The sequence below is a fragment of the Sardina pilchardus genome, chromosome 24 (genome assembly GCF_963854185.1).
Source record: "Sardina pilchardus chromosome 24, fSarPil1.1, whole genome shotgun sequence".
Lineage (NCBI taxonomy): Eukaryota > Metazoa > Chordata > Actinopteri > Clupeiformes > Clupeidae > Sardina > Sardina pilchardus.
In genome coordinates this window covers 18,149,981-18,214,309 of record NC_085017.1, presented here as the reverse complement: position 1 = coordinate 18,214,309, position 64,329 = coordinate 18,149,981, and the positions used below count along the sequence as shown (strand labels likewise).

At 43.4% G+C, this 64,329-nt stretch overlaps 1 protein-coding gene and 1 long non-coding RNA gene across 3 annotated transcripts; one reads left to right on the top strand and one right to left on the bottom strand.

The window, feature by feature from the left end:
• Window positions 1–4,348: 4,348 nt before the first annotated feature.
• On the bottom strand, window positions 4,349–7,511 carry LOC134072216 (uncharacterized). The gene is made up of 3 exons (XR_009937139.1): window positions 7,435–7,511; window positions 4,695–4,863; window positions 4,349–4,580 (listed from the first exon to the last, which is right to left on the bottom strand). It is a non-coding gene; the product is annotated as an uncharacterized LOC134072216 (long non-coding RNA).
• A 1,213-nt stretch (window positions 7,512–8,724) lies between these two features.
• tshz1 (teashirt zinc finger homeobox 1) lies at window positions 8,725–42,163 on the top strand. Of its 2 annotated transcripts, XM_062529977.1 has the most exons (3): window positions 8,725–8,851; window positions 9,037–9,602; window positions 37,656–42,163. In XM_062529977.1, exons 2-3 carry the CDS (start codon window positions 9,563–9,565, stop codon window positions 41,147–41,149), a joined length of 3,534 nt encoding a protein of 1,177 aa, XP_062385961.1. In that variant the 5' UTR covers window positions 8,725–8,851; window positions 9,037–9,562; the 3' UTR covers window positions 41,150–42,163. The 2 variants fall into 2 exon arrangements, with proteins under 2 accessions (XP_062385961.1, XP_062385962.1); XM_062529978.1 differs by lacking the exons at window positions 8,725–8,851; window positions 9,037–9,602 and adding an exon at window positions 25,078–25,303.
• The last annotated feature ends 22,166 nt before the right edge of the window (window positions 42,164–64,329 follow it).

Sequence of the window (64,329 nt, the reverse complement as noted above, 5' to 3'; positions counted from 1 at the left end):
AAGCCCCCCGTGGATCTGAGCGGCACGGCACGGCATCGCAGGTCTGTCTGTGCTGCGCTCCCCAGACCACCTCCAGGAGCAGAGGGGTGAAGCACCGACACGGAGCCGCCACCTCGGTGCTAAACCACAGCCTGCCTTTGAAAAGACTCTGACTGGGGGTGTTCATCTAACAACTAAAGCACTAGCACTATTTGCTAGCAGCACGTGTGTGTGTGTCTGTGTGTGTGTGTGTGTGTGTGTGTGTGTGTGTGTGTGTGTGTGTGCTAATAAAGGAAATACGGCATGTGTTTTTTTTCACAATCTTGAATTTGACATTGACCATCTCAAAATAATTTAATGATTGACTGAAGACTGTAAAAGAGCAGCCCTTATTATAAGAATATTATTTTAAAGAGAAGGAATTGTCTTTAATTTATGAAGCCTAACGTTGCAACAAAGGACGTGTCCAGTAAGTGAGAAAGGGGTTATTTGTTTCTGTAAGAACAGCAAACAGGTCACGCAAATGACTGTTTTTAAACCTCAAATGCTGGCCTTTATTTTCATTTGTTGCTGTGGTAGCATAACATCAAACATTAGCTCATACTGTGAAGTCATATAAACACAGATATTATTGAAAAAAAAATATCTCAAATCATATATTTCATCTCTGACTTCAGGCAAATGTAAAATATTTTCCAAAATGTATTTTACATGTGCAATAAATTCTGATAATTGTACTTACTGCAGTGGTCCCAAAGTGAGTGTATAAGGTTAAGCATCAGCATGTCTGAACAATTCGTCTAACATACCTTTAGTCAGAAATTGTCAAAACAAAGTTGTGCGCTGAGGGTCAATGCAAATGAATAGCAATTTTCAAAATATGTCCGGAGAATGTTTACATATTTATGTATATATGAGGCTTTTTGTTTGTTTGTTTTATTCCCAATATAAAAAGAGCAAGCCTTTGCGTGCTGTTTTGTAGCATCTCCAGAAGAGGCTCCATGACCCCTTAGCTACAGCTTCGGGCACAGACACACATTCAGCCGAGTCCTCTGATGATCGGATGGGAAAGGGTGGCGATTCTCTATGCCTCCACACTGTAGTATGACTTGAGGCTACAGACAATAAACATTTACCTTCTCTAAGACATGTTTTTTTCCTCTGGAAAAGTAAAACACTACGTATTTATATAAAAATATACTTATATACGGCTGCTTGACCGTTTCAATAACAACTGGCTACCACACATCTTCCTTTCATTCTTACTGTAGAACCAGTAGGGATCCTTGATAAATACTAATAAAAATAATTACTGTGCTAATGATTTGGGGGTCCTATATATTCTAACAGAATTAATGTCATGCATCAAAGATATTGCATAATGGTCCATGTAATATTTATTGTATATTTGTGCCTAATTTGTACGTTCTTCTCACTACAGCCTTTAAACCCATGAACACCATCATACTAAGACATACTGTAGACTCTACTGTTTGAAAACTGTAGCCAACATCAGGTATCATATGTCTCAACGAATGAGTAGCTGGTAATCTCAGAAGGCCTTTATATCATAATAGGGTACCATGTATTTTCTACATTAGTTTGAGCTCACTCAAAATGCCAGGACATTCCACACTTTTCTGCTGCACGGTTTCTTTTCTTTTTTTTAAAATCTGAAACCATACAATATACTTCCAGCTCAACTTAACAATACATGCATTCTGTAATGCTTTTGGGTCATATTAAGTTAAGGACCTTACTAAACATCCATAGTTGTTTACAAAAATATAATATGTGTGTGGTAAGCTAACCTGTACTGAAGACATCTTAAGCTAGAACTGCAAGTGGGCCATTTTTCACCATGTCTCAGTATTATGGCCATCCTTGACAATGTACTGTGCCTACGTATAGCATGCAGAGGGGTCATCCAGTCAACACGAAAGCCGTAACCGTATCGACACTAAAACACACACACACACACACACACACACACACACACACACACACACACACGTAGACACAACTCAAAACATGCATTCTGAAACACATAAAATCAACCAAAACTACCCACCCACTCGCAGAAAGCTGGCTAAGCTGGCTATCAACGGCTGCATACCAACCTGTCTGCAATCAAATCTGGAGAAGTTCATTCTTGTCCTCTTTCTTGTTGTCATTTAATTGCCTGTTAAAATGGCTGACATCAATAGACCTTTAATACCATCTATGGAAATAAACGGCTTCCTTCCATGTCATTCCTCTGTACCACAGATAACTTTTCTTCATCAGGTTTTTTCCTAGAAATACAAAAAGTAATGAATTACTGTATGTAAAGATCGATTATGACTATCCACTGCCAAAGAGAGGTGACATTTTAATTATGTCTCCTTATCTGATGGATTTGCTGATAGTCCCTTTCTATGACACAGTAAAAGCTACTTTCTTTATTGTTTTCATCATATATTCTTATATTCCAGCTACCAATAAATTGTGGAAATTCATCTGACCCGTCACTGATTGAGGATTTCATGCGCTATGAAAATAGTTTTATCTTAAGCCTCAAGACGCGTTGGTTAGAAAAATCTGTGATACGACTGACAGAATGTGAAAAAGTGTAAGAAAGAAAAAAATGAAGATAAGATATAGATTTGTGTGCAAAGGATAAATATCTCTCAAATGGTTCATGTCCTTGAACCATAGTAAGTCAAAGACTTTGACGAATACAGACATCATTATAATGGTATATCATTACACACTTTCTGGCATACTGCTTAATATCTCTTTAGGCGATTAGTCATGCTATTTCTTTTTAAAATATCAAAGACCGTTTGATTTAAGCAGAAAATATACTTAACATTTCATTTTATCATCCATAATAACAAAAAAAACACCCCACATATACTTATGTATATGTGAGATACACCCAAATCATTAAGAAAAATGTACATTTTTAGGATTCTTAGCCCTCTCACTTCTTTGTATACAAAATGTCAGGCTACTCATTAATTCTCATTAATCTGTACTTAAGACAATAATTAATGGTGTTTCTTTGTTATTTTGGTCATGAAATATGATTTTGTCCATGTAAAGCAAATGCTGCTTGATTTGAATGCGGAGGTCATTACTCTGATTCCTTCAGTGATGAATGTCTGAATGAACTGATGTGAATGTTAAGTAATTGCACACAGTATCATCATTATGCAAATGCAACACCACATCTTACATACTGTTACACTCACATTAGTGGACTCATAAACACTTTTTTGTCCAAACTCACCCCCCAAAAAAAACAAGATGAATAGTCTTTCCTACAACGTCTCACTCAATGGGAAGAAACGAACAACAGTGCTTTATCTGAAAGATTTTTTTCTACCAAGTATTCTGTAAATTGTGTGATTTCAAGTCATATCATTTATTAATAACATGTAGTCTTGCCTCTGACATGAATCTTTAATTAGAAGGAGAAATGTCTGTGCTTAAGATATACACCCAATTAAGTTGAGTATTCAGGGGTAACCAAGTGGCTGTAACACACTGACAGAGACACCCTGGCTTATGACACATACACCTACTTATGGGCATGCAATATGGTCATTTAATTAGTAATTGTTGTGGAGACTTTGTGGAAATGTGTGACAGGCCAATAAGTAGCAAAATAATATTTCTCTCCCCAGAAATATATGCAGCAAATTGTACATCTTATCTTGTACATTGCATGCAGTATATTTATATAACACAGTTGTTTGGGGGAATGCAAATGTCTCCAAAGTGCCACAGTTACTATTATCATATGCACTGAATCATGCCACGAAACATATCCAACAGTAGCACACTAAACCAATATGCAAAGCTTTTTTCAGATATAGTATATTCAAGAATTTGAACTGACAAAGTATTGCCGGGCAAAAAAATAATCCAAAAAATGACTGGCCAGTAGAATGGCTTTCAGCTGCCGCCACACTACCCTGTTGCTCTTCTCTACCGTATGTGTGACCTATAGCAGATTTGCTCATTTTAAAGTTGTGACACTTGTATCTTAAGCGACTATAAATCAAGTTTAGAATTCCTTACCTGTTACATGGGTGCCTTAAGGATGACAAATCCAACTACTCGCAAGTGATCACAGAAACGTGCTCTGTTAGAGCAAAAGAAGTATGTGCTGTGCTCCTTTGTACTCCATTATGATTGACAGTACACATAAACATGAGCATATTTTAAATCATGCAATTGTCATTCATTATCTGCCATATATAATCTTGTCAAAAGCCATTTATAATTACGAAGCCACTAAATGATCCAATTTAGTCACTGATTTGTTTATTTATTTATATAGTATTTACAAACCACACAATTGCAATCATGTTGTGACCACACTCATGTGATGATTGACGGATGTCAGATCAAATGAAACAAACATGTAGATGTAACAACAACAAAGTAATCCTCAGGGTTTTGAGTGTTCTGCTAATCAGATGTGTGTGTTTACATCTTGTCTAAGTTCTAACTTTAAAAACAAAAAGCTGTCACCTGCTTCTTGTCTTGTTTTCCAGTCCAGTCTTCACAATCTACAGAACTGTTTTCATCCTCAGATCTTAAACTTCTCCCTAAATGGTACAAATGATAATCCAGAAACATATCCCTACTCTTTCACACGAAATAGATGGGGAGTTTTCATGAATTTTTTGTGGGTTCAACAGAAAACAGCCAACAACACTGACCTTTGACCTTTGTGTTTGTCTTTACTTAAGGTGACCCACCATCTGCGGAGGTGGAAATCAGAGTGTTCAGGCTCTGCATAGCTGTCTCACCTCCCCCGTATCGGCCCAGTACGACAGATGGGTCATCCGACAAGGTCATCCACTACTGAAGCCAGTCACCCTGACCAACCTAAAGGAGAAAGTCATGTAGGTTGTCAGTGACCACTGTGTAGTAGCCTATATGGGAGTATATATCTAGTGTTCTTGAAATTGTCCTTTGTTTAGCGACCACTCCTCATTCTCTGTTCATACGCATGTACGGTGTTTTGGTATGTATCAGCCACTGTTTATATCCAAAAAAACACAAATAAACCAAGCATTTACATTGTAAATTGAGGCTGTTGAAAACTCAGATTATATGCATGTCTGGGGAGAGGTATTCCATGTTGTTCAGTAATGTTTAGATCTTGACATTCTGTCGGAGGACACGTGTGCTATGCTGTCGTGAATCGTATATTTTGCCAGCAATTTGGATCATAATGTGTTGATCTAATGCGACTGCCTGTGCAGAAAAAAAAGAAGTCTGCTTCAAAGCGTAGTGCAGCACTTCCCCCTCAGTATTTCACATTCAATCTTGTCATTGTGCCTGCAGTTGCCTTGCATACGCTGTGCTCGACTCTCATTCTTCTGGAAAATTCCACTTGAAGTGTTAAAGTTCTGACAAAATTGCACGTTTCCATCCTTCGACCAAACAACTGAAGTGACATAGCTTTTGCAAACCACCAGCACGCCTCGCCACCAATGCCAACATCTTTACATCTGGAGAGAGCATTGTTTCTCTCAACGATTAACCTTGGATTTCATGGACGGTCTAAATGTTTGCAAGGACGATGAGAGTGGAGGCGAGGACCACCATTTTGTCCTTCTCCATTTTAGTCAGAGACAGATGGAGACATGGAGAAATAGAGAATGCACTTTGTGTATTCTGAGATGAAACTGTATACTGATGTGTGGGCAACATCACAAAACAAAATATGACAATCGCATTGAAATCTCTGGACCGATGGGATTTATATTAGTCTGTAAACATGCAGTAGCTCAGGGTACAGTCTTCAGAAAGAGGGTTGAATATTTGTTTTTAGTTTACAATATGTTCATGAAATGATGTCTACAGTAGAGAATTAAAATATATCTGAGACTGAATGTGCTTAAATTGGGTCACTTTTTTATGCCATCTGAGCATATGTTGGTGGTTCTAACTGCTACTGAAAATCAATGCAAAACTCAATGCATAACAAATTCTCTACTCAATCCATCACAAAAAAAAAACAATACACAGTCATCTAATATATATATATATATATATATTCATAAATATGTGTATGGAGATACATTTGTACTATTTATGACGGATGAATGGGCTCTGGTATTTTACCAAAAAAAGAATGCATGAGAAAGTTTAACATTGGGCATTACAGAACAATGTATGCAGGGAGTTGTTTAAGAAACAATTTCCATTTTAGCATTATACCATTTTTAAAACTATGTTGTGCTGTTGTGAGATATCCATGTATAGGCTAGACATGCCTTTGTAAGACATGTGACAAAGCTCCTTGTACATTTTTAATGATAGCCCACAACCATGGATCACCTTCTTCAGCATCACCATCTTAAATTAAATGTGAGGACACACCCTTTTATCTTTGGAACTATCAATTAATTAAAGAACTTTGCATCAACCCAACTCCCAACAACGACCTAATTAAAGCCTAATTAACCGTGATGTCCGAAACAAAGGGAGAGGTTTGGTATTGATCATTTGGGTCTAATCTCTATAAACTTGTATTAACAACCTCACATGGCACGGCCTTCATTAAGGGTGAAGACAGTCACTGAGTTGTTTAAAGATGCTATTCTGTTATTATTGAACCTAATTAGGATAGCTAGAAAATGTTGGACTGCAAATATGGTCAACCACCACGTGTGACGTCCGCGGAGTCACAGAGACCATAGTCCTGGCTACTATAGGCTATAAGTAGTAGGTTACCATAATAATAACAACAACAACAACAACAGTAGTAGTAGTAATAATAATAATAATAATAATGACAATAATACTATTGTATATTTTAATTGATATTAGTAGCATAACCTATGTTTTCAATATAAAGTCAACTCATAAAACCGTGGCTACTTTAGTGAAGTAAGTGCACTCAATGATAGAACGCATAACAGTCGCAAAGTCGATCATTTAAAGTGACAAATGGATACAATGACACTAACACAAATTGTTTTCAAGCAAACAGGAGTTCGAAACTAAAGCACTTGAACAGCGGGGAGGTATTGCGGAGCAGGACCCCCTTGTTTGCGCCAGTCCCGCTTCCCCGTTGAGCGCCTAACGGAGGACGAGTGACGTAAGTAACATCAAGAGCGACAGGCAGATGGAGGGGAGATGCCGGGATGGATAGATAGACAGATGTTGGGGCGGAACTTGGAAATATTTCCCCATTATTAGCTTCATCCGACAACCAGTCAGCATTAATGATCAGTGTAATAGCGACTGGCAATTCCTCAAGGATGCTCTCGCCCAGAGGAGGTAAGGTTACTTTTAGGGACACAGTAGAGCGGCTTTCTTTAAAGTTTCTGTTGCTAAATACTCCATCGCCCATTGTGCAGCATTTAAAAAGCATAGTCAAGTTGTTTTAGAATCATTTTAAGCAACATCACTGTGAAGCGAAACAAGTTTATGATCAACACTTACCAAAGATTTGCACGAGATGCATCCCATGAACATTTTGGACTGAATCGGTATTTGTTGGCGATTTGGGCTGACTCAAGACAAACCCGGAGTGTTGGCTGCCGAAGAGAAAAAGAACCTCTTTTTAAAATCCGTTAGGTGGGGTGTTGTGGGGTGGGGGCGGTGGACACAACGATGCTATTCTCGTCCGATGAGAGATTCTGCAATGCCTTTTCTCCATTAGATATTTAAACCCACACCCACTCACTTGTAAACCCAGAGAGCGAGATCTGGACAGCATGCCCACAACGTACGTTATTCAGGGGTTAATGAAGTTCAGGTTCAAGCCGAATGCTGTACGCATATGGATAGATACCCTAGCATATTCACTGTCCATAAATACAATGTGTTCACGTGCTTTTTGGCTTTCATTGAACTTGTGTTGTAGTAGTCCAAATCAGCGAATCTACATGCGAAGGGTTGGTATTTGATAAGCAATGCGCTTGAAAGGACAGGCTTGCTTTGGCCACAGTGGACTTGATTTAACCAGTCCCTCCTCTTCCCGTGTGAAATGCTACTTCCTACTAAGGTGAAACGAATCAATCTGAAACTTGTAACAACCTTTTCGGGGTCAGAGTATGCAAAATGTTACAAATGGTTAAGTTGGCATAATTGCCGCTCCATGGCGCGTAAAGTATTTAGCCGATGCGATCTCGTTGTGAGCATTTCAGATATTGACAGTGTTTCATACACTCACAATAAAATATGGGTAAACGTGATATTACCAAGATGACCAATGAAGAAAATTTTCTATTCCATAGTAATATTACGCAAATCGAGATGGCTGCCTAATTGCCAGTTACCTTTAGGATAAGTAGCCTTTTTGTTACCGAACAGCAAACAGTAGCACACAATTCATTCAACAAATATGACATGAGATCATCCCGTTTAACAATAGTTTTCCTTTAAACATTTCAACCAACACCAATACGATCATTAATTGGGCACATAACCCTATGGGATACCAAAGACATGAAGAGCCAACTTCAAACGCTTGCTTTTCTGGGGGGCGTTCTGCCTACAGTAGAACGCATTGAGTGAGGGAAGGAACAAGAATGCTGAACAAGATTGACAGGTGGGCTTCTACTGTCAGAGTGACGCTCCTGAAGGGGTGGAGTGAGAAAAAGTGAGGCAGGGAAGCAACTCGATGTGTCTGTCTATCAGTTGAGACGGTCTGAAATGCCCTTACCATATCCAGAATAAGCGACACATATTCCAACGAAAAGAAGCGGTCTCGCGTTTCTCCCTGGAGTTTTCTGAAAAAGAGTGATAAGTTGATGTACATTCTTCCGGAGCGTTGCCGATTTGGGCTTTGTTTTCCCCCTTCCATGCTACGGCAGCCAACGTTAAGCGCCCTCATCGAGTCTACATGGGAGTAAGGGTGAATAATTTTGATTTTTCGGACGGGAGAGCAAATGTGGGAACAGAGCTTGTGTTTCGGTCGCGGAAGGAAATAGACATCTAAAATATTCTGATCGTAATGCATTTCGAATTGCTTGGCTAAGTGCTTGAATGACACTAACCATCTAATGCCTATCTTTTTTTCCCATTTTGACTATATTTCAGAGCCCGGACCACAGAGGAGCTGTTGGCAAGGAAATACATTTCAGCGAGGTTTCACACACTGTGGAAGTTGATATTATTGCTATTTTCTCGGTGGTTTCACTTTTGAGGAAAATCTGTTCCAACCTGTTTCCGTCGAACCGGGATACTGCTGATGGACGCGGGAGAGAAACCGTTTGTGACTGACTGTGCCGTAGTCCACATCGTTAGACCGATATTTAAACGGAGAGTACCGCTTATCACCATGCAGTGACATACCGAATCTGTACACATCAAATGAAAGACCTACTGTGGAGAATACGGTCGTTTTTTTACCGTTTAGATGTTGCCAACACATAGGTTGAACTTTTTAGATTACGTTTGACAAGACAAAAACAAGTTTGACCAAAAACAATCGAGAAGTTGAAGACAAGAAGAAAATACAACGTATGGTGTGTCTGAACGCAACTGCTACAGTGGTTTCATCTGTGTCTATCTCCAATAATTCGCTTCTGCATGAAAAGTCAAGCGGAAAGTCCTGACCAGAAGCATGCCACGGAGAAAACAGCAAGCGCCACGGCGGTCTTCAGGTAGGCTAAACCAATCCTATACACTGTTGAAATAGTGTCAGTCAGGTTGTCCATCAGTGATAACATCTAAGTTCTTTTTTTAACCTGAAAACGAAATAAAGAGGTGATAGGATATGAACATTTAGTCCAAAAGTTTTTAAGGGGCGCTTGACCGTAAATCCCACTTGCATAGCTGCTCGTCAGTGAAGTGTTGCAGGTGCTACAGGGAAAAAGCCCTCTGGTTTGCAGTTGCTTATTAAACACTATTAGTTTAGTCTTTCACTCAGATAACAGGATAGAACACACTGTAGCCTATGATGAACCTTGTCCTAACATACAGACAGTTTTAAAAGAATAATGACAATAATGGTGCAATGAACTTTTATTGACAAAGTCGATTTCAAACGGTATAGCCTTTGTCCCTTGGCCTTTTACTTGAAGCTGACTTATAGCTTGTTATATGATTTAGATATATTGATTAATTCTTTATAAACATGACCAAATAACTCACCATGGAAACACGCATGCGCCTGAAAGCCTTTACCTCTCTAAATGCACACTTGTCCCGGTCGAAAAGAGGGAGACCATGCATGGAAAGGCCATTTCAAGTAGGGAAATACTTCCCCCTTCAGTCTCCAGGGGGAGGAGGGCGATCATGGCTGCTGGGGTGTGACGATATCACAGAAGTAACACCCAGTAGTTGGCCGACAGAAGATGTCCCCCGTCGCCAAACATGCTCACACCGCGTCTCTGCATCTCCCCATGTCTATCTAAGCTTTCTAGTTAGCAATTATCTCTCGCCGTAGTGATGGACAGATAACAACACGTTTCATACGGAAGGCCTCTCTAGATTTTGAATCCTTTACGCAATCCACAATATTTTGGCGTATCTACTTTGTACTGGTAGTGTGGTAAGATAACATCAAGTGAGATGAGCCATCGCCGTGATAATGTGTTCCCTGTAATTTGATGCAGCAAAAACCATGACAAACGCAACCATATAGAAAAAATATATATTACCACACCATTATCACAACCTCTCATTTATTTACAATAGAGAATACTATTTAAGCGTATGTCCAAGTGGCATGCTCTCCATAGCTGAAGGAAACTTAGTAAACATATAGACATGGTGAGTTTGTTTGTCAGCTGTGATAGAGAGGAACCAAAGGGTTAGGGATGAACAAGAGGAGATACATATTTTCCTTGAAATGGCTTTACAATTAACATGGATAACATGCATTGGTACTGATGTAAGGATATAATATTATTAGCTGTAATTGTCAATCACAAGTTGTTGGTTACAATTTTCTATTCTCAGTGTATTCTGTCAGAACATGATACTAGGCTACTGTAGGTACACTGGTACACTGGTGCATCCTGTCTCTTAAGTATGCAACTTAAATGTCAAAAAGATATGTATTACAATTTCATTGCATGGTAGAGACTCGAGACAACCATGATTTTTTTGTTGTTTTAGTTTTTTTGTTTTTTTTCCGGCAGAAACACACAGACACACACACACACTCTCTCTCTCTCTCTCTCTCTCTCTCTCTCTCTCTCTCTCTCTCTCTCTCACACACACACACACACACACACACATGCACATACACACACATGATGGCCTTCATAACAGAGGTTCTCTACAAGCTATTCATAGTATTTTCTTAAAAGCATTTGAGTCACCGCTCAGATCTTCACACAAGGGTAAAACTTGAGACATTCAAACAGAGGGGGAGGAAAATGCGATGTCCAGAAGACGTTATTTTCTTACTCAGGCATGATGGACTCAATATTAGAAGGGTCGTTAAGACAGAAGAACAAGACCAGCCTTTTCTGAGAAGTGCAAGGCTTCTTAATTATCAGGAGGAAAAGGTAAGGTTGCTCACGGCAGCTTCATCAGATGGGGGTCCCTAATTATCTCTGGAGCTGATGGATTTGTGACAGCCCCTAACGATTAATGCTGACAAATTCTGCAAGGTGTCAAGTCCACAGCTGCCTTGATGTAATCAACCCAGTATTATACAGTCCCTGTTGCCCGTAGTGCTGCATTAACTCAATTTTCCAGCCCAGGTGACAAATGGACTTTGCTACCTGACTAATCATGTCACTGGACTGCGCCTGCTTAATGACCTCCGTAATTCTGCCTCTTAACTGCACCAGCAAGCTTAGGAGGAAAACCGAGAAAGGGCAAAACAGAAAGCGTGTGTCTTCTGGCATCCTTTTCGCGTTTGGCGATATGGGCAGTAGTTCGTTTTTCTTCTAAAAGCAATATACTGTATGTGCTCACTTCTAACCATGTGCTGTAGTGTTAGTCATAGGATAAGGTCAGTCAGTACCTTCCTGTTTAATCTAGGGCATATGTATCTATAGCACAGTTCATATGGGTATATTTTATTCATAGAGACCATTTCAAACACAAGCACAGAAATACATGGTAGCCTACCAGTAAGAAGGGGGAACATTTTGCATTGCAGAAAGAGCGGAAAACCCTCCCATCAGTGTATGCATGTTTTTTTTTTTTTTTTTTTAATTGCTTTAGCTTAAAAATGTTGTTACTGCATTTATGACAAAGTAAAGGCAGATTAGTGGAGGCTGCCCTAATGTGTTGTGTGTTTTTCCCTTTAGGAGGGATAGTCGTGGTTTCGTTTCGTATCGTACTTATTGAAACAGCCCCCCTCTTACAGTATTCGTAGTAGAGTCCTCCTCGGGGTGTCTGTTGACCCCAGTGAGATCTGTTCAGGAAATAAAGCAATATGCCCTCCAGTAGCTCCTATCAGATCACCGTCAGAATTCACCTCCTTTGTGTCCTCTTTTTTTTCCCCTACAAAGTGACTGATCTATGACTCGTCTTAGCAAGAGGTAAAGATCTAAAAGAAATTTATGTTAGGATTAGCGAGTGTTAGACTGTGATAGTGAGCTGCGTATAACAAACGGGCTTTAGTCAGTTCTCAGCACAGCTGGGAGTTCATAATTTATAAATACACCGCAAGTTTTCTGTCATGGCCAACTCCTGTTCAGAGAGATCAGAGTCTTCCCTGTAGGGGTAGGCAAATGAGCCTCTTTTAATGGCTGGGAATTCTTGTGTAGAGTAGATAGATACACTTGACTCCCTTTAACTGTCGATGCTAAATGTGTGTCATTAGAGTTCTTTGGTACGGCAGTTTGGCTAAGTTTATTGAATGTTGATTGTAATTGAACAGTGAAAGTGCACTGTCAGAAAGCCCTAAAAATGATTCAGACAGCTCATAATTGTATGCATTTTTTTTAAAAAAAGTAGAACATCAGTTTTCCTCTCTAAACTTTGTAGTTGATGAAGATGATATTGTACACAGCAAATTGGGCCTACTCATGGGAAGTTGGACTGAGGATATCATGTAGGTCTAACAGGAAATCACACTATCAAAGGAGTCAGGTGTGTGCAGTTAGATCAAAGTTTCATGTCTCAGCTGTTTTTTTCCCAGAGTGAGTCAGGGAGGGAGAGAGAGAGAGAAAAAAAATCCAGTGCAAGAGAAAGAAGAAAAGGCTGGAGTCATGACTTAGCCACGGGAGGTTGGAAGCATGAGGTACTTGAGGAGGTCAAACCAGACCCATGGGAACCACTGTCTGAACTCTCTCTCTCTCTCTCTCTCTCTCTCTCTCTCTCTCTCTCTCTCTCTCTCTTCTTAAACCCATCTCCCATTTCCAGCTTTTCTCCTTCTCTCTAATTTAATATCTGAAGGAAAAAGTCCTTTTTTTCCTAGATGTTTTCTGATTTCATTTCATAGTTTCGGTTGCACTCACCCACGCTAGTTACCACACACATTAAGTTTTGTACAACCGTAATGTGCCCTAGAGTTCATCTGTAACTGTAGACAGCTGGATTCTGGCGTGTGGGCGTTGGAAGGTCGACCGTTTGCTCTTGTCAAGAAAGGATGAAACGAATGGTGTCCGTTATAACCTTGTCAGCTTCTTCACAGTGTTATATTAGCAAGAGTTTTTTAGGGCACGTACGCTCATGGTCTGTAAAAAAAAAGTCTTTGAATGACACACTGTTGACTCAACTTACCACACTCACTGTGTCATCCCGGGTCTTTAACCTTTCAGTTTACGGTTAATCTGTGTGGTTTTGCTGATCCTTTGATGCCATCGAGTGAACAAAAGGGGGGAGAAAAAATGCTCGGGCATGTGGGAGTAGTGTGTCCAGAGACTTTGTGTGACTCCTCCCTACAAACCCCTTGTGCTGTACGTGCTTCCTGTTGTCCAACGGCCTGCCCATATGTCTGACACTAATGTAAAATAAGATGGCATATGAAACGCCTGGCATGGCTTTTGCCGTATGATTATTGGATTTCTTTAAACTAAGCCCTCAGCACAATCTGAGCGTCTGAGAAAGAAAGAGACAGACAAAGAAAGGAAGAATGCAAAAGAGGGAGAGAGAGAGAGGGGGGGGAGAGAGAGAGAGAGGCAGTAAAGGGGAAAAAAGAAAAGCACTGCTCAGGAAAGGTATTAGATCTGACAGATGAACAGGACTAGGGAGAAATTCTCCTGCAGCAGCTGCGACTGCACCCATTATCCTGACAGGTGTCAATTAAGAATTACTGCCTGCCCGAGTCATTTTTCCGGCCCAGCTGTCTGCGTGAGAAAGAAATAACACTTTACCCTTGTCACTTTGTTAGTTCTTAGCCATAGCCTCCGAAAATGAGGCGCTAGGCGGGCTAATCGATACCCAGTGTATTAGCAATTATTTTGTACATTGATTTATGAGCGAGAACAACTCCTACTGTGCTGTTATTAGGCGTTGATTAGATCTCCCTTACCCCACCCCCGTTGCCAGGTGGATATATGTTTCCTCTGAGGCCCGGGGTCCAGAACAATCTTCCAGCAGACTCTTAGCCGGGCCCTATTGGCCCCTTCATCACCAGGGTGCTCTTAAGGTGACAGGATCCTCTTAGGCTCCCTTGCCATTTCCCCCACGGCCCCCCAACAGGGCCATGAAATACAGCCCCATCTCTGGCAGACCCTGAATGGATGCTGATAGGGTTGTTGGTGTCAGAGCCTCGTAAAAAGAGGGGAAATATTAGTGAGGCTCCATGGCGCATGTCGATCGGATGTGGTCCCCTTTGGTCCCCCTACGCGAGGCCTCCGGCATGGACGCGAGAGCCGTATCATCTCGGCCCCGGTGCTTTCATAGCGCAGCTATGTGCGTGATGGATCATTCCCAGAAATAGCCCCTGGGTTTGTTTCATTATGGATTATTAGCTTTCCCTTTTAGGTTTTGAAATATGTTTTCATGTCGACACCAGCGCCGAGAAAGAAAGACCTGTCTGTGCCATATCCCCGGACAATGGATGACATGATCTGCTGCAGAGTTATCTACAAGCCGGAATCAGTTTTTTGTCACGTTGTAATCACGACTTGTTAAATATCACCTCAAACCACAGGACACAAGTGTAGGTGGATAAAGATAACACTGAGAGATTGGACACTCATAACACAAACAGCCTTGCCAGTCCCCCTACGAAAGACTTTATGAGGCATTTTGCAGCACATTTTAAAAGGCACGCTCAAAGACCTGCAATTCTTTTTTTTTTGTCTCCCAGTGACACTTTCAAGGCTCATTTTTCTCTCTCCCACCACGGATCGAGTCATTTGCCAGCAGTTTTGGTATAAATCCAAAAACACTTAAGCATTGCATTTGCAGTTCATCATTCTCTGAGCCAAATAAAATAGTGTTTTTTTAACCCTTATCTTGGAAATAAGAGGTCATTTTTATTATCTTGATTGATAAAAACCACCCTCTACAGAAAGAGGGGTGCAGCCATAGAGCAACCATACTTTTTATCCACCCAGAAAATGTGTCTGTTTAACTGATAACAGGGGTTTGAAATGGAGTTCACATGTTATAGTTTACATGAAGAGGGATTTATATGGTAGTCAATGTCCACCCGTTCTTGAGGTGGACACTGGGCAACATGTTTTAGAGGCTCTCAACATTTCTTATTCATCCCTTATATCTCTCCATTATCAGCAGATCTAGGGCTGAATTAGTGTTTCTGTAATGGATGCTAAATTGATCTTGAGTCATTTATTTCCTATTTCCCAAACAAATATAACTCAATATCACTTTTTTATCAACTTGCATGCAGATCACCATTAGCTTAACCTTTACCTTGACTGATTTTGACCAAGTGTTTTCAGATTTCGATGAAAAACAATACTTGGCTAATTTGTACTGTATCCTCGTTGTGGTGTGCTAACACTGGTGCTCAGAAACCACTCTCCTCTCTCAGCCACACCAGATGCCAGTGTGTAGGACGCCAGTAAACTTTACAGTAGAACCTCAGCCGTACTATATGTAATCTGATTAACATCTCAGGTGTCCTCATCAGGTGTTCGGCCATTTCCATGGGGACAGAGTTTATGTTTTGCAAACAGCATTGGCCCTGCTATTCTCAAAGGCCAGCGAGGCCTGCCTCCTGTTTGAGCCGTCAGGGTGAAAAAGTTCAACAAGCACTTGCAAATTGCAGAGACTTATTGTGTGGTGTCTCTGTTCTTCAATAGGGAGCACTTCTGCTGATCCAACGCGCTCTCTCTATAATGAGAGTGTTGCATTCTTGTGTAATTGCATTATGTAATAATAGTAGATGTATGAAAAGGAAACAGAGTCAATGCACACTTTCATCTAATATAGGAATGGTGCTCAGCATCACTTTTCACTTTGAGACTCTCATTAAAACCTGAGAATTTTCCAGGTCAGTATGAACCATGTAATAGCAAAGCAGGTTACACATCTATAATTGTTATAGATGCATATCGGACATAGACATAATGACTGCTGACATGGCTTAAGAAGAGACAAACACGATGAGTTATCCAAGGAACTCTGTCATCAGTGTTTGTTGTCAATATGTATAAAGCAAATTACAGTACTACTGTAATAGGAAGGGTATATTCGGAATATCAACATGCATGAAGCTTAAATCATGGTCTGAGGAAGTATCTCTTCAGACACTGAAGTCCTTCCTAACATTGCCTTGATTTTCTCCCACTGACCTTTACAGTAAAACTGTACAGTTTCATCTCTTGACCTTTGCAGAAAGGCCCCTTTCTCTATTGTGTTCAAATCAGACAGTCATTGCGGTTGACTCCGACATCCCAAAATGGCTGGTACAGGTTTAGGCAAGGTGAACATATTGCGACCCATCCACCAGACTTAGCAGGAATTTGCAGGGATATGGCACAATCACATTCAAATGCCAAATGCCACATGTCTTTAGTGGTGCCAAAGCTCATTCTGAGACTGCCACCGGGCAGACAGTGTCCATCGTCCGGCTAAGCTTCAACTTCTTACTCTGTCTGAGATAACCATGGGGTGCCTCTCGACCCCATCCTGTGCTACTCACAACACACACACACACACGCACATACACACACACACACACACAAACAAACAGACCCCTGTACTCCCATATCCGTCTAGGCTTAAGTCTGACAGGACTGATGGTGTCTGTGTGGTGAGGTTTTAGTACACTGAAACTTAACCAGGCATATTTACTTAGACACTGCCCAAGACAGCTGTTGAAACACTCTGAGCTGTTGAGAACTCTGGAGTTCTCTGACAATTTGGTAAGGCAGAATGGAGATAACCTAACTGTGTAACAGTTCAATATTTACTTTTGGATAAGATTCTCAATATTGTTAAGACTTAATTTGGTCTTGCTGTACTGTGTCTGGTCTGTCATGTTCTGTGTTATTGCTTGTACAGTGTGTCTGCCTAGTTCCCGGCAAAGGTAAATGGAGAAAAAAAAAGAGTAAAGTCAATGATTTGCCTAGCATGATGAGTTTTCAGAAATACCCCACATGTTACATTTTCAACATTATTGCAGTAAAACCCCACAGCATTTTCAAATGTATGGACTTTTTCATCCGTGCCCTTTGAATCATAGTGCCATTTGGTTCCTATAGTGTATTTGACCCGTGACTGTTGGTGTGCTTTGGGGAGATAGCATGCCTTCAACATGGCCTCATGTTCCATGGAAATTGGTTATGGCAGTGCAATATAGACCTGCTCACAGCCATCTCCCCTGCAGATCCCCATGACTGCCTTTACTGACTGGGCCATGTAAATCTGCAGGGGCTGGTGCTTTGGTATCCGAGTGTGTCAAGTACCATCAGTCAGTTACAAAAATTACCAGGTTGTGCAATCCTGTGGTTGTATAAGGGGAGGGGAGGGGGGTAGAATAAATAATTGCAAGGTAATACTATATTGCCTTTTCAATTTAGGAACCTAGAGATAGCAGTTATTGTGAAATTATGTGCTGAGCTAGGTAGTAACTGTATGCTGTGTTACACAGATTTGCTAATCTAGTCCTTACAGAAAATGTTTCAGTCAACCAAAGAAAGCATTTGATATTGATGAACATGTCTGGATGTTTCCTGTTTTTCTTCATTGACAAAGTATAGAAAGCAGACTACATGATTGTGATCTAGCAACCGTTGCTGTAACACCAGTTCCTTGGAACATTTATTTTCCATTTTCTGTGTCTCATGCTAGTTTTGATAACATCAGCATATGACAAAAGTAGGCAGAGAAATGGACTGTGTGTTGTCCACCTCTTCTCTGTGACTTTCTCACCCACACACCCACATTGCCTCATTACTATCCGCCCTGTGTGTGTGGACCGCCGGCCATGGGCATTTGGCAAACATCAGCCGGAGAGGGTCGGAGTAGTCGGGGAGGTCCAACAGACTATGAGGCTGCGGCTGCCCTCAGCCCTGCTGCGTTAGCATTGGTTGGCGAATATAATGAAGCCTGTCTCTCTCTCTCTCTCTCTCTCTCTCTCTCTCCCTCTCTCTCTCTCTCTCTCTCTCTCTCTCTCTCTCTCTCTCTCTCTCTCTGCGGTCCTCCTCTTGCACAGACGGAGCCTGGAAAGGAGAGGTCAACCGCGTCTGTCTCTCATCACTCACTTGTTAATCATTTCAGTGTTTTTTTCTCCCTCTCTTTCTCTCTCTCCCTCTCTCTCTCTCTCTCTCGCACAGTTCTTTCTGCGCTGTTATTTATGTTTTTTTTCTTTCCATGGGTGGATCGGGGAGCAGAGTGTGAATGGAGTGGGGTCGTAAGCAGGCCATGACCCCCAGGTGCCAAGTCTTTCTCCACCTCCACCTCCGCCTCCCCATTTTTTTTTCTCTCTTCTCTTTTTTTCTCTCTTTTCCTCTCCTCCAGCAGTGGAGATGACTGACTGCTGCTCTGTGTCGCATTTTTTTCTCAGTCGTTTTTTTTTTTTTCATTCGCTCACTCGTTTCTCCTCCTCGCTCTCGCTCTCTCTCTCTCTCTCTCTCTCTCTCTCTCTCCTTGTCTGGCAGTGATCTGTATCTCCTGGGTGTTGCAGATGTTTTATTTTCTTTTTTGGGGGGAGACGGGCCTTGCAGATTTACAACGCGCCTTGCTGTTGCCATTGAAAATGTTGCTCTGCTGTTGCTATCACTCAGGTATGTCTCAGTGGGTTTCAGCAACAGCTTTTGCACTCCGGCTTAACTTTAACAAGCCAATTGAATGTTTACGTGCAGTGTCATGTTCATAGGTGTGTGGATCTTATGCACATATATATGTGAAAAGTGGCGAGACACGTACACGTATGTATGTGGGGCTGCATCGAGTTGGGACGGTGCCACAATCTTGGTGCTGACAGCTCCCATAAGCCTGTCTAGTCCATGACTGCTGTGTCCTGGTAAACGTCAAACACGGTAGGAAAAGGGTTGAAATAAAAGCTCCGGCTCTTTCTCTCTTTCTCTCTTCCCCCCGTCCTATCCCATCCCACCCACCCCATCGCCCTCCCCTCTTCCTCTCCTCCTTTTCCTCCACGATCCGGTTCTCCTCCCATACCCAAATTTGGGTCACAGCTGTAAAGGCAATGAAAGTGATTTATCCCTTCTTCTGTGTTTGTGCCTCTGATGGATGTTGTGTGTTCCTTCGAGCACAGGCCTGCATCAAGCGACCGCCTCTAATCTGTCTCGCTGATGTAGTGCTGAGTGGTTCAACGTTGGCCCTTGTCACTTAGCTCCTCACAGAAAACTATTGACACCCCTTTGTAAAAATTAAAATTCAACGCCCACCCTCTCGCCCAAAAAAAAAAAAAAAAAACCCATACTGACAGGTAAAGACCCATCAGAGCTCGGAGATCAAATCCTTTTTGTCTTGCCTCATGTGAGCGTCCCTGTCTTTCTTTTGTTTTGAGTTTTTTTTTTTTAATGATATACAGAACTAGGCATAGACGACGCGTTTGTGGGGAGGAAAATGGTTAATCTGTTTTCAAAAGAAAGACAGGGCGAAGCAAAAAAGAGAGACAGAGAGAGAAAGAAAAGACAAAAAAAGAACAGCATATGCCTTCATGGAGGGAGAGAGAGAGAGAGGAGAGAGAGAGAAAAAAAACCTAAAGCCGTTATATAAAGGGCATGGTCTCGGTCCATGCCAAAAAGTGCCTGATTTCCTTTTTCAGAGCGGTCATACATCACAGGGGCCTCCCTGCTGCAGCGGAGGGAGCTGACAGAATGACACGTGTCATTTATCAAAAGGGGCCAGGCCTTGGGAACCACACATGACAAAGCCTGGGAGAGTTCATTCCGCCTGTAAGCAAGCGCGGAGGCACTCACACTCACTCACACACACACACACGCGCACATATACACACACACACGCACACACACACACACAGTGTCATAGTCACAGACAGACCCACAAATACACACACTCGTTGAACATAAACATACAGATGCACTCACTGAGGCATGCACATATGCTGGCTTTAAATACACACACACACACACACACATGGTCCCTCCCACTGATTCTTATGTCTATTGCCAAAGAACAGGTCTGTGATATGTCTGTTCAGCAAACAGACACACACGTACACACTTTGTCTGTCTCTCTCTCCCTCTGTTTGACTGTCAGAGGTGCTCATCCCTGCATTGAATCCTTATAATAGCAAGTTCACTCTAACAGTTTAGCCGTGTTAAACACGGTTGCAAGTGACTGGACCAAATGGAATGCTGAGATACTGAGGGAGTGATTCTTTAAATGTCTGCGATCTAATTCTTCCTAAACAGACGTTTATACAGCTATTAACTGCTGGAGACTGGAACAGTGATTGGTGTGGATGAGCTGGTGTGCTTAAACCCTGTGAGAGAGAAAGTATGAACGAGACGAATGCTGTTTTTGATCTGTTCAAGGACCCATTAAATCTAGCCTGCGCACCATCCTCCCATGTTCTTCATCAGCATCCATCGTCTTCTCGCCTGACTCACCTGTTATTCACTTCACCTGAGATAAACAGGCATGAACTGCCGAATCATTTGTCTGCATCAAATCACTGGAAATGATCAGCGGTCTTACTAAAGCATATCAGTGCCAAGCTAGAGTCAGTGGCGCTCTCACTGCTACTGATAACGTATATGCTCTAGAGCTTGCTAAATTGGGATGCACAAAAATCTTCATTGTCTGGATTTTTTCCCTTATTTTATCATTTATAGTGCTCTTTCTCTCTCTCTCTCTCCTTCCTCTCTTTCTCTCTCTCCCTCCCTCTCGGCTTCCCCTGCCCAACCGATTGATTCACATTAACTTATTCCTCTGCCAGACACGGGTGGGCAGACAGCAGCATCACCACCCACTCCAACAACCCCCCAGGCTCACCCTCACCTCAACCTCTACCACCCCCCCCCCTTTCACACTCGTGAGGTCGAGCCAGACAGTCCCACTTGCCCCTCCTTTTAGCAGGCGAGGCAACCCCTCCCCACCTTCCTTCCACTCCTCTCTCCCCAATCAACATTATTGAAGATGGATGTGTCTTTAAAGCAGAGATTGATTGTGGATATCAGAGTTATGGTGCCATTCATCATGTCTGGGGGATTATTCAGGCTAGGGGGATTGAGCAAGGTGTGAGGTGTCAGCAGCCTGCTTTTTTTGTTGAAGGGCAATTTGAAGGCGACGGAAACTTAAAATAGGCCAGGATACGGAGCGAGCGGCAGGGCCGGGAAGTGGAGGAAGACTGGTGGAAATGTTTTTGCTTTGGAAGTAGATATGTGAGGCCTTTTTTTCCCCCTCGTTTGCCCTTGGCACCTTTTGTTGAACAGGAGAGCAGGGGGGCTGCCTGCTGTCTTTTCCGTCCATCTTTCTGTCGTTTGTGCTTAACTGGCTTCTAATCTGCCTGTTGTTTGTCTGCGTCTTGGTCTGCCATCTGTAGACTTGTCTGTCTAGCTGTCTTGACTGTCTCTCCGCCTGTCTTGCTGCCGTGTCTGGTTTTCCTCTTTCTCTCTTTCTCTCTCGCTCTCTCTGACTTTGCTCCCTGTCTTCCACCAAGCAGTAACGGTTTTAGCGAGGAAGCACATCAACCTGTCCACAGCAGAGCACCCCAAGCCCGAGAAACTTATTTTTCCTCTCTCTCTCTCTCTCTCTCTCTCTCTCTCTCTCTCCCCTGCCTCCTAAAATGTTGTTATTGATTGGTTCTGGCATGCCCTCCCATTTCGAGATGGGCCTCGATGATGTAGTGCCTCGACGGGACCCTCCACAAAACCCCGGTTCCCTTGTCAGCTCCTCTCTCTATTGGCCTCTATGACCCCCCCACTCCCCACTCCCTCCTCCAGCCCCCAAACTGCCCTCTCTTTCCCTGGACTAGTGCTCCTTCTAAGGTTTCAGAATCTTGGCTTTTTTTCCAGGCTGTTGTTTTTTGTTTTTTTTTGTGGATGGCCCTCTGGATCTTTCCATCACTCAGCTTAAGTTTTCAGACTGTAAGGATATGGCTTAAAGTAGCCTCGCTTTGCTTGTGCTGTTGATAAAATATGAGAGCTTTAATTTATTGGAGGGAGGTTTTTGAAATTGTAAGTAAGAAGGGTTTTCGTCAAAAAGTAAAAATGTGTTTAGACTTACAAGAGTCATATAATTCCGAAGGCATGACAGATATACTACGTATTTCTGTTAAATTGGGACATCTTGCGTTTTAAGGCTCTTACAGATGTCAGAACACACCTTAAACAAAGACCCGTGATTCATAGAATGCTAGATGTGTTTTTGACAAGAAAATGTCTTTATTTCTTTTGGATTCTTGTGTGTTGGGTAGGACAAACCTCTCAGGTACTAAAAACATCTTGATTTGGGATTTATGCATTCACCATGAAACTCAATATGTGTCGAACAGAATGCATCATTGACTCATTGATGAATCACCTTTTTAAGAACCTTTTTTTTCTTTTTAGGCCATGACAGTTACTCTTAGAAAGTTCATTTCGTGCTATTTAATTCTTAGTCAGTGCATTAGTTGACCTAAACGACTATCTTATGTAGAATGCGTTTTAAAAGCATGAAAATATATAGTCCTAGTAAGTGTCTGCTTACACCGGGTTTGTGTTACTACCACACAACTCTTTAGAAACTCTTCTGCTGCCTCCATGTCAAAGAATGCCTTGTGTGTCCTCCTCCTTCAAAAAACTCTGTTGGGTTTTTGGGAGCAGCTTGTCATGGGATTGTTTCAGGTTATTTATGGCGGGGCCGTTATTTTTCTGCCCAGCGTGAAGGAACTCTGCGGAGGCTTCCTTCACAGTCGCCGAGGACGGCCTGACACCCAGCAGTAACTGTCAAGGTCTTGGGGTGCTGTTAACTTCTTTACTTTCAGATGACCTTTGGTGAGCTACTCTCCCTCTTTAGATGCCCTGAATGCCTCTTTCCCTCAGGCATGTAGCTGCTGTCAGTGTTCAGAGATAATTAATGAAAGGGCTACATTAAACATCTAGCTATAAACACGTTTTTTTTTTTTTATTATTATTATTATTATTATTTAATTTAAGTGGTTCGTCACCATGTGGTGAGTTAGTGAGTTAGCTATGTTTACTGTGATTCGTAAGAGATTTGTACAAAGATCACCTTTGCAGAGGAATTTATTATATGTATGGAGTTCGGTACTTATGTGGAGGGATGTTTTAGAGCGTGTGTCCCTGCATGTATCCGTGTGTTTTTCTGTGGAGCTACAAGCTGACGGCCCTGTGAGCTGCAGCGAGTGCTGCCGGTTGGGTGCAGAGGAGGGCTGATTGATGGGTATTGTGCAACCAGACTCAGCTAGACAGAACTGGTGAGGTCGTGGCCTGAGAGGGGAGTTTCTTTGTGTCCTCCTGCCCTCTCTCTCTTCCCCTCTCTCTTCCTCTCTTTCTCTCCTCTCTCTCTCTCTCTCTCTGTCTCTCTCTCTCTCTCTCTCTCTCACACACACACACATTCTCTCTCTCTCACCACTGGCCTCTCACAACAGACACACACTGTTTAAATCATTTTTCAGCCACAGTCCTGTTTTTCTGCTGATCATCTTCCTTTAAAGACCCACCTCTGTTGTTTCTGTGGGGTTTGGTTGTGCACTGTCCACTTGGGTCCCTCCTCTGCAGTCCTTGGCTCGATTGTGTGCTAGCTTTTTTTTCATATTATTTTCCAGAAAAAAAGGGAAACAAAGCTGTTTTGTATGATATAATAGCATCTATCTATTTAAAAATCTACATTTAGAACAATGTAATGACAACTTGTTTTACTGTATTATAGCCATATCACAGCATTATTAGACAAGACATTGAAATCAAAATCAAACTTTAAAGTAAAAAAAAAAACATAACATTCTGAAGAAAAACAAAATCTTCCACTGTGAATCACTTCTAGCCTAACAAGTTGGATCTATAAAGATCATTTTTCAGAAGTGATCACATTCTTTTTCTCTTCCTCTCCTCTGCCCCGGTGCAAACGGGCGTTAGAGAGGGTGCTGAGCTACTCTGGAGCCAAACTGATTTTTTTTTTGTGTGTGTGTTGTTTTGCTTTGCTTTGCTTTTCTTCCCCTCCTCTCATCTCGCCTTCAGTGTGAGGGTGATTTATTGTAATTATCCATCGTCAGGGTCATCTATCAACTTGTTGTTGCTAGGCGATGGGAGCAGCTGCTGTTTGAGTGTGTGTGTGTGTGTGTGTGTGTGTTCCTGCCTGTGTGTGCATGTTTTCTGGATGACAGTATCGCAAAGGCGCAGGACACAGGTAATGTCTCTGGTGAAGAGCTCTCTTTCGTGCTTATCTTTACGTCAGTAAAAGAACTCAACCCCTATACCTACATACAACAACACACACACGCTCACACACATACACACACACACACGCTCACACACACACACAATAAAAACATGGTTGGTGTGTTTGTCTGTCAGGACGGTGCTTTGGCTTGTTTTTGCTACACTGTGCAGCTTCACAGCATGGTCATGGGACACTGACCACACAGTAAGCACTAACAGCCTGCTGTTAGTATCTGACTAGAGATATTTTTTTTGCTCTGGCTAATGTGTTCCTTTGGAACTGTAAAAAGGTCCTTAAAAACTGCAAGATAAGCCATGCATTTCCTGGTTTGTAAAAAAAAAAAGAAAGAAAGAAAGAAAGAAAGCGAGGGAAGGAAAAAGGGAGCAAAGGAGAAAGAGAAGATTTCCTCGTTGCGGTGTGGATGGGGTTGGGCTCTCGTGCTTATGATATAATGACCATTGTCTCATGGGCTAGCAGCCCCCACCCTGACAGTTAGCGAAAGGTGATTTATTGACTGTGCCGGTCGCCATGGCGGCACATAGCTGGCTCTTGGACAAACACTGAAGAAGACGGAAGGGGAGAAAAGTGAGAGGAAAGGAGAGACAGAAAAAATAAGGTGGAATGAAAAGAGTTTTGCCGAGCTGAGAGGATAAACAAGGTAAATGTTTCAACGGAATAGAAAAGACTGCAAAAGAGAAAGATGTTGTTAAAATGAAACAATTATTTAGTGCACAACATTTTCTTGTGTGTGTGTGTGTGTGTGTTTGGCCACATACATGGGCACATACATTCAACCCTCATCATTGGAAAGATAAAAGGCTTGGTTTGATCTCTCGGCCATTCTTTATTTCTAAGCTGAAGGTGCAAAGACAATCTCATTTCCCACTCTCTCAGCGCTCACTGCTGTCTCTGAGGTGTTTTGTGAAAACCATATTAGGTGCCTGGTCACTTGAAATTAATGGAATTTGACAGGCTTGTGGAGTTGGGTCTGGTTCCATATACCCTCAAACCGGGGTGCATTTCTTGAAAGCGTTGTTAAGCTACTGCCATAGAAAAAGAGTGAATGCCTCTATCATTGTACTATGGGTGTTACAAGAAACTCATCCCTGATTATGATAGCTGCCCCTTTTTTGGACTGGCATATCTTTGGTCCACCTTTCACATCACCTCATCCAAAAGTGAAACAGTGCAGCAATGTGGCCATGTGTCCTAAGGAATTCTAAACACATAGAAAGGTCAGAATGGGTCATATTTATTCAATTGCATAGTGATATAACACAGTGTATGTGTGTGTGTGTGTGTGTGTGTGTGTGTGTGTGTGTGTGTGTGTGTGACTTTGTCACCCACCAGACCTTTAAAAATGTGTGTTCTCCAAGCAGGTGCACCACTTAAACAAAGAGTCAGATATGAATGACTGGTTCCGGAGGGGTAATCCATCACTTTAACTACGATGGTCACAGGATCAGTGAGTGAAACCTCCCCAGAATGTCTCTCAGGAGAAAGTGAGAGAAGCCCGGGCCTCCGGGAAGCAATGTACCGTTCGAGGAGAAGTTAGTCTAATTTACATTCGACCAAAACACAGGCTTGTAGCTCCTCCGCTACGCTGGCACAACATAAAAACAATGAGCCACCCTATTATGCTGTGCTTGTATCCTCAGGCCCTTTTGTGTGTTTCTTATCGAAAAGCCTGGCCTGCACTTTGCATCGCGCGCTCTCCAAAACAGGGTCTCGCTGTGTGTTATGTGTCTGAATGAGGGAAAGAGAAAAATGAATTGCATCGATTGTTTGCAAACGCAATCAATTGATCCCTGTGCCAGATTTTTGGGAGCTACACGGTGGTTTATTTCACGGAGCCGCAACCCCTATGTGTGAATTCATTTATTTAATCTATCTCTCCCGATGAAAGCAAATGTCAGGGCAGCATAAGCTATGATCGCCTTATGTAGTGTTTTCTAAATGTAATTTAACTGGCTCACTAAATAAAATTGCACACTGTAGGCTATAAACAGAACACAAATCTGCCTGCGGTATAAAACAGAAAGAACAGAGAGAAAGCAAACAACAGGGGGCTTAGTATACTGGTGTGACTGTGTGACAAATGTGTATGTTAAGTCTCTGATGTAGTTTCCTTACTACTCTGGGTGTGCACAGGGCCAGCATGTGAAGGTCAAGGGTTTGATTTCCACAGGGACCAGAGTACATACACTGAAGTATGTATGCAGTCACTGCACTGTAAATCACTTAGGGAATATCTACAAAGTGACTCAAATGTAAATCATGATTAATTGATTCGGCTTGAAGGGTTGGCTCGCAAAGCAAGTCATTATTTAATGCTTTTACCACCAGACTCAGTCAAAGATGCTTTAAATCTGTTGATAAATGCAATTGATTTGCACAGGGCATCCGTTACAGGTGACACTAATACACTCGGGTGAAATGGTTAATGATATGCCCCGACATTACATCCTATGTATTTACTATGTTGAATATGGTGATGCCGGATTGACTTCGATACCTTCCAACCATAGGTTTTTATTTTTGAAACGAGGTTTACAAACAACTGTTGTGTTTTAGGCACTTACAGTTTTCCCTAAAAATAGATTCTGGAAAAAAAAGACAATATTGCATTGTATTGAGTTTGCATCACAAACTCCTTTATAAAGATGCATATCCTGTTGCCATGTTATTGCTAATACATACCCCTACACTCCACGCCAATATAGAAACTGTCATTTTTTAACAAAGGTTTTGAAAATAGCTCCTAACTCCTAAACTCCAGCGGAGTTAATCCTGTGAGGGAGCCGAGAGTCAGGGTCATTGGTCAACAGCTTGCCCGCTACTGGGAGCAACGTGTCATCACACCGCGCGGCTTTGTCTGACTCGGCGGTGTTCTCAGCGGTGTCGGGAGAGGCCCAGACAGGCTCAGATCACCCCCCCAGAGCTCGGCCATCGCGGGCAGTTTGAACTTACAGGTTGTCAGTGGTGTCACCTGGTGTGTAGTCAGAGTCTGGAAGACAAAACATAAGATGACAGGTTCTGAAGCGAGCCCCATTTGAGATACGGACGCTTGTGGCACTCAGGGGTTGCTGGTCCAACACGCGCCCTGTCCCTCTGTGTGTAAGTGTGTGTGTGTGCACGTCTGTGAGTATTTCTGTCAGTGTGTGTGTGTGTGTGTTTGCATGTGTCTCATATTGTTAGAAAGTTTCAGACATTTCACCCCAAACTCATCCATTGTACTTTTCATTGAAAGAGACGAACACAAAATGAGTTTGGTGCAGTGATGATGATATTTAACATCATTAGGCTACCACTTAATGAATCAAGTCTCAGTCAGTTAGTGTGGTGTTCTGTAGTCTGCTATCTTACTTTGCTATCATCCTCACACATTTGACAGCAAGGTTTGATCCAGAGTTCAGTCACAACATTTGTGTTTTGTAACAGCATGACATTTAAAAAAAAAAAACATTTTTAATACTGTTAGCAGATTTCAAAATATTGGGCATATATACTGTATACCTTTGTGTCTGGTTAATATTATGTACACACTTATGCATTTAAAAATTGATAATCAGTTCACAGTCGTCATAATTTACTGAATGGGAAAGTAATGCGAGTAAGCTAATTACATATAAGCTCACTTTTCCAAATGAAATCACAGCTTCTACAACACCATTATTATCCAAAATCAGCACGATTAATCAGTGACCCTCCACAAACATTAAGTCAGTAACCAGTCCCAGTTTAACCCCCTCCAGGCTAGAATCCTCAGACCGGTTGGCATGGCATCTCTCTCCTCATCCCCCCCCCCTCTCCTCCTCCCATCGTCCTTCTCCTCATAGTCATCTCACTCTTAATAATCAGCTGAGGTCATTCATTATTCAACAATCTCAGTGATATAAGCATTTCCGAGTCGCATGTGATGATAGCTGAAGGGTGCTTTGCGCTGTTTGGGATGCTAATGTCTCACGGAGGTCTGGTGTCCGCTTCCTAATGCCAACCCCCCCCTCACGCAACAACCCCCCCCCCCTTATGTGGCTGGTTGAATGCGGATGTGCTGGTGGTGGCGGAGGGGTGACAAGCTTTGCCTCACTCTCTGGGTGATGCTGTCACCTCTCCTTTGCGGTCGGCTCGCCATTGTTTGAAGCTAATGCAAAACGCACTGTCTATATGACCCATTTTACCCAGTCCATTAGCATAATTTGCCTGTCGCGTGGCCACCAAGTTAATGTACTTGCAAATGACAGGGAAAGTGTATTAGACGACCTTAGGGTTTTTTAAAAATTAAATGACAAAATAGGCCACGCTTTGCATAAGTGCAACCCTCTGTCTCTCTCTCGTGTCTCTCTCTGTGTGTGTGAGTGTGTGTGTGTGTGTGTGTGTGTGTGTGTGTATTGTCAGTGAAAGGATGCCATGGCTGTTATAATTGGTCTTTATTTATGTATACAGTCTTACATTTGGGTGAAAAATTTGACATAGTTACTGTACGAATGTAGTGTCCTGAATATGGCTGAAATTGTTCTCAAGCTTTATTCACCATGCAAATTAATGAGAAATTCTCTTGTTATTTTTGATCGGTCATTAATTATAATAGGTGACAATGATTGGCCATTGATACTGTAGGAAGGCTCCTCTATGGAGGTGTTTTTTAAATGATTGAGTTGCCACCTATGACGAGGTATTATTTAGTAAAATATGTTTATTTATATTAACTGTATTTATTTTTTTGTTCAAAGACATTGTCACTTAAAGACACTAATCCGTTTGGCTTAACTTAAGCAATGCCTTTTGTGAAAGAAAAGGAAAGAGACATAAACCAGACAAAGAGAAGAAAAAAAGAATTCAAGCAAGCACACAATTTTGGGTGGAAATAAGGTTTGGCCTGATAAACGTCCTCTTTTTGAAGCCAAGGAGACAGAGACAGAGCCTCTCCCCCAGTGCTGCGTTGCCAGATCCCTCAGTTAATTGAGCGCTGAATGGGACAGAGAGGGAGGAGCTCAATTAAGCATAAGCCCTATTTAAGGTTTCAGGATGCAGGGGGAAATGTGAACTGGCAAATTTCAGGCATCTATAGGGGATATTTATGATTAAATAAATATTCATGAATTGTAATTTGGAAGTGCCAAAGCTGAAAAGACAACTAGTATTGTTTTAGTTTTCTTTTAGTATTAGCTCATGATTAGCCTATTGCACACCTGAAGCTACAAAGCAAGTATTTGAATAAGTAAGTAAAATAAAACTATTGAAGTCGAAGAGTGTGTCAGCTATCTATGCAAGTAGAGATCTATTTGGTTTCCGGTGACAGTGCAGGTGACAGCCATTTGACTTGTCCTGTGTGTTTGGATTTCCCTGTCAGACCCTGATCTCAGTCATGTCAGATTTCAAACTGCGCACAGCCTGACAAAGCACAGAATTGATACAGGAAGTGGAGAGCAATTTGTCATCTTCTGAGTCACTGGAAAATGAAGGGGTTTTCAATGGCTTTGTTTGCGTTGGCATCTTTTCTTCTCTTCTTTTTGTTATGTGTGAACTAGTGGCAGCTTATTGTGTAATATCAGAATTTTTTTTAATGGCAGCTGATTTTGTAATACCATGTTTGTTCGGGGAAACATGCGGTGTAGTCCCAGATAACCACTCGGAAATTGAAGTAGAAGTGCATCCTTAGTATATCATTAAAATTCTGCGGAAACTTAAATACCGATAAGCATAAATACAGATCTACCCATGGCCATGACGCACTGTGGGCGACCGTTTTTTACCCAGACACACAACAATCATTCTTTTGCATGCTCACAGCCATTTTGTCTGTATGGATGTCTGGCTGTGGCGTGTACCGCGGACGCTCCTGCATATGGCGCAGGCATGTTGTGTGTGCTGGGTGTGCCACAGCGGCCTTCCATGGGAGCTGCTTCAAGCCTGCTGCCTTTGGGTTTTCTGGAGCAGACAGGAGTACCACACAGTGATTCTGCCGGGGCCCTGGAGGTATCTCGCCATCTGGCCCATTATTCCAGGAGGGAAAGAAAGAGAGTCGGGGGTGGGGGCGTTGTAGCGGGAGATGGAGGGGGGGTGGTGCAGGGGGTAGCCGGGTACAGTTTTACAAGCCTGGTTAAGGAGGCAAAGCAGATATTAATTTAGCACACCCTCTTGACGGCATCCACGCTAACACAAATCACTGTCTGCGGATAACGAGCGGTGGGCCGGGCACATGTAAAGCAGCCGGCCCGGACATCAAAGGAGCCTTTTGTTTAGTCTGTAATAAAGTTAGATGCGTCTCGGAGCCAGAGCGGTTCAACAGCAACGGAACGGAGGCGAAGAAAGAGTCCCCTCAGTAGAGTGATTAAAAACAAAAGAGCCTACTCAAAGACGAAAAAACAAAAACACAAGAAAAAAGACAAACAGTAGAGGCTCTCTCTCTCTCTCTCTCTCTCTCTCTCTCTGTCTTTTTACTTTGTACTGGGGTGTGTAACCAGAGGGGATGAAGTGAACCAGACTCTCACAGAGCAGGGAGATGGCTTTTAGTTTAAAAGTCTAATCATGAGGCGCTAAACAGATATTTACAGTTATTCAATCATTGGCACCTGAGCAGCTGATTTCTGTGTCGGAGTCCTGTGAAGAGGTGCATTGCTATGGCGTGCTAAGGCACACTCATGTTTTTTAAAGGGGGGGGGGGGGGGGGGGGCGGGGGTGTTTGTCTCTGCCGGGGCCTTGTCTCAGGCTGCGCTCCTCAGACTGTGAAGGCAGACAGTTAATGCAGCTGCCTGGAAGCCATCAGGGCAGACAACATCGCAACCAAAACTCCACATTAGCCAGTCAGAGCGGAGGAGAACAGACACACACACACACACTCACAGTCAGTCAGACACACACACACACACACGCACACACACACACACGCTCAGAAACATTCTCACACAGACATGCACCTCCTCTGACACACACACGCATACACATGCCACAACCGCAGCCGGCGCAGAGATTGCTGTATTCCCACTGACATGCCGCGCATTATCATAATTGGCTTTTCTACATGATCGGACAGAGGAAATAATAATGTCATTTTATTTACAGCCCTTGAGAGTGTCCCCGGCGAGCGAGTGGCGGCGGCGGCGGCGGCCGAGCCCCCTGCTCTGGCGTCCCCGGCACCCGCTCCACGCCGCCTAGGTCAAATGACATCTTTTGATCAGGCCTGTCCGATGCCATCACAGCTGAGTGGCGTGGAGTAGAGGCGCGGTGACAAAGCGAATCTAGTGGAAGGCAATGGGGCTGCCAGATTTCCCATTAAAATCCATCCACCACCACCCCCCCCATGCCCCCCTCCCTCCCTCTCTTCAACCCTTTCCCACACCGACTAAGCAGGGGCCTTAGCTCAGTCGCACCAAACCGCTCCCGGTCCCGCCAAATCATGGGGAAGTGGGCGCCAGCTGAATTGGGTATTAGCGCTACAAATGACCGCCATGATTGGCCGGCGCGTCTGCGAGCCCAAATAAATAAATACGGATGTGTAGCGGAGACGGGGTGGGGGGGGGGGGGGAGAGGAGCAAGATGGCAAGTTGCATTTGGGCCAGGGCATAGCCTATCACATTTGCTATTCTGTTCTCTCTCTCTCTTTCCCTCCCTCCCTGCCTCTTTCTCTCTCTCTCTCTTTTACACACACTCTCTTTCTGTCTCTCTCCCTCCCTCTCTCTCTCTTTCCCCTTTTCTTTCTCTCCTGTTACGGTTTATGTAGGGTTGACACCAGCCAAATGGCTTAGCCCTACAAGTCAGACACTTTTATAGATCTAACTGGCAGATCCATTGTGGGAGGGTAAAAAGAGAGGGAAGGTGAGGAAGAAAGGGACCGGGCACAAATACAGAGCGACTGCTTCATGGGCACATTATGGAAATGGCGGCGCTTGGGAAAGTGCTACTCCCCCCCCCCCCCCCCCCTCTCTTCCACACCACCACCCCACCCCAATTTATTTGAGGCAGATGCCCTGACACAATTGTTGAGTTTCAAGAGTTCCCAGACAGCCTCACAAAGGGCTCATTTCTGTCGGTATGTGCAACAACATGCAGTATTTGACGTAGGACAACCATGGTCCTCAGCAGACCAAACCATCCCACGGGCTGTTTGTATATTTGTATGGCAAGAAGAAATGAGTTCAATGGCATAAATTAATTATTATATAAAATTCAATGACAAACCACCTTTTATTTTATTACTATTTTTACATTTTCCACATTTGCATGTTGTCAGGTTTGGTGTTAAAATTCCTTATTTACATGTGTGTCACATTTCTTTGTTTATACCTTTTTTCCATCACATCAAAGAAGTTTGCAATTAATGTGCACATTGTGTGTGTGGATGCATGTGTGTGTCTGTGAGAGAGGCGGACAGACAGAGGGGGGGAGAACATTTTCATCCTGCCAAGAACCACGTGGCTTTGTTCATGATTTTAGTGTGTGCGTGTGTGTAATTGGAGGTGTGTGTGTGTGTGTGTGTGTGTGTGTGTGTGTTTGTGTCCAGTCGATCTCACGTGCTGGTGACATTGTGACAGTGCGGCCTGCTCTCATCTCCCTGGCCGTGTCACCTGCCAGCGCCTCAGCAAGCCAACAGCATCAGCAGACCTGCGTGCAGATGGCCTGGCTGTCCTTGTGCAAGGCACACACACACACACACACACACACACACATGGACACACACGCGCACACACACACACACACACACACACACACACACACACACACACACACACACACACTCACATGGACACACACACGCGCACACACACACACACACTTACACACACTCACATGGACACACACACACACACTCAAGACATCATCAGACACCTACTCATGCACACTTTTACGCACAGAGACAGACATGCCCACATGGACATGCACACTTTCACACTCATTCACACACACACACACACACACACACACACACACACACACATTCACACTTACTCCTACACACACCGACAAAGATAAGCACACAGAAACATGCAAACACACACATAGAACTACATTCTCAGAGAGCAAAATAAAGTGGTTGCTATGCTGGTTTGCTAGGGCAAATTTTGAGTTGGCAAGCTTTGCTGCCTGCTGGTTGAACACTCATGCTGTTCAGCTTGCTCTCTGTCTTTTGTTTGTTTGTGTGTTTGTTTCTCTGTTTGTTTTGAAATTGTTTCAGCATACTTTTAGAGTGGCAAGAAAAACCCCTAAAATGAAGAAGACATTAAGCAGAACCCAGCTCCCATAAGTGGGAACCATCTGCTTGGGACAGCCAGAGTAGAAAGATAGAAGGAGTCGGGGCTTAGGGTTGGCAGAAGGGAACTTTTGATACTGTGGGTTTAATTTTGATGACCAGTCTCTCATTCGTGGCCTCTCATTCATCCATCACTCCCTCCACCAGTAAACATAAACCACCCCCAGCCCCTAGTCATTGTTCAAATTGACGCTTAAAAGCATTGGCTCAATTCAGAATGTCAGCAGTCAAATCTTCTGATTGGGTTATTAGGGCAGAGTGCTGTTTTGATCGTTTCAGGGGGCTTTGACGCAGATGGCAAAAAAATTGCCAGGCAAGGTTTTTTTTTTTTCTCTCTCCGTGCACGCCAGTCTTTTGGACACTGACACACAGACACTGACGGCCGTCAAGAATGTCACGTCAAGGCTCCGCATGACAAGATGCACTCATTTTAGTGTCAGGTCTTTTTTCTTTCAGCAGAGCCTCAACTCTCCATCCCACTCTCTCCCTCTCTCATCACACACCATCCAGTAATTATAGAGAAGCATTAGTGGGGGGGTGTGAGGGGGGTGTCTTTCCCTGCCTCATTTTTCCCCTGTTGTTGTTTTAATGTGATAAGCTGTCATACGTGTGGTGGACTTGAGGGAATTATCGGTGCTTCAAAACCGCTGAACCAGACGTGACATGGACGCGTCTCCTCCCGGAAACGATATAGAGGAGAGGATTATCCCTCTGACAGTTCGTATCATTTATTTTGATGCGCTCTCTGCATTATCGTTTGCGATTTATGGGAGAGCGTGATTGATTATGTCACTGTCTCTGAAAGTTTTCCTGCCTGAGTAGGAGAGTTAGAAGTTTATTTCCTTGAAGGATAAAAACATGAACACAAACATATATGCACACACACACACACAATTGAGGCATTGGATGTCAGTCATAAGGACAGTGATAAATATGGAAATTCCCAAAGCTAATTGGAGGCAACATGAGCATACATTTAATGGCGTCTAAATATGTATTTACATTGACACACGCATGCACACACCTACACAGAATGGTATTACAGACATGATTGTGAAGGCACACCTACTCTGAGTGAGAGCACACACACACACACGCACACACACACACACACAGGCTCGGCAGTAAATGCGTCCCTACAAACATCAGGTATCATGTCCAGTCAGATTAGGGTACGGTGAGCAGTGCTCTGCTTGAAGCTGACAGCACATCTGCTCCGTCAGAGGAGACTGATGCTGGCGTCTCACACAGGCGTAGCGCAGTGGCAGAGCGAAGAGGAGGAGGGGGGGCAGTCGTGGAGCTACTGTCTACCCCATTCTCTCTCTCTCTCTTTCGCTAGCCCCCCTCTTCCTCTTTCTTCTTTCTGCCATCTCTCTTTTTCCGCCTTCCTTCTTCCCTCCCTCTGACTCCCTCTCCTGTCTTTCTTTCTCTTCCACCTTTCCGCCTGGATTTCTCCGACTTCCTGGCGTCCTAATATCTCTCAACGTCCTTTACTTTAACGACCATCCCACCCCCCCCCCCCCCCCCCCTTTTTCTTGCTCGCTCGTATGCGCTTTTCTGTTGTTTCCCATTCTCTTGATTGTCTCGTTCCATTTCCCTCATAACAAATATGTTTGCAACATAGCAACTTAAGGAATACATGCTGTCGCTATTTGTGTGGGATCAAAATGGCGGAAAAAAGAGCACTCATAAACATCCCCAGGCAATATAAGAGCGTAGTTCTGTGTGTGTGTGTGTGTGTGTGTATGCATATGTGTGTGGTGGTGTGTATGTGTGTGTGTGTGTATGTGTGTTTGTGCATTTTAGATTTACTGCGACTACAGCCTCAAACATGACAGCCATTTGAAGTGCGCACTGATGAGGGTGAACAACATCTACGGCTCGTGCCACGAAGGGTTAAATTCAAATGTTTCATCATTAAGTACTTGGTCCCCTGGCCCCTCATTCACTTTTCATCTAAGTGCGTTAAGGGAACCAGTGTGTTCCACCTTAATGTTTTGGCAGTTTGGCTGCAGCATGAAAGTGCCCCATTCTTCCTTTGCTGGCGCCAGTACAGAGAGGCTGCGAGCAGGCGCGGACTTCCTCTGGTCATTTTTCACGGCCTGTTTTTCTATTGATAAATCCTACCATGACATTTAGAGCTTGGCAAATGTATCATTTTATCCAATTTCTTCATTTTTACAATGCCTCTACACTTGTGTTGTATGAGTGGGCTTAAATCTAATGGTTTATTATGCTTCCTCTGTAGACTTGTGGTTTTCAAGTTTGAAGGAGAATTGCTGAGCATTTTATAGGGACAGAATGAACCTTATTACTCTGAATTGGAAATGCGTTTAGACGTGGGATGGAGGAGCACTCACATAGCATGTTAGAGTTTAGACTACACTTTGTTCGCCTATTCTTATCCCTCTTGCTTTGTTCTGCCCAATGGTGACTTACAATCTGGCCAGGTCATAGTCTATTATGTCTGTTGCCCTTTCTCTCCCTCTGTCCCTGTCTTTCTCTCTGTTTCCCCTCCCTCTTACTCTCTCTCTCTCTCTCTCTCTTGCTCTCTCTCTCTCTTTCTCTCCCTACCTCCCTCCCTCTCTCTCTTTCAATCCCTCTCGGCGGCGCTGCCAAACACTCAACTCCCCGAGATTTAGTACGGCATGGACCGTGACAACACGACATGCCATTTCCACTCGCGTCTCACTGCGACACTCGGCGCGAGCTTCCGCCTCCCCGCTGCCAGCCAGCTCCACTCCAGCGGGCGCGGAGCGGGCGCATCGCTTGGCAGCGGCTCAGCCGCAGCCTCACTCGCTCTCGCTCGCTCTCCAAAGGGAGCACAGAGTGAGTGGCACTGTGGCAAGGGAAACTGGATCAAAGTCAGACACAGCCTGTGCCCTCTAACTGCAGGAGTGAGGGAGAGAGAGAGGGACAGAGAGAGAGAGAGAGAGAGAAAGAGAGGAAGTCAGAGGGTTTATAGGTACACAGAGAGCACACAGAGTGAAAGTCCTTCAAATGTGTTACGTTGCGTTGATGTAGGAGCAGCTACTGCTATCTATTTCAAGAAAGGGTGACGTGTTTCACGGAGGAAAAGGTATTGATGTAGACAGTATGTTTGTGGTCAGTATCTTTAGCCAATATTCTCCAACAACAACGTGTAATCGTACTTTTTTATTAAATAAAGGAATGTTTTTTATGTATAAGGATTTAGGAAAGATTTTTGTTTGATGCTGCTATTCAAGACCTTCAAATCCATCAAGTGTAGTTTTGCTGCTGTGCCTTCTTTTTGCACCCAGGGTGGATTTTTATGTATGGATGCCTTTGCCCTTGCTGAGCAGAAAGGTTCGATAGCTTTGTTAGTCTGTGCAGTGGAGGGTACTATCTATCATAGTCAAGATATGGATGTTTGCCACTTTATAATTGCAAACCAGTGTCCTCTACTAGGACTATTGACAAAAATTCCTTTAGAGTCATTACACCGCAGCACATAAACACAGGCACCCATGCAAGGGCACTTACTCTCACACTTGCACACTCACACATGCACAGTGAACACAAACAAACAACAAACTCTTGTAAAAATAGTCATCAATACTCTGAAGTGTTTATTCTATTATTACGTCTGTCAGTTTGGGTTCTTTGGGGTTGTAGCTCTGATATAATCTTGGCCACCACAATTTAAGCACTCAGAGATATAATGTTATGATCATATTATGAGGTCCATGTTCTTGTTATGAAGATAATTAAACTCATTGCTTGTTTGTTTGTTTTCTAGTGTACATGCCTGAGGATGGAGTCAAGGCAGACAACCCTGACGAGGAGCACCTGCAGGATGACGGCCTCTCCTTAGACGGACAGGACACTGACTACCCCTGCACTGAGGAGGAGGACGGCAGGGTCCAGCTGAGCTATCAGAACTCCCCTCTCAGCAACGGCACCAACCCGGACGCCGGGTATGGCTCCCCCCTCAGCGATGCCAGCGAGCAGCTCGCAGACTTCAGGAGCACCTCCTCCAAAGATGGCGGCCGAGACAAAGATGCCGCAGAGGTCGCAGAGGCCGCAGAGGACATGGAGGCCGAGGCAGGGCTCTCCCTGCAGGACAGTCTGGCCCAGATGAAGGCCATCTATGCCAACCTGATCTCGGACGCCTCCTGGTCCAGCATCACTCAAGACATCATGAAAAATGTGCAGATGGCAGCTGGGGACAACAGCAACAGCAACAGTGTGGCTAGCAGCCTCAAAGAAAGCAGCAGTGTGGCTAACAATGTTAGCAACAGCAGCGCTAGCGCGAGTGCTAGCACTAGCACCAGCACTGTCAGCTGCACGGCAACAAGCAACACAAACACTGACACCACTTACTCGACTGCGAGTGCCCCCGCGAACAGTGGCAACAGTGGCAACAGTGGCAACAATGGCAACATCACCAGCAGTGCTGCCGGAAGTATTACCTATGACTGGCACCAGGCAGCCCTGGCTAAGACCCTTCAGCAGAATCCCTATCACCTGCTGCCAGAGCCGAGCCTCTTCAGCACAGTGCAGCTCTACCGACAGAACAACAAGCTCTTTGGGCCAGTGTTCACCGGAGCGAGCAAGTTCAGGTGCAAGGACTGCAGTGGGGCTTATGACACACTAGTCGGCCTCACAGTGCACATGAATGAGACTGGGCACTACCGTGACAACAACAAAGATAAAGACGAAGACTATGGGAAGAAATGGTCCAAGCCAAGGAAGCGGTCTCTCATGGAGATGGAAGGCAAGGAGGATGCTCAGAAAGTGCTTAAGTGCATGTATTGTGGCCATTCATTTGAGTCTCTGCAGGACCTGAGTGTCCACATGATCAAAACAAAACACTACCAGAAAGTGCCTCTTAAAGAACCAATGCCTGCTCTTACAAAGCTGATTCCCCCTACCAAAAAGCGAGCTTTCCAAGATCTGGTTTCACCCTGCTCACCTGACCCTGTACCTAACGCACCAGGCGTTCATCTGGCAGAGAGCTCCAAAGACCAGAAGATTGCCAACCCATACGTCACTCCCAATAATCGATATGGCTATCAGAATGGTGCCAGTTATACTTGGCAGTTTGAGGCACGTAAGGCTCAAATACTCAAATGCATGGAGTGTGGAAGCTCCCATGATACACTGCAGCAGCTAACAGCCCATATGATGGTGACTGGGCACTTCCTGAAAGTCACCAACACAGCTTCAAAGAAGGGGAAGCAGCTTGTATTCGATCCTGTTATTGAAGAAAAAATTCAGTCTATACCCCTCCCACCCACCACCACACGTCTACCAGCTCCCAATATCAAATCACGACCTGATTCACCCAAACAGTCTCCTACCACTGAGGAAAAGAGAGTCCAGTTTGAAGAAAAGACTGACATGACAAATGAGTCAGAGAAAAGGTCTGGACCAGAGAAAAAGATCAAAGAGGAGAAAGAAGACGATCCGTCAGACAAGACAGAAAAGTCAGAAAAGTCAGGACATTTTAAGTATCTCCGAGAGGAGGACCTTGACGACTCCCCCAGAGAGGGCCTGGATATCCTCAAATCTCTGGAGAACACTGTATCCTGTGCCATCAATAAGGCCCAGACAGGGGCACCGACTTGGGGAGGGTACCCAAGTATTCACGCTGCCTACCAACTCCAAGGTTCAATGAAGTCATCCATGCCTACAGTGCAGAGTGTTCACATTAAACCCACCTTCAATGCCAACAGCTTAAAGTCACTATCATCAGACATGAACAACCCATTACATTCTCCCTGCAGTCCATCCCCACCTCTCAACCATAAGAATAATGTGTTGGCCATGGAGGAATTGGTAGAGAAAGTCACAGGAAAAATACCCCCAAAGAAGGAAAGGGAGAACAAGCCCTCAGATCCAAAGGCAAACATGAGCTCGACAAAGTCGTCTCTGCATGCAACAACGGATAAAAAACCTGTCACCTCTTCTGAAGACTTCGCCAAACCAGTGAAGAATGGAACGTCAGAGAAGAGGCAGGAACGTCCACCCAGTCGTGAGGAGAGTCGCAAGGAAACGCAAGCCAGCAGCGTCATCAAGAATGGTGCAGAGGCAGCCAAACCACCAGTCAAAAATGGCTGCAATACTATGGGGATAATCACGGATCAGTCTCCCGAACAGTCATTCATCAACCCTCTCAGTGCTCTGCAGTCCATAATGAACAGTCACTTAGGCAAGGCATCCAAAGCAGTCAGTCCTCTACTTGACCCCCTGGCTATGCTGTACAAGATCAGCAACAACATGGCAGAAAGCCCCATTTACAACCCAACACAGGCTGAGCAAGTGGACCTCAACAACCACTATTCGGACTGTGACGATCAGCCCATGGATTTGACCAAATCCAAGAGCAGCAATGGGCACAACAGTAATGGCACTTCCACAGTGATAGCCAACAGCAACAACAATAACAACAACAACAACTTTAAAAGTCACAGCAGCAGCATCATTAGAAACAATAGCCAGCCCATGATCACTGATTTGATCAGTGAGGTTTCATCCCCATTGCGGGAAAATGCCCTAATGGACATCTCCGACATGGTGAAGAACCTTTCGGGCCGGATAACGCCAAAGTCTTCCGCACCGTCTTCCATATCGGAGAAGTCGGATGTGGACGTGAGCGCTTTCGAGGACACTCTGGAGGAGCTGACCCCGATTCAGAAACGAAAAGGCAGACAGTCCAACTGGAACCCCCAACACCTGCTCATCCTCCAGGCCCAGTTTGCTTCCAGCCTCCGGGAGACGTCTGACGGGAAGTTCATCATCACAGACCTGGGACCTCAGGAGCGAGTCCACATCTGTAAGTTCACAGGACTCTCCATGACCACCATCTCACACTGGCTGGCCAACGTCAAGTACCAGCTCAGGCGCTCCGGTAGCACCAAGTTCTTGAAGAACATTGACTCGGGCCAGCCCTTGTTTCTGTGCAGTGACTGTGCGTCGCAGTTCAGAACTCCTTCCGCCTACATCAGCCACTTGGAGTCCCACATGGGTTTCAGCTTGAAGGACCTTTCCAAGCTGTCTTTGGACATCATGAGAGAGGAGCAGGCAGTCGCAAAAATCATCACAGACAAGACTTTTAGTGCACTCGGTTTATCTGAGGAGGACGCGAATGGCGTTTTCCAGTGCAAACTGTGCAATCGGACCTTTGCCAGCAAGCATGCAGTCAAACTACACCTGAGCAAAACACATGGCAAATCTCCAGAGGACCATCTAATCTTTGTTACAGAACTCGAGAAGTTAGAGAAGGCTTGAATTAAGCAGAAGGACTGACCACAAAGAATCATTGCACTAAAATATAATAAAGCACTGCGACTAGAGTGAGTTTTTGAATAAGTCAGGCTTGTATTCTGAAAACTGCCTAACTGGACCTCTCTATTTTCTTTATTTCTTTTTTTTTCTATTCTATTTAAATAGTGTCTCGATGACATGCATGGTGTTTTACGTCCTCTGTGAATACCAATTGACCCTTTTAAGTTTAATTTCAACTCCTTCTGCTGTTGCAGAATTAGGAGAAAGTGTTTTTTAATCCACAGGAATTTGGGAGGGAAAGTTCAAGGAAATTTGAAAATTCACTGACACTTAGAAGTCATTTGGAAATAAGCCAGAACCCCTTGAATGAAAATGCATTGCAGAAATCTGTGGAAGAATGTCCGACCTTTTGTGAAGAAATGTGATATGGTGAAATCAGTTTGTGATCTTATATTGTTCTCGTGTGATGGAAAAAGTAACTATTGGCTTAAGAATACCTGACACAACGTATATGCATTAATTCTTAATACATAAAGGGGCAAAAGTGTCAAAACGTTACACAGTTATCTGTAATTTGACATGGCTGCTTTTTGTCAACAATAGTGAATTCATTTTTAAAAATCTGTTTTTACTATCGTTGTTAAATATCATTTTGTAGTAATTTGAAATATATGGTACAAGTTCTATTCTTCATGCAGTGTGTGCCGCTTTCATTCAAAACCTCAGCATACATGTATATTTAAATGATCAACAGAAATTGTAAATTTTCATCATCATATCTTACCATTTGCAACATGGGGAGCTCCATATAATTTGTATGGTGTGAATTATTTTATATTGTCAATTTATATAAAAAATAAATTCAAATTAAATATGTACATAGATATATACAGTATATACAGAACCACATTTGTTTGTATTCTCTTGAAGTTCATCAACTGGTTTCAAAACATAAATTCTATCACTCAGAAAGTGCATCTTTTTTGATGCGTCATGATGGTTAAAAAAAAAAAAAAAAAACAATGCCCATTACACCTAAACAATGTTTTACCATGGAGTCATGAAAGGTCTTATTGACTGAAAATCTTTGTTTGTCTTTTCAACTGTAAAATAAAACATATTGCAGGTCACAATTAATTCTGATGTGGTCATCCTGCTCACCTTGGGTCTGTTATAGCAATCATCCTCTCTGTTACGAGTTTAGAATGTTGTACACCTTTGATGTGAAAGTTGTTTTGTATCAAAGTCAATTTCATACTGATTAGATCATACTGGTTAGTATATCCTATTGAATGTTTAACACATAGCACTTAACCCATTCATCTTCAAACTTTGAAAGTCAAGCTAATATAGTTAGCAAAATACAAACTGTTAATACTTCTACTCATGCATATATACAGCAACTGAGTTAAAGGTATTTATTATATTCAGAGGGTTCTATTGTAGGCTGGGTAAACCCTGCCTGATCTGCCAGTGATTTGGATTTCGCCCTGCAGCTTGACAGATGTGCAGGCTGGAAACCTGCACATCTGTCTCTCCTGCTTCCTGTCTACATCTTGGTCCGATCACAAACTAGCTTATCCAAAAGGCGCACCCAGATCGTTGGTCTGATTGGTTTAAGAACTATCCAAAAGTGTAACATTAATACAGAGACTTAGTCATGGTCAACTATTCTCATTCAATAAAATGTTTGAAACCTTCAAAAATAAAATACTGAGGAGAAAACCTCGGTGTCTTCAGTGATAGATGTGGAAATGCTGAGGACTGACATACATAATCAAATTTGAAAGTTAGTGTGCATCACAACTGCTTGACAGATACTGAAAGTGTGACTTGTGAACAACTCAAAGATTTCCTCTACCTCTGCTAAAGCACATAGTAATTGGTGCCAGCGTCTTTGAGCTCAATCCCTCTAGTCTGTGTCACTTGAATTCCTGCAATAGAAAGGGATTGACGTTGAAATCTATGTTTTACATGGCATTGACGTTGTTGTGGCTTTATGTGACTAATTTTGCTAGTAGTAGGCCTAGAACCAACACAAAATTAGCATCAGGGATTTTACTTAATGTAAGTCAATAGGACAGAAGTAATTGTCCAGTGTTTTTATAGTCCTGGGTTGATGGAAGTGGTGACACAGACAAGACACATTACTTACCATTTATATATGGAGATTTCAATGTGTGATTGACAGTTCATTCTGCAATGCAAGCAACAACATGATGTTCCAGCATTAAGTAAACACTTAGACAATCTCCAGAAGAGCTCATGCACATGCATCTTGAAGTCCCAATAACTTCTACGTCATTTCAGATAAACTTACACAAGCAGACAAAGTTGCTGTCTCCATCATCCTCTTTTGATATCATATTGTTTAATTGGCAGACTGATGTGGACATCTATTGATTTATGTGTTCCATCAGCCGCATATGTTCTTCCAGCTGACACTTTTATTCTTGAGTCAGAGCAGAATGGGTTTCAGCAGTGGAACAGGAATTGTTAATGTTCAAAGTCCGGGTTCATTTCTCAACTTTCTGACTGCTGTCAAACGACATGACAAGACGACGGGTAAAATTGAGCTACACTTGAACATATTGAGGCAAAACAAAAAAGCCTGTCAGAAGTGCATAGCTGCAAACCTGAATAAATTGTGTGTGCATTTGATTGGCATGCTGTCAGCAGAGCCTGCTTTTTAGAAAAATAAATACGAGAGGAAAAAAATAAAGACAAAAAAATAAAATAAAAAAAAATCCTTAAGACTACATCTCGAGATGGACAGAAAGATCGTTCCGGGACGATTAGACACATCCTTCTGTAACTGACATCTGAGAGACTGCGGAAGTCGATGCCAGAAATGGTTGTCGGCCTGTCAGGAGTGAGCTGTGTTTGTTGAGATCGAAACGTCCCTGCTTCTCGTCAGCTGTTGCTTGAAGAATGGAGATGTGACAAAGTCGTCTCTTTATAGAGTAATGACGGCTGACAACGGCTGTAATGGATGCGCTGTTTAATCTGAGCGCTGGGCCCTGCGAAGCTCTGTGATCGGCACCGCCAGGAGACCTACAGGTGTGCTCTGACAGCCAGTGTGCCAGCTCATCCGTCACATTGCCGAGAAAACGCCTTGGAAAAAAAAGACTCCCCCCCCCCACTATTGCCTGCCCATTTATTCAGCTGGACTCCTGTCAAACAATTTAAGAAATACTGCTCATTTAGTATGAGTTAAACAAAGTAATTCAGAATCTGTGTTGTTTTAGATGAATAGGTTGCTGGTGTCTTTTTTTAAAAAACAGTAACAGAAACAGAAATAAGAGAAAACATATACATATGAAAACATATAAATAAACTGACCTGCCAAAGTCTGTCAGCAATCCTGACAGAGTGCATATATCGGCCCCACACTGGACCATAAAACTAACATACAGTACATTGGCATTGTACCATCACATGATGCATTCCAAGGCCTCAAATGGTTTGCTTATTTACATTTGTGCATTTCAAATATAGTAAACAACTTCAGCATAATCTGTATTGACATCCCTGATGATCATGTCGGATATGTTACATATCTGTGTCTTGACTCCAGTCTTTTAGTATGTTTTATGCATGTGTACATCTGCTGCATATCTGACAGCTTTTGAACTGAAGGAGATTTGCCCAACTTGTAATTGCAGTGGGGAAACAGAGACTGGCTAGCAGCTGCTCAGGGATTCCTCAGCAATCTCATTTTTAAATTGCCAATAAAAAAGATAAATGTTTCCTCGTACATTAAAAATGACAGTTATAGCTCCTTGCGTGATTTGTGTGAAAGCACTGGAGAAAGTCAATTGCTTTAGTTCTGGAGGGTTAGGGGGAAAGAAATGCTATTATAGGCCTCTTGGTGGAAAAAAAAGTTTGGTGCCACATCCTTGAGGCCACAAAGGAATATGTGTGCTGTATTTTTCACATGGATTTAAAACTTGCCAACAGAGCCAGACACTATGACTAATTGCAAACTGTACTTGGCCTTGGGTTGGGCCCCCTTGATCCTCCCATACAACAACAAGGATTTCATTGAACACCTTTCAGAAGTGCTCTGTCTGTTACATTCCAGAATGGATTGATGCGCCGTTCGGAGAAAAAAAAAAATCTTTCAGGTTTGTTAATTCAGCTTGAGGTCACAAACTTCAATGGTGACTTCAGACCTTGAGTGTCCTCCCCGCTGGCAAAAAAAAAAACCAGACTCCACGTTCATGCCACCGTGCATTGATAAGAAAATCTGAGCAGGTGAGCAAAGTTGTTGCTTTTCTCAGTCTTGGGCGATAATGTATTCAATACGTCCTCTCTCTATGGCTGTCCTCCCGACAGCCCCATCCATCAGTCCATCCATGCATTATGCAGATCAGAAGGGGTCATATTGGCAAGTCTCTGGTAAGGGGAGTAAGGAGACACGGAGGGCACTAATCCTTATCTTAGCTCTAATAACAAGATTAAAGGGGGTAAAGGGTTTATTTGGGCAGGAGAGGGGGGTTGACAGGGGCCAGGCAGGCAAATGAGACCCCCACCACTGCAGTGAACTAAGATGAGTCCATTGATTACCATAACATGCCCCCCTGGAACAATGCTACGGGGTGGCCAGTCAGCCATGCCAAAGCTGCTTGAAGATTCAGCTGGAGGAGCTGGAAGTCCTGTTCTAATTTCAGGTATATCATGCGGATGTGGATTCTTGTGCTGTTGTGCTTGTGGGGGTGGAGGAGCCACCAAATCTCTCTCTGTGTCACAGGATAGCATTGATACAGAAACAGATGAGACTCTAGATGAGCAATATGCATTATAATACAGCAGGGAGTCTCATGGCAGCCTGGTTTCCAGACACCCTGCTTCAATTCACTTCACAAAGAGAGTCTGGCCCTCTCGTGATAGCATCGTCGATATAGCAGAATAGCAGCGTAACTTTTTTTTTTTTTTTTTTTAATTGGTCCAGCCTTCCCAATCACATTGATCAGGGATTCCTATTGTTACTTCCTACATTTACATCTGGTAATTTGGCTGATCCTTTTATCCAAAGCGACTGACAAAAAGGTAAACAATCATGTTAATGCAGCAATACGGACTGCTCGCATATAATCAATTGACAGTTCTAGAGGGATGATTGTCAAGTAGCCTGCCTATCTACTTACATCTATCTTCTTTCAGGGATACGCTATTCCGGAACACCATAATTCACATAATGTATCCGTCAGACCCCAAAATTGTTTGGCCAATCAGCAAAGACAGCGAATGACACTATAGTTTTGAAAGCGGCGGTGGTAAGCTGTAGTAGTAATGCCTGCAAACATCTAAAATTGCACTTGGAAGACTATCGATGTAAACGTCTGTGTTGATAGAATATAGCCTAATGTTAGAAATAAAACTAGCCTTGCATCTCAATGAACATTTTGAGGGACTAATTTCTCAGCAGCGGTGGAATTTTACTTTGCTCCGGTTAGTAGTAGGCCTACTTCCCGAAATGTAAACAGAGAAGCACACTCCATGCACGTGAGTCGGGACACCCAGGTAAAGTTTGCCGCTGCCGTTGCCTATGCCAACTACAGGGAACTGTTGCAATGCAATGTAAAGTAAGTTTTATTTCAAACATTATTCTATCAACACAGACATCTACAATGATAGTCTGACGTTATAATTTATTTGCCTTTGGTGTACTGTGGAGTGGGTAAAAGTGTTTTTAGTGGCAGGCTAGCACATACCGTTGACTTGTGTTAGCCTAGCACCAGCTAAACTACAACTAGAAGGACTGGATGAAATGTGCTGAAAACTTGGAAAACACTGGCTAACTTGGAAATGAGGTCCTATGTCCAAAATTCTTAACTATGCTATGTTTACGCCCATCAGGCCATCACATGCATGTTGGGTTGGAAATGTTTCTCAATCTAAGTGAATGAGTCTGGTTTTCACCAGGATAATAGTACAGTGGTAAGTGCTAGGTTTAGCCTGTCCAGATGTTGGTAGTGTAGGGTAACCAGACGTCCCCGGTTTCAGGGGACAGTCCCCGTTTTTGGTTATCTGTCCCTGGGAAAATACAGAAAAATTACCTATGTCCCCGTTTTTTTAAGATAAAACGTCTATGTATTTCAACCAGATTGATAGTCAAACTGAAAATGTCCCCGTTTTTCCACATTTTGGGGATTACGTCCCTAGTTTTGGTCTTGGACACCTGGTCATCTTATGGTAGTGCAAGCTCTGAAGAGCTGGAACCAAGTAAAGAAGATTTTTACTTGGCCTTAGTAAAAATGTAATGATCTCAGACTTGCTACTGACTTAAACAAAGTCTTCATCCTTATTCGTCTAGATCTGAGTGCATCAACATATGGTTTAGATTAGGTTCTAGTATTTCACCTGATGTTCAGATACCAAACTGTAATTAAAATGGTTGTAGAAGTTAGTGAAAGCCTTGTTGAATATACCTTTTACCAAGCCAGCCTTCAGTCTCTCATTAATGTTATCCTCAGGCCAGTGTTCTTTACAGTATGCTTATGAAAGAAAGCAAATTATGACTCATATTAAATCATACCCACTCTCTGTGAGAATTTATTGTGTTTGTCTGGCTATGACTTGCTGACTATGCTCTAAAGATTGTCGTCCTTGTGTTGTCCTCCCCACAATTCTCCCGACCCCAGAATTCTATTTATTTGCCAAAGTTTTTAGATTTTTTGAGCTGTTAAAAGAATTTTGTTTCCCACTCTGTTTCTTGGATCAAGTTCAGGTACTTTACCAGAAGCTGGGAATATGTTAGGCTGAGTTGAATTAGCCTACCTTAACCCTACGAACATCAACTCAGTGAACACCTACTATGTGATATGTGTTGTATATGGGGAGAGATGGCACACTCACTGAAGATGACAGCTTTTGGCTTAGCTCTTCAGAGTCCATTAATTTTAATGGTCCTATTTGGAATTATCCATCCGTTAAGGGTTAAGTCCCTACCCCAGTTACTGAAGAGTGGCTTTCTTCGTCACTCATTCGGCCCTCGTGCCCCAGCGCTTCTTAGAAGTAGCGCCAGACATGGAGACGCGAAGTTTACTGGAGCTTGTCAAACGACATCAGCAACAACAGCAACTAAAAATGCCATCCCATAAACAAAATGTCAGTCTCTTTTAGTGGCTGAGCCGGCATACGCAAGCACATTACACCTCGAAGCGGCGCATTAATAGGGGGGCAAACAATCCACTTAATGCCGAAAATGAACGGAGGGGAGTCGCTTTTACAAGCCAGGCCGAGTCCGCGTTTTTCACGGTCCACGTCTGGCCCGGATGATTTAGTGGGATGTGGGCTGCAAGTCAGCTGTCAAGCCGCGCGAGTCGGCGCTCTGTCAGCTGCCAACAGCGAGGCGAAGTTCGCCCCAGCAATAAAGTTAAATGCACTGGTGTTGCCATGGCTCATGAATATGAATGGCAATATAAATAGAACCAAGTCGAGAGGGGGGGACGCGCGAGATGCCAGCCAGATACCCGTTACCTCGTCGCCTCGTCGCCGCGCGCTAAGAAGCATTCGCCAAAGAGCGTAACCTGTCCTAGTTCCGGATGAATATAGAACTACCTCATCAAGAGACAGACACTGATGGAGATGTCAGTCAAATGTGTAAGTGGATAGGCCTCTCACAGACTGCATGAATTTTCAATTCACACGTATTTTAATTGATGTTTCAACACACTGTATGGGTGATTAAGTTGTTTCCGCACAGCTATGATCAGGCAGGTGTATCGTTATGATTGACTGAACATGTCAGGTTCTGCATTCTTACCATATGATTTGAAAAAATCAAAAGCAGAAGAAGAATCTTTATGAATTCCTCAACATCAGCCATCAAAAATCCTTTCTAGCACTACTACTCGGGCAACGCACTACTTCAACTGGATTAACTGAAGCATGTCTAAACACATTTATCTGTTGTCTTCAGTTTTCCAGGCCACAGTATGCCAAGCAGGTAACAGGTACTTCAGTCGCCAGTTGGTGCCTGACGTGAATTGACACAAACTGTCACAACTGGGCTGTGTTAAGTGTCACCGAGTCCTCACAACATTCACTCTCCTCCCGGCGCCGGCTGCCACGAGAAGCTTCCAGAACGTCAGTCACAATCTCCAGCGGATTTAAGTCCTATCTGGAAAAAAAAGTCAGACTCTTGTCTACGTTTACCCCCGCGGTTCCCCAGATTGATATCCGCGGCGTAGCGCCCGCCTTGAGTTCGAGCTCTCAGTTCTCGCACGCACGGCGCCTGCGAACGCCTCAAACTCAGCCCACGGATAGTTAATCCCTGGCGGTGTGCCTTTGTCTGTGAGGGTGTTTTGTTGTTTTTTGCTTTTTACTCGCGCTGGCTGAGCCCACCCCAGGATGCTGTTGATTGAGCTGACAGTGAAGCAGGAGAAGAGAGAGGCGGGCGAGAGAAGGGAGAGAGGGTGGGAAAAGAAAAAAACAGGGGGGCTCAGCACATGCCAGAGATGCCTGGCTGCCAGTCAGTGCTATTGTGTTTTGACAATCATAGCCTGTCACCACACTCTGATCAGAGCTGTCACTGGCACCACAGCAAAGTTGAGAACTTCACACTCGCTCGCATGCTCTCTCTCTCTCTCTCTCTCTCTCTCTCTCTCTCTGGCTCACACACACACACATAGGCACGCCGGCACACATACACAATCATGACACCGTTAAGAGGGCTGCAAATCACACCATCACCCACATAGGTTGAGCACTATTTGGAAACGTATCTGTGCAATTCACACATACTTATGCACACACAGAATTCCCTTTAGCCCCCATTGTATGAAAAACAAATCAAATATGCCACACAGTGTGAAGAATGCAAACACTCACAGTATACTGTATAGTTATCAAAGGCAACCGACATCTGCCATCATGACCAGTTCATTCCTGACATTCATACTGTGCTTGACATCCCCTTTGGTGCAATGCCTTTCTGGCTCTTTGCCTCTATTATCCACCTCCCACTCGCCTGAAACGTCTAGCCAATCCACCACCTGCATAGCTCAACATCTCAGGGTGTTGTTGCTGCTGCAGGTCTTCGAGTAAATGTGCCATTTCATAATACAATAGTGAAAATAAATGCCCAAATGGGCTACAGTACACTTACACATGTTGTGAAAGTAACAGAGACCTATAAAGTCTGTTGGTTCAGGTGTCACAGTGTAAATCATTTGCTAACTGACAAGCAATAAATGCTAACTGTATGTCAACTTAGAGAGGCACACCATACACTGAGCCAACTTTATATGAGGCTCGGCTCGCTCTGTGGGAAGTGTTGTTGCCACTTCATAGCACCCACATTGACCACCCTCCAAGCGTGAGTGACTGAGTGTGAAAGAGAGAGACAGAAAGAGGGATGGAGAGAAAGAGAAAGAAAGAAGAGAGAGGGAGAGCGTGTTTTATCTCTGGGAGGGGTTAAGCCATCCACCCACAGAGCCTGCAGGCATGCGAGGAGCTTTTTGATCTGTGTGATGGAGAAGCACTCAGTAGCGCTGGAGCATGGATCAGTAACCAGGGAGATCTCGGGCCCACTCCTCTACAGCTTGCCATCTTGTCCATCTTGTGATGTTTCGGCTGAGCTCGTCTGTCAAAATTCTCTCTCTCTCTCTCTCTCTCTCTCTCTCTCTCTTTCACACACACACACACACACACACACACATACACACACACACACACATGCAGACACACACGCAGACACGCACCATTTTTTATTTTTCAGGCCTTTGACTTTCTTTGAGAGACATATTAGAAGGTAGACCTGGTGTTTTTCCCCTTTCAACTTGCCAAGCAGCCATGTAGACAGGGATCACTCACCAGGTGAGGTTCTTACTTGTACCGGGGTGCATCGGAGGCAGATCAAATCGAAAATAGGTTACACCCCAGAGACCAGGGACCCTGATGGTAATGTTCACAGACGGACATGTTACACCCTGTGCCTTGAGGGAGAAATGGACCTTTCTGCCACTGGGAGATTGTTGCTATAAGAGTTGCTAACAAAAAGACTATATTTTGCATTATGTTGAGAACTAAGCCAGTCTTTTCATCATTGAAGTTAGGTTAGAAAAGGTTAATCTCTACTTTGCGGTGTATATTTTTATGTTCATGTTAGTTTGAAGTTAATATTTACACCATGTTTTATTCAGTGTATTACACCATGTGAACACACTTGTATATTTGTGGGGACATTGTTGGATTGAGCGTATTTGTGGGGACATGGTAACATTTGAGGACATTCACATGGCGTTGACAGATTCAGGAAGTACCCAAATGTGACCCAGCTGTGGAAAAGGAAACACCGAACACACAGTCTCGCTGTGCTTCCCTCCACAAACAAAAATGTCAAACTACATATACTGTATATTCATAATGCATATACATTCATTCAACACCCCCCCCCCCCCCCCCACACACACACACACACACACACACACACACACATATACAGTATATATAGTCCAAATTTGATGCATGCATACATACCGCACCATCTCAGTAAAGTGCCATTCAACTCCCTGATTCAATGTGTGCTATTGTATCAGCTCTCGGGTTGCAATCACAATCCAACTGTTTAAGCACTGGTTTAAAACATCCTTCCTATTCCCTGTACCTATAGCCTGGAGTTTCTTGTGCATGGCAGTAGAAACCAAATGTTTGTTTGATCAAACCTATGATTGGCACAGAGGTGCAAACTGCAGCCCCAGCAGTGTTCAGCATAAGCAACGTTTATTCCACAGGACTAACAGTAACTAGTGAGTTCAATTATCAGCCTGTCACATTATACTCCCAAAGTGTGAAACACGTATTGAGAGCAGAGAGGAGAAATAAGCCTCAAGGGCTGTCTTGGTTTGAACATGATAATTAAAATCAAGGGACAATTGTGTTTGGCTTTTTAATCATCCATTTAAAGAGGTATACAAAACATGCAGGGAAACAGACACACACACACACACACACACACACACTTAAGTGTGCATGTACACACTTGAACACACACACACGTTCGCAAATACAAAGTTGTCACAGACAAGTGCGACACTCGGCATCACATTCGCGATGTCTGTTTTTCAACTTTGAAATTACTTAAGAAGAAATCACCACCCACTCACACATCACTCCAAAAACCTTGTCAGGAATGTGTGAATTCACAGAGTTCGACTTTTTTTTTTTTTGAGTACACATTAAAGAACCCCAGAGAGATATTGCATGTTTTATGTTTCTGACAGCAAAACGGGTCTCTATCTGGACACAATATCTAATTACTAAGGCAAGGTTCTCCAAACAATTAATGCTTATGCAAATAGTGCCTCTCCAGCTGATGCTAATTTCTGCCAACCAGCGATAACAGTCTAGCATTAATCCCCTTGCCTTTAACTCTAATGTACTTGATCCACCATAACAAACAAACAGAAATAATAATCCTATTATTGGCTTAATAGCACATTTTGTTTTCCACAGGCTCTTTTCCAAACAATCTTCTTTTTTTCTTCTGCCCCTCTGTATTGTAACGTCAGAAAAAGGCGAATCAATTTGTGTCTGTTATAGGTTGACTACTCCGTTGTCCTCTCCTCTGGATTTGCCGTTGTCGTCTTTGGTATTTGTTTATTGTCTGTTTGTTTTGTTGTTGTTGTTTTTTTTTTGTCTTTGCCAGTAAACTACTATGCTCTTGTGTCGCATCCCTGGGGAATTTAATTAGGAGACATTAGAGAAACTTCACTGGGTGCTGTTTGTGATGGGGCTCAGTGCCATGCTATCTTGGCACATGTAAGAGGCTGCCACTCCATAACCTGTCCTCGTCTCATCTGTGCCACCCCCACACACCCCTTATCCATGTCTGGTAGTTCTCCCAGTGTGGCTTAGTATGTCACATTCATTTCTTTTTTTTTTTTTCAAAAAGTTGCAGTTCTAGATCCCTGTAACTTTGATCATCGTGGCTTAACTATTGTTAACAACATGGATGATCATAGCTTAACTGTTGTTGACAATTCTATAACCCTAGCAACCCTATGATTGCGTGGGTTGGGGTTGGGGCAAGGGTTAGTTCTTATGGTAATGGTCATGCTTCTTGGCAGATGTGTTTGTCCAAAACAACATATAATGATAACATAATTATGCAAAAAATAAGTAATTGAGCCTATATAAAAAGACAGCCTACAAATCATATAATATCATATATTTGGCTGATAGGCATAAGATTTTTCATTGGTCACTGTGGATACAGTATACCTATGTAGTACATGGGGACACAACATACAGGCAGGCAGACACAACACAGAAGTTACATTCTCAACAATCATTCACACATCATTAAAGCACAGATTTCTACACAGATGTGTTCACAGAACAAGGACGAAAGGAACACGATAAGCAGTTTCAGCACTGAAAGTCAAAGCTAAGCGTTTTCAGAACTTTTGAAGAATGATTTGAAAAGTCCTCTCTTCAGTACTCAATAAAAAAAACAGCAAAATCTGCTTTGTGATTTATATAGCATGTATTAGCATTTAGCAGACACTTGTCCAAAGTGACTTAAGTCAACTTCATTATACTTTGTTCCCAGAGAGGGGTTAAGTGCTTTGCTCAAGCCGGGAATTGAACCCACAACTTTCAGGCCACTGAACGCTAGCCCAGCTCCATAATCTCTATATGCTACCACCACCCCTGGCAACCGTTATTTAGCATAACATGCTTTCACAAGCATATGTTTTACACACTGCATTAACATTTGAAAGTAAGACCTATGATTTGTGTAGGTTGACATCACAGATTTGAGTAAACCTTCAAATTGAGGTTAAATAATATGTATGTGTGTGTGTGTGTGTGACAGAGAGGGAGAGAGAACGAGAGAGAGGGAGAGAGTAAGTCTGTGTATGTGGGTGGATGTATGTACGCGCATGTGTGTACGTTTGCTTTGTGTGTGTGCGTGGGTGGATGTGTGGGCTGGGCCAGAACGAGTTAGATCTTCCGACTGCTACTTCTCAAGAGCCAGAGGGCATAAGTCACACAACTCTACATTTTCCTCCACCTGCTACTGATCCCAACGCATGCGCAGAGACATACATGTGCCAACCCTTGACCCTTCTCTCACATGTCCTACGCCGCTCCCTGTTTACGGCAATTTATGGCTGTCAAAACATGCTTTTATTTCTAAATGCGGCCTATACTTCACCCTCCTACACACAGAGAAAATATGAAAAGAAGACATACTCAGAAATGCAGAGAGAAAGAGGAGCTCTTTTTTTTCATGTACAAAGCTTGATGGAAAAATAATAGGTGGCGCTCAGGGCTAAGAGGCATCTTGCCTTAGAAAACTGACAGCTGACACCTGGGGGTAAAATTAGCTGAGAACTGTCGAGTTTTTTTTTTTTTTAAGTGTTTGTTTTCTTGACTGAGAACCACTTGTGAAGTTCATGTAAATGCAAATGAAGGACAATCTAAGCCAAAACGTCACGTCAAAACAGCCTCAATGCCTCTCTCATTTGATTTACAGTAAAAAAGATTGAGAAAAGTTCATCCACTCAAGAGTATGGCTTGGTATGACACTTGGTTTGGGTTTGGTGCTTTAGAAACATAGCAGAAGGATCTGTTCTGTGGTCCTCCTGACCATTTTTGAAGGCAATTGAGTCAAAACAGTGAAGTAAACCACCGAAAGCTATTCAGTAGAAATATTATTTTAGTGAACACGTCATAGACACAAACAGTTTCCAGAATGAATTTAATCATAATGAGAAAGAGTGCATTTGCTGCCCTATCTAGTTATTAACTTTAGTGTTTGAATGTGTGTTCTATGTTCAATATTTGCTTTGTCACTATATTGCTTCCTTGCGCATTAAAGCATGAGTGATTTTTTTTATTATTATATTTTTTTTAAGTAGTAAGAACTTGAAAACTGCCAAAAACAAATACAAAGCATTGTCACCTGACATGACAGCAGGTCTGAACCTCTCTGCTCCTGTGGCGCCTACCAAAAACTTTGGAGTCCATTAAATACCATTAAATTCTCCGTAATGCCCTCCTGATTTGTTGTCATGTAATCATCCTTGAAGTGTTTTGTTTGGATTCCATACGTCAATGTGCTTTTTTTAAGCAGATAAAACAAATCCCTATAAAGTCTTCCTTATTCACGGCCAGCGGATTTGAGGCCTTATAATCTTGTTGGAGTGTGACACAGTGTGACATATTTGCTTTGCCTTGCCTCTCTTCTTGCTCTTTCGCAGGATAAGTCTTATTGTCTCCAGGTAGTCAAGCATGTGCACGAATCCTTTAGTCATTAAGGTGCACCCGCACAACACTCAGGCATTCTCATCCGAAGCCTTCAACAAGAATTTCTACACTTAAAACAAATCATACTCTATTTCACTTCACCCCCCCCCCCCCCCCCCTCAAACCCCCCAAACCCCCCTCCATCTTCCTTTTGATGTGCAGGCTCCTCTATATCTTAATGATGTGGGGGATTTTATTTGTATCAGATCGTTAATCTGTACTTCATTAGTGAGCATCTCTTAATTGTCAAGAGTTGGTTCTCAGACATCAGATTTAAAGTAAGAGGATTTGAATGGTGGTTTGCTGTTGGGGAGCTGAAGGCGGGATGGTGGTGGTGATGGTGGTGGAGTGAGGGGGGGTTCTTTCTGGACTAATTTCCTGCCATATTAGTAGCGGTTATGGGGCAATGCGGGCGAAGCAGGGGCTGCCCTGCAGGAAGAGGGATTGGAGGGGGGTTGGAAGCCTTTGATATTGCCCAGCGTCCCGCTGGTTCGACTGCCAAGGGTTCCGCCACGGGCCATCTGGGAAAATCCCAGGAGGCCGCCGCTGGTTTTTGCCCCTCACGAAGGGTTTACGTCGCACGGCCGGCAAGGCAGAAGAGACAGACAGGTCAGAACTCAGGGTTGAAAGGTTAGGACAAAGAAGGCCAATGAGGGTGGTGAACATCTCAGTTTTGTTGTCAGGGGACTTTGAGTGTATTGGACGCTCTAGAATCCTGTTTCCATGGTTCTGTTTTGTATAAACAGGTTCTGCATCCGCTCTGCCTGTGGGAAGGCAACGATCTTCCCCAAAAACAAGATCTAGTGCCTATTTGACTGTTCAGAACAGCAGACACTTTGAGTGCCAGATCAGCAATCAGTGACTACACTGTGTGGATATAAATGTCAAAAGGGCGATAAATCAAATGACAAAAACGATTCAAAATATTGCACAGATCTGCATATTCATCAATGTGTCGACACTCTTTAAACACAAACACACATACCCTGAGAGAATGAATGCACTGTACTGTATATTGATGTCTGTTGGTGATTCAAAGGATGTCTATCCCAGTGCATCATTTTTGTAACCAGGTTCTGATCCCCGCTGGAGGACACAGGCCTATGTATTACCGTAAGGCTTAGACCCATCAGTTTGAGTAATTAGGGTCAATCTAAAACTGTATGCATTACCACTGCAGACCTCCGGCGGACTCTCATCTGCCGCCCTCACACGTCAACATCTCTCCATCCACAGACAGAGATGTTTTGTTTTCGTTTTCCACATGCAGAAGACATCGCAGACACAGACACACCAGCAGATGTGAATTACAATACATCAAAACCCGTCGCCCCGGTCCACCCCACCTCTCCTCTCCGTTTTTTTTCTCCGTTTCCCAGGCCCCCCCGACGTCTGATGTTCCTCATGACATTCACTCTCCTCCAGGGTCAACCGGCATATTGCAGCCTTCATCAAATGATTAAATATTTTAAACAGCACCCTGCCCCGTACCTCTGCGTCTCTCCATCTCTCTCTCCCGTTCCCCCGGAGACTGCCAGGGCCTGCGCTGTTATCGTTTTTGTCAGAGCCACTTTCCGTCGGCATTTGTCATTCCTGCTCGCGTTTATGAGTTATCAATCGCCGTGTCAGAATGCAAAGTAACTGATGTTCCTTGGGCGGCGTTGGATGGTCTATCTCGGGCTTTTAATCAATGTATATTTTTCTCCCTCCCTGTTCCCCCACAACGTTTTCCTTTTTTGCCCCTCATTCTTTGCCATCTCACATAAATCTTTACTGTCCCGCACTCTGAGTAATGTAAACGCGTGCGCACACACACACACACACACGCACACACACACACACACACACACACGCACACACAGAAAATGCCGTGACAGTAGCAGTAGTTATATTATCAAACATTTCACCTCGAGGCTAAGTGTGTATCAAGGGCTTTGAGACAGGCACTGTTTGGGGATTAGAATGGAGGAAGGTGGTGGGGGGGGGGAGTGTTGCAAACAACCTGTAAGGGATTGCCATAGCCATACATAAATCAGCCGCTTTTGAAAAGTAATCTTTCTCACACATCCGGGCCTTCACACTGCAGCATGTGTATCCTGACTGGTGTGCATCTTTCCAGCCACAAATTATGGAGAGGCCTCCTCGGGTCATTCGTGTCCACTGTCTGATTAACCAAACAGGACACACTGACAAATTTGTTTTTCATTCATGTTGGAGATTGTTCAGCTCCGGCTCGGGACACATTTTCTGCCTATATAGACACATATGCACCTGTGACATTGAGGCCTACAGTATATTGAGAGTTGCAGTATGTATTGTATTGCAGTGGTTGTGCAGAATAGGAATTGGTGGCTTTCTCTATTCTGCAGTTGCTCTAAAATAGTACATTTCCCCTAAGTATTATGGCTTAATTTCAATAAAACACTGAATAATAATTGTACCATTTCAGTTTTAAAACTTTGACCGACTTGGTCAAATTGTACCACATTGTTTTAATCAGACTGTATGCATTGCCTTAATGTAAAGCTTATTGTCATTTTCAGGGTTGATCGGATGTATTGTAGATAGACATTGGCTTTAACATGGTACAACATTCTATGAGCATTCTGCTCTCCAGTTTAATGATACAGTACTCCCTGAATGCACATTCCCCTTCCTTCGCCTGATAGTGTTGAGCCTTCCTAATCATGTGTCTTTATCCAGCATAACTTGGCAGAGGTGTCTAGTCTCTTGTACCTGTGTCTGTAAGCATGGCTGTCCTCATTTCTCCGTCGCATTGAGTAGCCTGTGGAACATGACCCGCTTCAGTAACACACGCCAGGATAAAGAAGTCATGAGAAAGCCTGCTTTTGTCTCCGCCGTGGCAACCAAGATAACTGCGAGGACCAGCACCTTGCTTTCCCTGGGAGACAAGGTTTTTCTGAGAGCAGGCCTGCGAGGAGTCACACAAACACACACACACTCACACACTCTCTCTCACACACACACACACACACACACACACACACACACACACACACACACACACACACACGTTTCATGAATATTCATTATGGATATTCACCCGGCATGAATATTTATGACACTCCTGCATACTTATTTGGTATCTCTTGATTTTGGCTGTTAGGGGGAAATGGTTAGGGATTCAAAAGACTTTCTCCTTCCTCATAAGCCACATCCAATTCCCTTTCCCCCGCCAACTTTCCATCACTTCTATTGCACAAACACATCCAGTCTGCGAATTTAATCAATTTGTGGTTATGAGCGAAGAACAGTAAGTCATTGTGAGCACAATAGAATTGTCATACTCCCAACAAGTACTCTGTGTTTTCTAGCATTCTGTTTGCCTGTGTTGCCTTTGATTAGGATTCATAAATGATTGAGTGTGCCGAACTTCCCCTCCCCAACCCCCCTCCCACCACCCCCTGCCCACCGATGATCGCCTCAAGGCCGTGTCTGCTAAGGGGACGGTGAGTGATGGTGGATGGGGCGGAGTGTTGACAAGGGCGAGGACAGGCTTTCCTCTCTTTACGCCATCAGCATTTCTTTTGCAAGCATCCCAAGCCACCAACGTTCCCATGTGTGTGTGTGTGTGTGTGTGTGTGTGTGTGTGTGTGTGTATGTGTGTGTATCTGTGTGTGTGTGTGTGCGTGTGTGTGTGGATGTCAATACGTCCCAGGGCATATTTTATGGATATATAGACTTATAGACTGGCTTATGGTTCCCCCATCAAGTTCCTCCTCGCTGTGGCGTTTTCACTGTCGCGGAGGCTTTGAGGGATGGACTCGCCGAGAGAAAGCCCATTCATCAGGCTCAGCCAACGGTGGTGTGGAACAAAGAGAGGCCTGTGTGTGTGTGTGTGTGTGTGTGTGTGTGTGTGTGTGTGTGTGTGTGTGTGTGTGTGTGTGTGTGTGTGTGTGTGTGTGTGTGTGTTGGGACGCTTGGACGCTTGCCGTACCTTTGCTCCGGGACCAGAACGTGCATGGTGAGAGAGGAGCTGGACCCTCCCACACAAGGAGGGGGTCATTTAGTTTCTGAAGCCCAAAACTCTCAACAATGTCTTTCATTTGTTTTTACTAACTGAAGGAATAGTGTTCAGTCAAACACAGCAGCTTTGCTTTGATTGGCATCTTTGCTCTCTTGCCACATCAGTATGTTATAGTGATGGTCAATTACCTTAAAGGTAGAGTGAGTCCACAACAGTGAAAGGTTGTTGGGGGACACTGTACACAAACCCAGTACTATACTGTAGCATTATGAACACAGTCATGTTTACAAATGGTCACTGACGTATAACAACACAAAGACACTTTATTACACATTTATCACTTATAGCTAAGGGTGCAAACTATAACATTGTAAAAATGTATGAATGCAGTCCTTCCTGTTTTATTATGGGTCATTATGAATACATTATAACCCTTTACAAACCCATTCATAGTGCTTTATGCTTAGGGTTATATAGAGAGTGACCAGTTATTGATGTTTCCAGGAGTTGCTACCACGGCTAACAACAGCTCTGGGACTCTGTGCAGGTGTGTGTAGGAGTGGTGTAGCCTGTGAGAAACATGAATGGGCTCCCTCGAGCTGAAGGTCCACAGCTACACGTATACAGTACACACACACACACACACACACACGCACACACACACACACACACACACACACACACACACACACACACACACACACACACACACACACGCACACACACTCACGGAGGGGAGTGGACAGAGTCATCTCTCTCCCCTCAGACAGTCAGCCGAAGTCAGTGACTTGAACCAGCTGACCACTCACGGTTCCATTATTCATACAATGCAGAGACACACACACACACACACACACACACACACACACACACACCTAGAGGAGAACACCTCTCACCAAAGTTAAAAGATTTATGAGCTTCGGTTCGGCTTATAATTCAAAGTTCACCCTCACATATATCATACTTTGAAGCACATAGATTATGAGAGGGGGGACATTTATCACATCACAAAACAGACACACACACTTACACACACAAACGCGCACATGGACACTTGCATGAAAGTATATATGGATATAAACAAGGCTGTTTTCTTCGCTATTCATTTCATTGGAAAGCCTCTGCAGAGCAAGTGAGGGTAGAAATATTGTGCTTTACTCACAAATTACCTCGGAAAACCTATTTTGACATCAATGAAAAGCCACAGAAAACTGAACACTTATTTAACATTTAAATACACCAACAGATCAAATGCTTTTGTCATTTGTGTCTCCATATTGATTTGCTGCGGTCTGCTATCACATGTTTATATAAAAGGACTTGATGTTTCTTATCACTGTAGTCCACTATCAACAATGTAAACGTTTCAAATTGCCAATGTTTATTACTGCATGTTAAGTACTGCAAGTGCCAGTGTTTTTGTGAAGCTGTAAATTCATCTGTTAGAAAGAAACATTCAGTCCAGCGATATTTCTAGTTCAGCACATTGAACATTGAGAAACTCTTCAACAGAAAGCAGAAAGGATTCTCTGTATTATTTGAACTGGTGCATACAGTATATGTTTAAATGACATTTAAAAGAGTCCTTGCCCTTTTTTTGCATACATTCAAATTAAAAGAAAAACTATACCATGACTTTTCATGGAAAATTTCACATGGTGTTTAAACACATTAAAACCATGAAACAATTGGTGGAAATTGCGTCTGGTGAAAAGGGCAGCCGTGAGTCTTTCTAATGAGGCACGAGAGAAAAGATATTGACAGCGCTTCAACAGAGAGATAACGAAGAGTGCTAATCTCCCTCATTATGTGTGGGGGCTTGAAAGGGAAAGAGCTCGTTTTCTCGGTGACCTCATCATCACTCCTTTACATTTGACTCTTTTCAAAAGGAGCTCCCAAATGGTGGAGGGCCCTGGGTTTTTTGGTGTTTTTCTTTTCCTTTTTTTTGGGGGGGGGGGGGGGTTATTCCAAGATAGCCATTAACTTATAAATTGGTTGGGGGAGTGCAGGAAGACGAATGCTGGCCATTTCAAAGACAGCACATACACACACAAACACTCTTTCTCTCTCTCTCTCCCATGCACACACACACACACACACACACACACACACACACACACACACACAGACACACACACACAGACACATGCAAACATAACATAAAACGCCAAACAAGTAAAGACTTAGCTGGGGGTGGTTAGACGCACGGTGCCGAAACACGATTAATTACAAAATGCATTAATATTTTATTAGTGTCTTATCAGTAATTAATCAAGCACTTTGATGTAAAGTTCAGCTTACAAAAGCTGAACCCCCCCCCCCCCCCCCCCCCCCCATTCAATGCCGCTTGTCACCAACATTGAGCTTGTTTTTATTTCTGGGGACGCCTCATAATCCATTGGAGCCTATACAAGAGTTCCAGACATTTCTCTCTCTCTCTCTCTCTCTCTCTCTCTCTCTCTCTCTCTCTCCCTCTATCTCTCTCTCTCTCTCTATCTCTCTCTCTCTCTCTCTCTCTCTCCCTCTCTCTCCCCCTGGCCTCTAAGGTAACTGGCACAGTGGTTGAGAGGGGGCAGGCGCAGTGGAGGAAAGGCTACGGGTCCCCCGTGCCACATCCCCTCGCCGGTTGATTGCGATGCGTGACGGCGCTGGATAACTCATCACAGTAAATATTATCCCTTGTGCTCGCGCGCTAATTAACACACTTAATTGTGGCTGTCAAAAGACTCGCAAGCCGGGTTATCGGAGAGAGCTGCCGACAGAGCCCAACACTCCTCGGCGCAACGCCCTACTTCCCCCCCAAACACACACACACACACACACACACACACATACTGTACATGCACACACTCTCACACACACACACACACACACACACACACACACACACACACACACTTCCCATTGCCCCCAGTTTAAGGTGCTAACACCGCACAGATCGGTCACCACACAGAGGAAGTGACGGAACAATAAGACAAGGGGTTCCGCAGAGAGATTGAAAAAAACTGAACAGCATTTTTTTTTATGCAAAGACGATCATTCAAATGTTTTGCATCAAAGAACATTGGAAACACTGGTGCAGCTAAACCATCAGAAACATTTTCACAAACTACTGCGGGGAAATGAAAGAGCTGCACAATGGGAGAGTTGTTGGTATTTTTCTTTTATATTAGCTGACAACGCCAACACAGGAAAAGCACACACGAGGTACAAACAACCTCTCAAACATAGTATTGGCAATGCCTCTAGCTGTGCTCTCACACTTTGTCCTTGGCTGTTCAACAAGCACTTCAGAAATTACTAGCATATTAATCTAAATTACACAAGGATAAGCCAGAGTCAATCCCAACAAAAAACTCCTGTGATTTTAGACCTGTGTATGGCATACTACTGAGACAAATGTATGCTGAGCTGTGTATACACTGCACAAAATCTCCATATGGTTTTGTTGATGTTGTGTCTTGGCTTGGATATATACTCGCATATGGCTCTCTCTGTAGCACCATTTTATCAGCCAATTCTCTTCCAATCATTCACACACACATACACACACACACACACACACACACACACACACACACACACACACACACACACGTACAAACATACACATGCGCACACACACACAAACACACACACGCATGTACACACATACACACACACACACAGACACCAGCGTGCCGTACACACATACCAGTGCACACACTCACTGATTGCTGCATAGTCATGTCATGTTCAATTTACACCTGAATCTCTCTTTCACACAATCCCACAAACACATGCTTTCCTGTGTATGCATAATACTCATAGACACACAACAAAAACTCTCGATTCCCACCAGTATTTTTCTGTATCTACAATGTTGAACCGTTGAGCAATTAAGAACTATTCCATGGTTCACTGGCAGGAAGAACCATTTACCAGTAGTGCAATACTAAAGTTACAGTATGCTGATGCAAGTTAGCAGGAGACAGCATCAAATACAGTAGTTATCAACATCACCCCTTCTATCAGACCTGTTCGAATGCTCCTTATTCTCCTCAACCCTACTGCTCTCTCAATGCACTCCCAGCTGTGTCTGCTAAAATGACTGACAGGTATGTAGATGGATCCATGCCAAAAGCACCTGATTGGATGATAATGTGCGACAAAGAGAATGTTTCGGCTTCTGATTGCAGAGCCTAGAATGGTCAAAGAGACTGATTTCCTTTCCCAGAGTGGTCAGTAATTGATTGCTATCAGTAGGAAAAGATTTGTTTGGTCAAATAAAGAAAGGTATTTTGTATTTATATGTAAATGTCTTTGGAGAGTATAAGGAATTATTTATTTGAAAAGATACAAAAAAAATGTGCATGTTTATCTCCTTGTAGTGGAATGGTCTGTTGTAGAATTGTGTCCGCTGATGTTTAATATGTTCCAAAATATCATAAGTCTCTCCATTCACTCTCTACATCTGAAGTATGGAAAGAATATGGACATGCTGCTCTAGCTTGTTCTGCACACACACACACAAACACACACACACACACACACACACACACACACACATGCGCGCGCGCGCACACACACACTTAAACACACTTAAACACATTCCCCGCCCATCAGACACTAAATAGTTCTGATTTGGTGAAAATCACTGCAAAGTGTATTATTCATCCACGATAAAGATAAAAAAAAATGTGGAGCCTTTTTGATCTGGGCCAGCCACTTGTCTGAAACACTAATGCCGCAGTTAGGCAAACTCCAATGCCGACTGAAGGGGGGGGGGGGGTGCAGGAAGAGGAGGATGCTCGCGTACTTGATCTCGCGCGTGCCTCAAAAATATTGCCATGAACAACCTATGAAGTGGAGCCTTTGAAATGCATTAACTGGGCTCATTCATCTCAGTGTAGATTTGAATGCACATCAAAGACCAAGAGTCAGCTCAGAT

Excerpts from the sequence above, each read along its gene's own strand:
- tshz1 (XM_062529977.1), top strand. The coding sequence starts at position 9,563 with ATGCCACGGAGAAAACAGCAAGCGCCACGGCGGTCTTCAG. Across the intron at positions 9,603-37,655 it reads AGCGCCACGGCGGTCTTCAG|TGTACATGCCTGAGGATGGA; the intron begins GTAGGCTAAACC and ends TTTGTTTTCTAG.